This window comes from Mya arenaria, chromosome 4, assembly GCF_026914265.1.
Source record: "Mya arenaria isolate MELC-2E11 chromosome 4, ASM2691426v1".
Lineage (NCBI taxonomy): Eukaryota > Metazoa > Mollusca > Bivalvia > Myida > Myidae > Mya > Mya arenaria.
This window is the reverse complement of record NC_069125.1, coordinates 75,754,555-75,826,643: the sequence shown is the minus strand read 5'-3', so window position 1 is coordinate 75,826,643 and position 72,089 is coordinate 75,754,555. Positions and strand designations below refer to the sequence as shown.

The 72,089-nt window shown below is 37.8% G+C and overlaps 4 protein-coding genes across 6 annotated transcripts; 2 read left to right on the top strand and 2 right to left on the bottom strand.

The window, feature by feature from the left end:
• The first annotated feature begins 20,846 nt into the window (after positions 1-20,846).
• On the top strand, positions 20,847-22,119 carry LOC128230062 (uncharacterized). The gene has a single exon (XM_052942059.1). The coding sequence runs from the start codon at positions 20,895-20,897 to the stop codon at positions 21,864-21,866; it is 972 nt and encodes a 323-aa protein (XP_052798019.1). The 5' UTR covers positions 20,847-20,894; the 3' UTR covers positions 21,867-22,119.
• A 1,346-nt stretch (positions 22,120-23,465) lies between these two features.
• On the bottom strand, positions 23,466-39,275 carry LOC128231930 (nonsense-mediated mRNA decay factor SMG9-like). Its single transcript, XM_052945187.1, has 12 exons — positions 39,120-39,275; positions 36,779-36,859; positions 35,167-35,368; positions 34,818-34,906; positions 34,433-34,545; positions 31,880-31,991; positions 31,595-31,690; positions 29,354-29,534; positions 28,997-29,104; positions 26,297-26,413; positions 24,841-24,973; positions 23,466-24,463 (listed from the first exon to the last, which is right to left on the bottom strand). Exons 1-12 carry the CDS (start codon positions 39,198-39,200, stop codon positions 24,385-24,387), a joined length of 1,392 nt encoding a protein of 463 aa, XP_052801147.1. The 5' UTR covers positions 39,201-39,275; the 3' UTR covers positions 23,466-24,384.
• Positions 39,276-43,120: 3,845 nt separating this feature from the next.
• LOC128230518 (uncharacterized) lies at positions 43,121-43,820 on the bottom strand. 2 transcript variants are annotated; one of them, XM_052942846.1, is made up of 2 exons: positions 43,774-43,820; positions 43,121-43,621 (listed from the first exon to the last, which is right to left on the bottom strand). In XM_052942846.1, the coding sequence occupies exon 2, from the start codon at positions 43,613-43,615 to the stop codon at positions 43,193-43,195; it is 423 nt and encodes a 140-aa protein (XP_052798806.1). In that variant the 5' UTR covers positions 43,616-43,621; positions 43,774-43,820; the 3' UTR covers positions 43,121-43,192. The 2 variants fall into 2 exon arrangements, with proteins under 2 accessions (XP_052798806.1, XP_052798807.1); XM_052942847.1 differs by having other exon boundaries at positions 43,121-43,636; positions 43,774-43,819.
• A 4,582-nt stretch (positions 43,821-48,402) lies between these two features.
• On the top strand, positions 48,403-59,034 carry LOC128230449 (putative mediator of RNA polymerase II transcription subunit 12). Of its 2 annotated transcripts, XM_052942718.1 has the most exons (11): positions 48,403-48,531; positions 48,861-49,196; positions 51,769-51,878; positions 52,986-53,120; positions 53,407-53,619; positions 53,798-53,904; positions 54,393-54,500; positions 54,731-54,871; positions 55,139-55,274; positions 55,532-55,668; positions 56,986-59,034. In XM_052942718.1, exons 2-11 carry the CDS (start codon positions 48,976-48,978, stop codon positions 58,855-58,857), a joined length of 3,180 nt encoding a protein of 1,059 aa, XP_052798678.1. In that variant the 5' UTR covers positions 48,403-48,531; positions 48,861-48,975; the 3' UTR covers positions 58,858-59,034. The 2 variants fall into 2 exon arrangements, with proteins under 2 accessions (XP_052798678.1, XP_052798677.1); XM_052942717.1 differs by lacking the exon at positions 48,403-48,531 and having other exon boundaries at positions 48,539-49,196.
• The last annotated feature ends 13,055 nt before the right edge of the window (positions 59,035-72,089 follow it).

The following is a 72,089-nucleotide window of genomic DNA, read 5'->3' as shown; positions in this document are numbered from 1 at the left end:
AGAAAATGCAACAAAGTAAACCACTTTGCTAAAGTGTGCAGGTCTTCAAACCATAAGACTGTAAACTTTACGGAGACAACACCAAAACCAGAACATCTAAGTGACGGTAGTTCTGATGAATATGTCTTTAACTTAAGTAGCAAAGATAAAGTGCCATCAGTACATGTTAAGGTTTTCGAATCAAAAATTGAATTCCTTGTCGATACAGGCTCGAGTGTTAATATTGTGAATGAAGATGTGTTTCAAAAATTAAGACCCAAACAAGCACTGAGACAACCTGTACCCTTAATATTTGCATATGGGTCGTCAACGCCATTAATTGTCGTAGGTTTTTTGTTGCAGAGATGACATTTAAGAACAAATCCATAAAATCAGAGATTTATGTTGTTAAAACGAATGACTGTAGGCATTCCAGCTGTCTGCTGGGGGCAAAAACTGCCCAATCGCTGGACATCATCCGCTTGTTCTGTTCCAGAGCAGTACCCTCCCCTTTTCGATGGCAAGATGGGCAAGATCGAGGGAACGAAGGTGAAGCTCCACATTGACAAGGAGATGCCTCCAGTTTCGCAGCGTCATAGACGTATTCCCTTTCATGCACGTAAGGATGTTGAGGCAGAGCTCAAGCGTCTTGAGGACCTCGACGTAATTGAACCGGTTTCAGGACTGACCCCTTGGGTCAGCCCAGTTGTTATTTTCCCCAAAAAGTCTAAGGGTGTCCGCGTCTGCATCAACATGAGGGAGGCCAACAAGACCATCTCACGAGAGAAACACCCTATGCCAACGGTCGAAGACCTGATGGCTGATCTTAACTCTTCTGTTGTTTTCAGCAAACTTGACCTTTCAAACGCCTATCACCAGCTGGAGCTCGACGAAGACAGTCAATACATCACCACATTCTCAACGCATGTCGGTTTGAGGCGTTATAAGCGGTTGTTATTTGGGGTGAATGCAGCATCAGAGATCTTTCAGAAAAAAATTGCTGACTTGTTGTCTGACATTCCAGGTGCGAAGAACTTGTCTGATGATATTATCATTCATGGAAAGTCACAGGCAGAGCATGATCGAGCTTTGAAGTTAACGTTAGACAGGCTTAGAAGCAGTGGTGCAAAGCTGAACAAAGAAAAATGTATTTTCTCTGTCAACAAGATCACTTTCTTTGGGCATGTTTTCAGCAATGTGGGAATTTCAGCAGATCCAGCAAAAAACAAAGACATTGTTGGTCAGGCAGCCCCACAGAGTCCAGGTGAGGTGAGGTCAGGTCGTTCCTCGGTATGGCCCAGTATGTTGCTCGGTTCATACCGCACTATGCAACTTAAAACTGATCCTTTGAGGCGACTTACAAGGCAAGATGTGCAGTGGTCATGGTCCGATCACGAACAAACATCTTTTGAGAGTCTCAAATCTGCACTCTCAAGTGCACAGGTGATGGTATATTTTGATCCAAACAAATGTACTGAAGTTCTTGTTGACGCATCCCCTGTAGGTGTATCTGCCATACTTACTCAAGAAGGCAGAGTTGTCTGCTATGCAAGCCCTGCCTTAACTGATGTTGAACAACGGTACTCACAAACTGATCGTGAAATGCTAGCTGTGGTATATGGTGTCAAGCACTTCCATTTGTACCTATTTGCATCTGAGTTCAAGGTGATCACCGATCACAAACCTCTTCTTGGTATTGTTCACTCTTAGAAACCAGCTTCTGCTCGTATGGAACGATGGCGTCTACGCCTGATGCCGTACCAGTTTGTCTTGGAGTATCGTCCTGGCAAGACAAATCCCGCTGACTGACTAAGACAAAGTCACCTTGAGACAGATTAGATTGGGTGGTGTGTCTTCTCTTGTCTGCATACACCTTCATCTTGGCCTTACTAACTGCATCATTGTGTGACAGGCGTGTAGGGACAGAAGTTGGTTCTAGTTTAGGAATCTCTGGGAGTCCTACATTCACGTCTGAGAAGATCAACCATCCACACAATGTCTATCCCTCCTGGAGGTGTTAAGACTGTTCATATTCCTAGAAGCGACACTTCAGACTCAGATGAGTCTGTGGAAGACACAGACTACCCTTCTCACCAACACTCGGAGTTAATAACAGGTAATGGCACACCAATTCAATATTCTAAGCCTATTAGCTCCCCAATCCTATCGCAAATAAAGAAGTTGGTCCAAAAAGCTATCTGGGCACATAAATATATCGACATAGCTTCGCTTCTGACGGTTGAATACCCATTCTCTTCATTGTATTTCATATTGCATTCAGCAAGTAGTTGAAGACCCATTCTATTCGTTGTATATTTTATTGTATTCAGCAAGTAGTTGAAGTCTGTAATTGTATGTGACATTAAAGTCAATACTTTTTTTTAATTCTCTGCATGCACAGTGGAAAAAGTATACATACATGCCATATTTTCTGGAGACCATTCAGGGGGATTTGTTCAAAAGGCTGAAAATTCAGGGGGATTTTGGTTGTATTCAGGGGGATTTTTTTAGCAGGTCTAAGTTGGCAAAATTTTAAAGTATTTTTAGACGCAAGTACGAAAAAATGTATTCACATATAGTTTGCTTTGAAAACCTCTTAACTTTTTTCATTATACAGAATTATTTTATGTCATGATTTATCACATTCTTATGATACACTGTCATGTCATACTGTAATGCACTTGCAGAACAAAATATGTTATTGGAAAAATATGTTTTCGAGACAATTAAATTAAATTTACCTTCCTCCAAAGTCTTTTAAAAAATGTGCTTAATTCTATCAGCTTGATGACTTTCAGACAATAAGAGAATAGAATAAATAATTAATTTCTTCCTTCCAAAATAGTAATATTTCTTTGCTTTTGATAATTACTACAAATTAATTGATCACTTGTTGTAAGTTTACTTTAGGCATTTCACCCTCGTGGAGTTGTTTCTTTGCATTCAGTTTCACTCACATACTGTGGTTTCACTTACTTTGTCATTATTGCCTGATGCAAAATTTCTAAAAAAAAATAAATATTTTTTTTCTTATAAATTCCGGGGGATTTTTATCTCCCGCCGGGAGACCGGGGGATGAATCGAAATTCTGGGGGATTTTTTCCACCGCCGGGGGATATGGTATGTATGAGTATGTAAGGTACATTTCCCAACTACTGCAAACTGCATTATAGCTTTAAGGTTTCCAACCTACAAAAATGTCAAAATGAAGAGAAAGAACATTTTAAAAATGTTTCTAAAACAAATTACAAACATACTGTTTTGGTCATTAAAATTTGCACAAAAAATCAGTGTACTTCCAATTTCATTTCAAATAAAGAACACATATTCAAACTGAAACAATTTTGATATTCTGTCAAAAGTGCAGATAAAGTCGTTCATTTTACATATTCATGAAGAGAAAGCATTACTCAAACTTTATCTTTTAAGGTCTATGGGCTTGTAAGAAAGCTACCTTATTTGTGAATATCATACCTTGTTTTCTTCCTTACCATTGTTACCTTCATTGATGCTAGTTTTATACATGTACAACTGTAATTCATTACCATTGTTACCTTCATTGATGCTAGTTTATACATGTACAACTTTAATTCATTGCCATTGTTACCTTCATTGATGCTAGTTTATACATGTACAACTTTTAATTCATTACCATTGTTACCTTCATTGATGCTAGTTTTATACATGTACAACTGTAATTCATTACCATTGTTACCTTCATTGATGCTAGTTTTATACATGTACAACTTTAATTCATTACCATTGTTACCTTCATTGATGCTAGTTTTATACATGTACAACTGTAATTCATTACCATTGTTACCTTCATTGATGCTAGTTTTATACATGTACAACTTTAATTCATTACCATTGTTACCTTCTTTGATGCTAGTTTTATACATGTACAACTTTAATTCATAACCATGTACCTGTTTTATGATATTGGTAGTATTGTATGTTGCTTTTGTGTATTTGTCATATTTGTAGTCATTCTACTCATCATCTTAAACAATTTTCCCTTTCATTATAAACTTCCATTGATAGTTAATACATCAGTTTTTTTCTGAGTTACATGTATCTTTAGATATCACCTGAACTAATTAAAAGTCAATAAATAAAGATGTGGTACCTTATCAAACTTATTGCTTATTATGATACCTGTTTCATACCATGAATAGTTGAGCTTGCTGTCTTATGGACAGCTATTGCTAACCAGATTTTCAGAAACTAAAATCTCCATGCTAATGCTTGAAAAATAAATGTAATTCATTTATTTTGCTACAATTTTTGTGATAATTTTTACTCACTCATAATGAATGTAAAAGAATATATATTGAATCTCATTTTTGCTGAATGCTTAAACTGAAACTGGTTTTCAGTACTTTTCCACATTGCTTACCTTTATGCATAATGTTTAAAATCAAAGGTTGAACAATGTTCTCATGCCGAATCATCTTCCCAATCATGTCAGTGCACCACCAAGCATTGTTTTGGCAATAGTTTTCCTTACAAATTCCTGTTTTACTATGAAATGTATAATGCCACTTGAAATTGTCTATTATTCTACTGCCTCTTCCTGATGCTAAGTACAACACACTAAAACAAAACCCTGTTTTCGTAAACTTTGGCTATTTCACACCTCTTTACAAATATTAATTCATAAAGAAAGATAAATACACAAACTAAATAATCGTGCAGAACCTAAATGTTCTAGCCTTTTATGAGACTGGCACATTATTCTTGGCCAGTCTCTGGTTTTGTTCATGTTATATTAAAGAAATAAAAAACGTTTTAGGTTGGTGTAACTCAGCACAATGAACAGAGCACAGCGTGAGAGAGAAAGAAAGAGGAAACAAGCCGCCCGTGCCATTGCTTGTAGCCAAGCCTCCACAGCTAAAAGTGCTGCCAACAACCACTCTGCCACCAATGGTCAGCCCTCAGCATCTGTAAACATTGCCAACACGCGCACTTCCACATTGGTAATTCAAATTTGATAAGCTTAATTAATTTATGGCTTCCTGTGGCATTCCTCATTGTCTCAAAATAGAAGCATTTGGAAATATGACCAAACAAGTGTGGCAAGACTTTAATTGCACTTAAGCAATTATTTCAGTGCTTTTGTACAAATTGTATGAACTGCACACATTTGCCAAACTATCTTTAACAATGGGGTTAAGTCCTGTTCTTTTGGATATTGACATTGCCTTTAAGTGCTGAACTCCACTTTGACTGCTCCCTCCAATGGGAGACATATTGGTTTTGCCATCTTTTTCATTCACCTTACTTTTTCTTGACTTCATCTAAATACCCCCTGATGGAGTTTTTTATGTTCAACATCATAGCATTGATTGGTACCTAGCCTAGTATATTACTGGCTCATTCTTCTCTGATTATTGTCTTGCAGACATGCCTCTTTTAAATAGATTAATTTTAAACTATTGCCTGTGCTATTCTTCCTCAACCCATGAGCTCAATTAATGAAACTTTTTAGAAATATTTAGTACTGAATGTGGAGCTGCAACTATTGTTCTCTCTTTCTGGTTCAACAATGTTTCATTGTGGTACAACCATTTCCTTTCTTGTACATATAGAGTGCATATAAGTTCCTTGTCCGCCCTTTGTCTCCCAAATTTCTTTTCGCCTAGAATAAAAATGTGTTTGTTTTCAGTTTAACGCAAAAAATTCAAAACCAATATGATCTCTTGTAATATGAGTACAAAACTATTTGCCTCGTTTATGCATCTGCATTTGGATTACCTCAGTTTAAAAGCATTATACATAACAGTACAATTGACAGTGGCATGGGAAACTAAACAAGTCATCTTACTACCAACCCTTTCAGCAGTAACATTTTTTACTTTTTTCAGGTTCGTGAGATAGATTCATCTTCTCCCGTCGTGTTGGCATCTTTGGTTGGAAACAGAAACACTGAAATTCCTGACGACATCATTGTTGCAGCTCTCAATCTCTTGAAATCAAAGTGTGATAACCACCTGGAACCATACACTGGATATTTTGCTCAGAATTTCTAGACGCATATTGCCGATGTAGTCAAAATCAGATACCTGTACAATGCAAGCGCCTGAGTGACTGTCGGCTGGGTTTGAGTTCAGTTAAACGAACTATTTTGTGAAATATTACTACGCGTGACGTAGTAATCTTCGTCTTGTTCTGCTGTGAAACTTCATGCGTTCGAGCCCAGGCATGCCCGAAGATAAAGAGGAATTTCAAGAGAATCTACACAATTCCACTATTAATTACAGTGCTGAAGGGTCACATAATGACCGTATGGTAACTGCGCTAGAAGCTAGGCTTACTCGCCTTAAAGGAAAATCACAAGACAATTCTGCCTCACGTGGTGAAAGTAGTTCTTATGGTGGCCATATTGGTTTTCTGCAGCCACCATTTCCGGATGAGTCTTGTCGTCCAGAAACATTCGTTTCGCCAAACCAGGCCAGTTTTACTAAGCCATACCGGGCCACTGATAATCCCTTCCGTCCTGACTACCCAGTAGACACCGCTGAAGGGCCTGAATATAGTAAGATTCAGGAGGAGTATAAATGCATCAGGGACTCCGTCAGTAAGATTGTTCTTCCAACTAACTTGAAGGTACATGATTCCCGTACAGGTGTTAAAAGGGAAGATCAAAAATCTTTGAATATTATTTCGAATTGTGCTCGTTATACAGAAACAGTTCTTAAACCTTTGAGTCAGTCTAAAGCTGATGAACCGTTGGATATTAATCCTATCATTACCACTTTGACTGCTAATGTTAAATATCTGCAAACTGAGTATGCATGTTTGTTAACACGTGGTAATTTCGGTGATAGCACAGCCCAGTTATTTCGGTCGTTGCAGACTCATACTTCCGGTTTAGATCAGTCTAGTTTGAACAATCTGAGAATAGCTGCAGAACTATCTAGTATTTCTAACCGGTACGACAGTAAAGAATCGCATGGAAGAAGACGCGGTTTTAGAGGTAGAGGGCGTGCTTATGGGCGCCGAGATGATGACATTTTTTCGGGATTACAAGGATCACGTTTCAGAACACCAGGCCACAAGCCCTTTTCGGAGCATAATGACCGTGAAGATAAGTAATCATGAAACAAACTTTATTTGAAAATTTGCATAAATGGACTGATATTGGTGCTCCATCGAACATTATAGACTGGATTTCTAACGGTGTCAAGTTTCCTTTCTGTGAAAAAATTGAGCCTTTTGAATGTTCTGATAAATGTTTTACTTCTAAAGAAGAAGAATTTCTATCTTCTGAAATTAAAAACTTATTACTTTTGGGACATATTGACATTTGTGATGAAAAGCCATTGTACATCTCGCCAATTACTTGTGTTCCCAAGAAAAATGGTAAACTTTGTTTGGTAACTGACTTGCATATTATTAATGAAAAATGTACAGCGCCAAGTTTTATAAATGAAGATATTAACACTGTCATTTCTTTAGTCAAACCAAAAGATTATATTATAACTGCTGATCTTAAGAATGGTTTTTTTCACATACCGGTGCACAAAGATCACCAATGTTACCTTGCCTTTAGTTTTCAGTGTATGTTCTACAGATGGAATGTGTTTCCATTCGGACATTCGTGTAGTCCATAATTTTTCAATAAAGTGTCGAGACCAGTGATAGCGTTTTTAAGCTCCAAAGGGCTACGAATTGTGGTGTATGTAGATGATTTTATATTATTCGCAAGTCTAGCTGATATTGACACACATAAATGTTTATTTTTGCAAACATTACATGAATTAGGTTGGATTTTGAATTTTGAAAAATCCTTTTTAGAACCTGATTTGGTGAAGAAGTATTTAGGTTATATTATAGACAATTCAGGTGTTAAGACAGTGATAAAAATTTCCAAAGATAGGATTAGAAAGTTAAAAAAAAGCATTAAGACAGTTCTGATAAAAGGTCAGGCTTTGGCCCGTGGATTAGCACGAATTGCCGGACAGTGTGTATCTATGTGTAAATGTATATTGCCAGCAAAATTATTACTTCGCAACTTATACAGACTTATTTCGTTACGCAAACATTGGAACGAAGTTTTGACTATTTATAAATACTCCATTAATGATTTACAATGGTGGTTTGATTCAGTTTCGCATTGGACTATGCATGTGGTTGTTGATAGGAACATTGAAGCACAATTAGTGACCGACGCGTCTAAAACAGGATGGGGAGCTTGGATACAAGATCTGCAAGCACAAGGATTCTGGAACGGCAGGGTCAGTCAGTCAAGTTCCAATTTCCGGTTTAGATGGCAATATTATCTTTCAAGAAAAAGATTCACGGGAAACACATACAAGTTTTGTCCGACAACATTACAACTGTGGCTTTTCTCAACGGCATGGGAGGTTCAGTCACATCGTTAGACAAAATAGCCAGAACGATCCATTTAGAAGCAATAGAGTGCAACATTCATCTTTCCACACGTTATATTTCGGGTCGCAAAAATTGGAAAGCAGACTACCTCTCCAGAATCAAATCAACATACGAGTGGAAGCTTCATCCGGCGTTATTCAGAATGTTAGATCGTGTTTGGGCACCTCACAGTATAGATCGTTTTGCGTCGATAACATCAACGCAGTTACCCCGTTACAATTCAATGTATTACGATCCATTGACAGCAGGAATAAATGCCTTCGCACAATTGAATAACATGGCACAATCTAGTTTACACTGTATTGCATGATGTTTTGTAGCTATAAGAACCATTAATAGGGAAACAAATCTTATTTTCAGTGATAGAGCCTGTGGAAGATGCTGCCAGTGTTGCAGATTTGGTTGTGCAACAAGCACCAAGCAAGAGTCTTATAATCTACTTTTATGAGGCCTTTTATTTTAAAGTTCAGTTTATCTTGATAAATGATAGTCAGGATTGTTCTTGAGGGCTACTTACTTATAATCAATGTTAAAGAATAAGGAGGGCTATACTACTCGCCCCAGCGTCGTCGTCGGCATCGGCGTCTGTTTAAAGTTTTAGGGTAAATTTTGGGATTAAGGGATTTTCACTTATAAGTCTAATATCCTTCCTTCAATTGACTTAATATTATTAATAGAAAAAGGGTTGGTATTGAATAACTTAAGTAAGGGTCTACATATTGTGACCAAACTTGGTATATAGGAAGAGTTTAAAGAGACCTTTCCTTAGATTGTGTTTTGGGTCCTGAAAGTAATGGTCAAGGTCAAGGTCATTGTTGCTAAAAATAGAAATATGGTTAGTACCAAATAACTCAAGTAAGGGTTGACATAGTGTGACCAAATTTGGTTTATAGGACAAGTTTATTCAGAGCGTTCATGGATTGCCTTTTATCCCCACAGGGTCAAGGTCACTGTTTCTAAAAATAGATAACTGTATTCAGTAATTGTTGACATACTGTGACTGAACTTGAAATGTAGGAAGAGTTTATGGATGACTTCCATAGGATTGTGTTTGGGGCCCTTAGGATCAAGGTCACTGTTACAAAAAAAAATAGATTGTTATTGTATTCGTTTCTAAGTCGAAGTGGCGTAGTCGAGCTCGCTGTCTTAAGACAACTCTTGTTAGTTACCTTCTTCTCTCATCTTCAATTTCTACATGTAGAATGATATCAATTGAAGTAATGTTTAGTTTTTGTACACAGTACCATGTTTTTCTTTATAGTATGTAACCATTGCCTCCAGTTGAGATGTAGTATAACATCCTAAAGGGAGGTTAGAATGTTTTCTAAAGTAAGAAAGTGGTCAAAATTGTCTTCACAAGTGGTACTGCTCGGTACTATATGTTCTGTCCAATTACTTTCCATAATCTAATATGCAAGTAAGTTTTACACATTTTCTTATACATCACTGTAACTTTGCATGAACATTTCAGTGACAGAGAGTAAGCACATCAGCCCGCATCAAGAAACAGTGTCAGTTCAGGCCATTGAACATCCAAGTGTGTCCCATGAACACCCAGATGAACCCAGAGTGATGCAGACAAATACAAAGAAACGTAAACCATTTGTATAACTCATTGTTTTGAAATGTTTCTATGAGTACATTTTCAATGGTATATTCATATTTAACACAAAATCAGGAACATAAGATATATATCAGTCAAATCATAAATATTTAACACTTACAAGAAAGAATGAATGGCATAATGGGTGCAGATGAAATTTGGTTAAAGAAGAAAACATATTAATTTCAGTTGTTAACTGCCTTTTGTTAACTGCCTTTTGCATTTGAAAGATATATTTGTTTTCAAAATTGGTAGTCTTAATGCCTTATTTTATTTTCAAATCATCAACAGCATGTTTTTAGAGTAAATTTGCTTTCATTATAATTCAGGCTATGGAATATTTGCATTTTTGTGGTGTACATTATAAATGTATCAACTTAAAAACAAAAATATACTTAAAAACAAAAATATGCAATTTCTTCATAGGTCGTAGGAAGTGCATGGATAGGATTGAGCTGACCGAGGAGCTTCATGACCTTGAAGTTTGCTCAGTAAAAAAGGAGATTGAACTTTTAGATTTAAAAATAGCTCAACAATGTGAACTTTTCCAATTGAAAAAATCTGTTCTGGAGAATGCCATGCGAAATGCTAACTTGGATTTCAACATTACTTTTCCAGGATTAGGAAATGAAAGTTACAATTTTTCATAAGATCTCTTTTTGAATGCAGTATAAATTGTTAAAGCTGCACTCTCACACATTTACCATTTTTACAACTTTTTTATGTTTTGTCTTGGAAAGGACAAATTTTTGAAAAGAAAACATGAAGACTCTGAAGTAAAATAACACAGGAATGAACGGGAGCATGAAGCCCAGAGGCAAAAAGAAAAGTGATTATATAACACAACTAAACTGTAGAACTGCTAAAATTTCAAACAACGGTACTGAATATATTTGTATGTCATGCCAAAACACTTTTAAGGCATAAACCCTACCTAGTCTAACTGTTGTTAACGGTCTTGAAGTAGATGAAATTCCACAACAGATTGAAGAATTGAATTCTCTTAAAACTGTTTTCATATCCAGGAGAATTCCTTTCATGAAAATATTAGCTCTACCACGCGGTACCAATTGAACCTGAACAATTAGTCTCAATTCTACCTAGAGTTCCATATTCAGAGACTTTCATTACTGTAAGGGTAAAGTGAAAATTAATGTGCAGAGGTCATGTATTTAATCAGACAATATGGCCAGACAAAATAAGGAATGCTCTTCATATTTTGAAATATGTCCTTCAAAATCCACTGTATGAAGATGTCATGCTGAATAAAACTTGGATACAGGATAACTGTGAACAAGACCTTTGGGACTCCCTAGTGACAGAACCAGTTACTGAGGACATGGTCCAGCCTGGTGACAAAGACAATGACAGAGAAAATATAGCTGCTGATGAAAAAAACATGCAAGAAGACCTTGAGAATCAGGTTGAAGATGAACGGACAAGATTAAGTGGCTTACCATTTGACTCATGTATTCAACCGAAAGATATTATTGCATAACAAAAACAAATTCTGAACATTGCTACAGGGGAAGGAAAGAAACCAAAAAGCTTCATTTCTGATAAACACGCAGAAGAGTTAAGCTTCCCTCAGCTTTTCCTCTGATAGACCAAGGAAATTATCATTGAAAAAATATTTCCAGACAAGAATACTCAACTGTGATAGACGTTTTGCCAAAACTACATTTTTTATGCTCAGTACAGAACAGAGGCAAAAGAAGTTAGTGACAGCATAAGTATCAGTCTGCGTAAAGGGAAGCAACAAAATGTTACTGCTGGAGAACTGAAAGATAATCTGGCTGACATTGTAAGAAATTATCTTGGCATACATTTCCTCCAAAAGATTCCCCTGCATATTTCAATAAGCTCTTCTACAATCTACTTGGAATGATCAGGCAGTTAGGACCTTGTACCTGGTTTATTACATTATCAGCAGCAGACCTTTAATGGCCAGACACAAGTGATAGCTAAACAACAAGGCATAGAGCTAACTGATGAAGATGTTTTAGAATGGAACAATTCTGTGTATTACATGTTTCCTCCTCATGTTACCACGAGTCTTACAGAAGATAGTAGAAGACAAAGCAGACTGCGTCCTGGTTTGTCCTATATGGCTGACTCAACCGTGGTGGCCAAGTCTCACCCAACTCATCAGCGGCCAATGTCATCTGCTTCTTTTAACGAACAATTCTGACTCTACTTCACAATCCTCAAAAAATTCATTCACTTCCAAAAATGAGATTAGGAGTTTTTCGGTTATCCGGAAATCCCTTAAAAACAAAGGCATTTCAAAACAAGCTCGTGATATCATCATCAACTCATGGCGAGACTACACGAAAAAACAATATGATGGATATATAAGAAGATGGATTCATTACTGTGGACAGGATACAAATCCCACTAGACCCAATATAAAGCATGTGTTGGATTTTTTGTCATCACTATTCAATAATGGCTTGAGCTATAGTGCACTTAACACAGCAAGAAGTGCAATCAGTGTATTTGTTCGTTCGTTTTTGCAGTAATATAGATATTCATGACAATGACCTTTTGACAAGATTTATGAAAGGGTGTTTTAATACCAGACCTGCTTTTCCAAAATATCAAAGTACTTGGGATGTCAATGTAGTGTTAAAATATTTACATAATCTTAAAACTGAAACTCTTCCACAATTATCACAAAAACTGTGTACAGTATGTTGTTCTTGCTTGTGACTGGGCAGAGGTGTCAAACCCTTTACTCCATTAAAATACAAGACATTGATATCAGCTCAGATAAACAAACTATTACAGTCTCCCCAAGCCAACTACTAAAACAGTCTAGGCCTGGGAAACATTTAAAGCCAATTGTTTTGCATAGATACACAGGAAAAAGAAACATTTGCATTGTAGAAACCATACTTGAATATCTTGAAAATACTGAAGCTTTGAGAACAGGTGATTATTTAATAATAACCACAATAAGCCCATACAAAACAGCTTCTCCAGCAACAATTAGCAAATGGGTGAAAAAAGTTCTAGTAACTTCTGGGATTGACCCCAAATTTAAGCCACATAGCACAAGATCTGCATCCACATCCAAAGCACATAAAGAAGGTGTAGCACTCCCACAAATTCTGGAAAGGGCAGGCTGGTCAAATGCCAGAACATTTCAAAAGTTTTACCTTAAAGACATGGACCATTCTAATACAGCTGATTTCCAACATGCAGTTTTAGATGATGAGTAATCGACTGCGTTATGTAAATAAATGCACATAGAAACAGTTAATGTATTTTATTGTTTCTTCAATAACGGAGTTGATTTGCAGAAAATAATCTAAAATCTCGTGTGGGGCTCATTAAGGGGTCATGCAGTGGATGAAATTGATAGATTAACCGAGACTTACCTTCGTAGAGGGGAAGTTGAAGGTTGATCGGAATTTCATCACTGCAAACCCCTTAAGAGCTCAACCCGCCCAACCCACTCTGCCCTTTTCTTGACTTTGATTTTCTACAAATTAACATTTAGCAAATATTTCGCAAGCGAAATCTTTGCTTCTCTAAAGCCTGATATTCCTAGCTGTGGTAGCTGCGTTGCCTCTCGTGTTGAGCTCTTAGGGGTTTGCAGTGATGAAATTCCGATCAACCTTCAACTTCCCCTAAAAGTCTCGGTTAATCTATCAATCAGGGGGGTACACGTATTCCGAATCTGCAAGGGTTTAAGTGAGGTTTTGGAGCTTGATATGCAAGATGGCGGCAAACCATGACGAAATAGGATTTTGGAACCTGTTTTCATCTGGTAAGTGGTATAAAGTATATATTTCAAAAATATCATGACGCGCATTCGGCTCTACAATTACTATGCCTCACTCCGCTTTTTATTTCATGCGTTTAGGTTACGGAATAAAAAAGTTATTGGAAGGAAAACCTTCGGCCAGTCTGTTGTTTACAAATGTGGGAAGCGAGATTTTGATACTTTTTAGGACGTTTAAGTTTTAAAAACACATGGTTTCTGCTTTAACATTATTTAAATGTGGTATTTTAATTTCCTAACAATTCCTAACAATTCCTTTGCTGTACAAGAGCCTTCATGGTAATTTTATTTTGGTTTAACCACCTAAATGTGTGCTGAAAATAGTTCAACCACCCTTTGGCATCTGCATTGAAAGACACTTATAAATGAAAACAAACTGTTTGACAAATTAAACATGTGACAAACGTTGTTAGCTTTCAATTCCAGATCTTGGAATTCTTTTTGCATATATCATAATGCTGTTGTTTCCACTTTTTTTATGTTGAAATGCATTACATTGTAAAGTATGATAATACTCAGAAACATAAATGGTTGATGAACTGGGAAGCCATGGTCAGCCGCTCAACAGCATGAAGTGCACTGGAAGTATTACTTTTCCTTGCCCATATATTAAGTGTTTTTCTTTAGAATTCATAGAATTGTCATATATTACAATTTAAAAAATCTGTTTTTGCTTAGATTCTAGAGTAAAAACGCAACTTGTATATAATTATAAAAGTTTCTGTTGTCTTGCAACAAGTAAATTGAAATGGAGTACATTTTAAAGTGATACTTTACTTTGCATGACAATTTCATATTTTAGGTCTTACTTGGACACATGAAGCAGTGCTGTTACTCATTGCTGTATTCGGTGAAAACAAGGATAAATTTGCGTCTTCCTGCTTTCAACAAAAGGATATCTGGCATAGCATATCACAAAAAATGAAAGACAGGGGGCACACTATTGATGGCGTCCAGTGCAACGAGAAATTTTGTTCCCTGAAGTATAGGTAACAATTTCTACATTTTTTTGTATATAATTTTTTTTTTTTTTTGCATTTATTCATGTATTATTATGCTTGAGAAAAACCTTCAACTTCACATCAAATACTAATTGTCCGATGGGTACTTTTTATTTTTTTTATAGACAAATGCTAGATACAATAATGAAACATGCAGTTCTGTTCATTTATAACACAACTTCAACTATTCAATTAGATTAGTGTGTATGCTGTAAACATTGCACATTTTGTGTACAATAAACATATCATTCTTTTTAACTGTGTGTTTTCCTGTACTGTGATTGACTTCATGATAATGAATTGATTGATACTGACATAAATATAATATGGCAGTAATGCATATGCTCATGTATAATAATAACACCAAAGAATTGATATGTATATTCCTTTTAATTCTTTATTTCTATTCTTAATTTTGATTCATTTCAGACATAAGGTGATTACTGACAGTAATGCAAAGAGTGGGTGGGGGAGACGAAGTTGGCCGTTCTTTGAGGCCATGGAAGAGGTGATGGCTGGAGACCCTGCTGTTAGGCCCGTCAAAGTTGTGGCATCAGCATTGACTGCTCAAGGTGTATAATGTTTTCAAACTGTACTTTATAAATGCCTTTGATACACATGTTAATTTTTTAGCATTCATTTAGTTTCTTAATTACTTGAAAACAAAGGTAAACATATGACTAATCTCGTGATATGGAACTTTTATAATGGTATATCTTTTACCTTACCTGAATGCAAAGTACTAAGTACGTTGTTCTTATGAAATGTCTTTAATTATTTCAGTTATATGTTAATTTGATAATAGTTTATAACAGTCAGCATACATCTTCTTTGAATGTATTGATACATTTACCCTGAACACGTTTTATATGATCAAATAATGTAATAGGATTTTAAGTAACATCCTCCTTGAATTATTATTGCTTTAATGAATTTTTTTTCATTTAATAGATTGAAAGAAGTGTATTAAAACTTTATATAAACATGTTTCATTCAGAACAGTGCCCCCAAATAGGCAGCTCTTTACAGCTACACCAATAAGGCCGCAAAATGAAGAAGACAATGAACCAGTGACCAAACACCTCAGACGTGAAAACGCCAACATGTTCAACAGGAGCCACCAGAATGGTTTCAGGCCTTTAGGGCTGAACAGAATGAAAGAATGGACCTGTTGGAAGCAGCCAACAACTCTCTGATAAAAATTGCACAGGAACAAAATGACATTTTAAAAACCCTTGTTAATCATTATATGAAGAATAAGTAAAGTAAACTGTTTGAAGAATATGGAGAGCTATACTGTACTTCTCACCTGGTTATTTTGTGACAACTACCAATTCTATCATATCTCTTAAACTACCCAATGTATTGCATTGAAACTGTGTATACAATGCTTTCCAACCATCATACAAACTGAAATAAGCAAGTAACTAACTCTATCATGCATTTAAGGCATATTATGGCCCTCTGTCTTTTGAATTAGATGATATTGTTATTTTTTTAGGACAAGTTGGAATTTTCTCTTATAAGTCTAATACCCTTCATTCAATTCTCTTCACAAATATGTTCAGGCAAAAATGTCAGTGAGAAGTCATCCAAGAGAATAGCAGAAATTCAGCTTGTGCTGTTTAAGAAAAAGATGACCACTGATGGCCAGAACAGGAAGAAGCGCATCATTGAGAGGCTGTTCAAGCGGCACACCAGGACAGAGCTCATATTAAATTTTTATGTCTCTGTTCTTCCAATGCTGAAAAGCTATGTAGTTTTGTTTGAAACCAAGGAGCCCCTCGTCCACAAACTTCAAGAGAAGCAAGAAGAGCTCACATCAAAATTCTTGGCCTGGTTTATCCAGCCAGAGGTGGTGCGTAACAAGTCGGGGAAAGCTCTCTCCAAACTGGATCTAAGTGATGGCAGTGAGATGTTCCTCAAGATGAGTGACACATTTGTTGGGGAAAAGAACCGAAAGATTGTTCGCTCTTTATCTCGTAAGGATGAAAATGTGAAAGACTTTCAAAATAGGGCTACAACAGCCTTCATACAATGTGGTAGATATATGTTAAAGAAGTTGCCACTACGCTGCTGAGAGCTGCTGCTGGTATTGATTCTGCAGCCAGAGGTGACTCTTACAATGCACGTCTGCTTGGGTGACTACCAGACCATGTGAAAAATGTTAGAACGGATGACATGAAAGAAGAACCATATCATGTTGAAGTTAAGGACTATCAGGTAGACAGTTTCCTGCCCACTTATGATGGACAAGAGTTGATAGATGGTTGGCTGAGGTCAACAAGTCTGGGAAATACCCTTTGTTGTGCAAAATGGCCTTTGCACTCCTTGGATGCTTTCATGGTCCCCAGGTGGAAAGCAGCTTTAATGTTATGGGGGACATACTGAATGCAAGAAAATTGCCACATACAATGCAATCCAAACAACCAAGTATGCGCTGTCAAGTGATGGGGCTGTTCGACACTTCTCCAGAGATGATGTTGTAAGGGACCATGTAGATAAAGTGCTTTGCAGAAATCTTCGAAAGTCAGCTTCACACTATAAGTAAGAACAGGAAGTTGATAGAGAAGCAAAGCAGGAAACAATAAAGAGGCTGTCTCTTCAGACAAACTTGCAAAGCAAGTCTCAGGATAAGACTGAACAGTCTGCAGCTGCTGAGAAACAAATAAGACCGCATGGGGACAGACTGGTAAACAAACACAGAAAGGAAATGTTAGAGGAATTGGCCGCTAAAAGAAAGAAATGATTCATCATCACGTTATATGACAAATGTTCATTGTGTTGTTATTATCAAAGAGTATGAGCCCAAGTGCCAGAAATCCATTGTTTTATGTCTGTTTATGTTTTACCTTTAACTTTTGTGTCTATGAGTAATTGTAGCTGCATACATGAAATACATTGTTCACCAAACAGTATTAACCCTGTGAATGTGATCTATACTTTAATGTTTGTATATATGTTATACCATTTAACTTTTGTGTCTATGTTTAATGCAGATGGCATCTAGATGCATACATATATTACCTTGTTTACTCTTGAAACAGTATAATTCCAGTGATCTTCACTTGTTTGTTTGAATATATGTCTTACCATTTAAATTTTGTGTCCATAAGTAAAAGTAACTCCATACATAATTATATTCTCTTGTTTACTCAACAGTATTAACCCAATTATTTATACTGTTTGTATATATCATGGCATATATATATATATATATTTCATGACCATGAGCAATGTACTTGCTTGCATTGATTACCCTTTTAGTGCTTTGAATATACTAGTATGTAATCAGGTTCAGTTCTAAGCTATGTTCTTTAATAAACAGAATTAAACTATTCTAGTCAATACAACTAGTCCAGTGCTTTCTAAACTATTGTAGTGTTCTGAGGTTGAAATGAAAATCTAGCCATTGTCACATTAAACTGTTTTCCCAATTTCTTTTGTTACCTTTGAAAAAATAAACTGAGAATGAATATTTTTTGTTGTTTTCTTACATTATGTACTCATGTATGCCCTATTGTCTTCTTAGAATGGAAGCAATAACATAATGAAAATTTCAATTAACTTAACAATCACTACTTGGATTGCCTTTTCTGTGAGATGTTATTACACTACACATTAGAGAAGTCTGTGAAATTTAATTCAAACTTGAAAGTTGGTACAATTGTTGGTTGTTGAAATTCCATATATCAGCACAATATAGCCTGTGTGGGTGTCCATTTTGAGACAATTTAAGCCATCACTGATGCTCAAAAGCCAGGAGCTTTTTTGAAAAATGTTTTACTTTTTGACTGGGATGTTTTGTGGAAACGCACAGGAGAAGACACCTGATCGTGTCACTTATTGATTTTATTGGCCAGGCATTATGGCAGATACTACTATATATTATCGGTCTTGTAATGTATCAGCGTACCATTCCTAAAGGGAGAGTTGCGAAGGTGCCACTAGGAGAGATGCCACGGATTGATACAACTTTCAAACGGGTTGCCGTGGACATAGTTGGACCCATCCACCCAGATACAGACAAAAAGAACAGGTACATTCTGCCACAAGTTACCCGGAAGCTGTTGCCTTGCTGAGTATTGAGACGGAGCGTGTGATTGAGGCATTGGTTGATATTTAGTCGACTTGGGATACTGGAAGGATGCTAACAGACTTGGAAAGCCAGTTTACTTGATGAGAGAGTTGGGTAGGCTTTTATCGATTCGACACCTTACTATACCCCTTAGTTATGTTGAAGATAAGGACGCTAAGGGTATATTGTCTGTAGTGTAGGTTGCTATTGTGGAGGATCAGATAGAAGATGATCAGGAGGCAGGAGAGGTCAATATTGATGTGAGGAGGGAGTGTCCTATAGGGATAGGCAAAGATACCCAAATATCCATGACCAGAAGATAGTTGATAAAGAGATAAAAATGTTAGACCTTGATGTCATAGAGCCATCAAATGCACCATATTCAAGTCCTGTAGTGCTTATCTCGAAGAAGGATGGTTCCACCCGGTTTTGTATAGACTTTAGAAGACTCAACAGAATAACAGTGTTCGATTTTGAGCAAATGCTGAACAAAGAGCATATGTTTTCGAAGTTGTCCAAATACAAAATAGATTTGTCCAAGGGATATTGGCAAGTGCCCATGACAGAGGCTGTTAAGGACATGACTGTGCAAGCTAGCAGAAGCAGAGGCTAGTAGGGCTGCCAATACTACCGTTACCTGACATTGACAAGCTGTCTGTGTTGCACACGGATTTGGGTTTGGGGGCAGTGCTGCTGCAGGAGATTGATGGTGAGAATATGCCGGTCACGTATGCAAGTAGGAAGTTGTTAGAAAGAGCGTGGAACTATGCAGTTATTGAGAAACAGTGTTTGGCGGTAGTATGGAGTGTGTCTAAGTTCCATCTATATTTGTTTGGCACTGAGTTTATTTTAGAGACCGACCATCAGCCATTGACCTGTCTGAACCGGGCAAAGGTGGCCAATTCCAGGCTAATGCGTTGGGCATTGACATTTCAACCTTACAGGATGTGAATCAGAGCAATACCAGGTAGGGACAAAGTAGGTGCTGATTATTTGTTTAGGATATAGATTGCTAGATCAGGACATGACAAACAGTTGATGGAGAAACCATTTTTATGTAAAATTGTTAATGCTGGGCCGCATTTGATCACTGTAAAAATATGTCTAAGAGTTGACTGTTTAAACGCCATAAGGACATATAAAGATGTACAATAAAATCGAAACATGCTATACCGTGAACAAACACAAGCGGGACATGGCATTATTAAACAACACCTATGACACAAACTCTGATACGTTGAGTGTTAAAAAAGCTCGGTTAGATATCTCAATGGCAGACAGTTATAAGGGTAAAAGTAGTCCGCATGTGTCGGAAGAAATAGATACCTCTCTGGACAGCTGCCAATAAAAGGCAGGGCTTGAATCAGACTGGGTTGAGATTTCGGATTATTTGGAGGAGGATCAGGAGATTGGGGATGCAACTCCAGAAGATTTAGCAAAATTGACCAATTCAGTTCTGCAGGGGAAACCACAAACCAACAAAGTACTGCTTATGAAGCAGAAGCATAAACTTCAGGGAAATGTGGACAATTTGCAAGTGCCTTACATATATATGACTTTATGGAGCTCTTTAAAGATAGACACAAATGCAAAAAAAACAACAAACATTATGCCATGCCATAGTACCAACTATTAAGCCAATGCAAAACATCAAAGACAAGAGCTGTCATAAGACAGCGCGCTTGACTATGCCACTTTGACTTAAAAGTGAATACAATAATAATATTTATTTCATTACAAAAAATAAATCCAAGTTATTTTTGCCTTTGAGGAAATGGGAAAGTACTCATGGTAAACAAAAGTTTAGTTTAAAGGGATTAGTTCCCCTTTCACAGTAATCTCTTTTTGTTATATTTTTAGCTTAATTTCCCAGGAAATGCCCTTTGGGGCTGTGTCCCTCCTTGGCAATTATATAAATAGTGAGGACAGGGACACAGTCCAAATAAATCGCATGCTTCCTCTATGCACAAGATACTGAAGAAGAAAGACACATTTTTTTGGAGAAATTATAATCTGGTTTAATCAAGTGAAAGTTGTTGAAATACAATGCCAAAAAGACAGGGGACATTGGCCAGAGGCCCAGGTACAAGAAAAAGAAAGCAACACACTCCAGTTCAGGATTTGGAGGAACCAGATCTTGTGGCAGATGCTGGTAAGGGAAATAGCAATATCATAGATTTTGAGGAAATTATCAATATGTCAAACATCTTGCCAATTGCAAACAATGTTAGCCTGCCAGGGTGTGGCTCCCCCCAAGAGGCAACTGTCTCTGCTCCTCCAGATAATCTCCCAAACCCAAATTGTGAGGTTAGTATTCCTCAACTTAGATTAGCTGATGAAGAGCTCGCTGCTCACATTCCTGTGTCAATAAAACAGCAAATTTACAGGGGAGAATATGTGAACTTAGCCCTGCTCCTGAAAGGAGCTATAGAGCTCACAGAAATTTGCAGTGGCAGTGTACTTAAATTGAACCCAGACGGAACAATTGAATCTAAGCCAAAACAGTGCAAAGACCGAATTACATCAATAGAGAAATGGACAGATGCATTTATATTTTTTTCATCAATTTACTGCTCTAAATTTCCAGCCCAAAACCTCCAGTTGTTACATTATATGTACAGCATCCGAGAATGTGCAGCTCACCAGGGTGAGGACACTTGGCTCACCTATGATGAACAATTTAGGCTCAGACAGGCACAAAGCCCTACGTCATGGGCGGACATTAACAATGATCTCTGGTGGCGTTGCATCCTTGTGCGCAACAATGCACAAGTAATCCCACAGGGTCAGGGCAAACTTAGGTACACTTGCAATGCCTACAACAGCAACTCCTGCAGGTGGCCCAACTGCAAGTTTTCACATGCATGCTCCTCCTGTGGCGCACGCCATCCACAGATAGCCTGCCCCTTAAAACAAAACATAGGACAACAAGCGTCTCCCCCAACCCATAATTTTCGTAGGCAACCTTTTACAAGGATGCCAAGAGGCAGGGGCCATGAGTTTAACACCAAATACTAGTTTCTGTAAAAAATCCTCAGTCAACACAAGTTTGGCAACATCACCTGTAAATATTGATACTCCGATCAAATTCTCTGAAAGTTACGATCCCCAAGCAACAAAATTTTTAATTGAAGGATTCAAAGAAGGATTTCTCTTACAATATTTTGGCCCTAGAGTTGGTCGCGATGCAAAAAATCTACAGTCTGCAGTGGCCAACCCGGAAATTTTGCAATCAAAAATAGAAAAAGAGGTCAAAGAAGGCCGGGTCGCAGGCCCATTTTCAACACCCCCATTTGAAAACCTGATCGTCTCCCCACAAGGCTTAGTCCCAAAACGTCAACAAGGAGAGTTCAGAATGATACACCATCTCTCTTACCCAGAAGGGGGGTCAGTTAATGACTATATCGTCATATAAATAATGATGTAATATGTGCCTGTCAAAAGCAATAAAACAATCAAATTAAAAAGTGAACAAGAATCACGATGTGACAAAACCAGGTTTTTAATAATTGGCAGAAGAGATTCAGTTCCAACTGCTTTCTTTTATTTTTAGTAACAGTGACCTTGATTCCATGGGCCCCAAACACAATCCCATGGAAGTCCTCCATAAACTCTTCCTACATATCAAGTTTGGTCACAGTATGTCAACCATAACTGAAACAGTAATCTATTTTTAGTAACAGTGACTTTGACCCTAGGGGGCCGAAAGGCAATCCATGAAAGCTCTGCATAAACTTGTCCTATATACCAAGTTTGGTCACACTATGTCAACCCTTACTAGAGTTATTCAGTACTAACCATATTTCTATCTTTAGCAACAGTGACCTTGACCTAGACCATAACTCTAGGGACCCAAAACACAATCTCAGGAAAGGTCTCTATAAACTCTTCCTATATACCAAGTTTGGTCACAATATGTAGACCCTTACTTAAGTTATTTAATACCAACCCTTTTTCTATTAATAGTAACCTTGACCTTTATCCTAGGGGCCTCAATCGCATTCCCATAAAAAGTCTCCATAAACTCTTCGTATATACCAAGTTTGGTCTATTTATGTCAAACCTAGCTTAAATTATTCGATACATAAGGTGACTTTGACGCTGCCCTCCCACCAGCCCGCCCGAACAATGACGCAAGTCATTCAAATAACTTGTTTTCCCTTTACGAAAATGTGGTTAAGAATATAAAAATGTGCCTTTCGAAAGATATTAAAAGAAAAATTAAAAAAAAATCATTCAAGGGCCATAATTTGTATTAAAGGTTAAAATGGAGTTATGTTCCTTGTTGTAAGATGGTCGTCAATAATTCTGCGAAGTATTAAGGGCATTGAATGAAGGGTATAGAAGTTTTTTTTATTAAAATCCCAACATGCCCTAAAACTTGAACTCTCTCTCTCATTTATGATAATTATGAATCATTTCGCTTATTACACTCAAGGTATTTTAAAAACCTGTCACAATATTGTGTGCCTTAAAAACAAGAGCCATCACAAGATGTGATAAAGGTCCTGAATGAATCTTTGACTGAGGGAACAACTCTAGGGTATTGAAAAAGTCAACTGGGATGATTATGCCAGTACGGACCATAAATAAAACTGTTGCTCCCACACATATCACTTACATTTTCTATGCACTGTTTTTATTTTGTATGTACAAAGCATCTTTTTAACTCGGGGTAGATTATCATAACAATACAATATGTTTAAAAACATGTGTCAGAGTTCTTAGAACTGTGTACAACTTCTCATTGCCATTTATTGCAAGCAAAAACACTGCCAATCAAGTTCTGATAAATAGTAAATTCTTTTGCTGAAACACATTATGCCATGGGATACAATTTAGGAATAATGAGTAACAGAGCTATTGTTCTTAAAATGAGAACCAATTGCTTTTTATCTCTTTCCACTTTCATCAAGTTTTTCCATCATATTATGATGCTCAATTAGTTTTTATCAAGGGAGGTACAGATGTACAGTTCACAATGTCATATATGATGCTTCAAGTCTTATTTAATTCCTTCCAAACCTTCTTCAGTTGTGATAAAATGCTAATTCACTTCTTGAATTTGAATGTTAATGTTTACAAACAGGCTGTAAATCTGACACTTTTTATTTAGAGTTATGTTACCAATATTAAAGAACATGTTGTTACTGTGATCATTTGTATGAGGTTGGAAGTTAATATATATAATAAAAAAAAGAAAAAAAAAACATTAATTTTTTTATGAAGGACTGACATAATGACTGGGTATTTTCTGCAGGACACTCGCAAAAATAATGGTGTTTGAAATGCAAGCACAGTCTATTGTGTTTTTTAACAAAGGTCATGAGAATTTTTCAATACTAGCATAACAATGGTTTGTTTGTTTCATAAATTCACAAAATGTAGGCCATGACATGTATGCCTTGATGTGAATATTGATAACTTCTCTTTACTGAGCTTTCCATTTGGTAGACACTGAATCATTGGGTGTCATGGTGACAGCTTACTGATCTCATTCCCTTCAAGTAAGAAGCTAGGGGGTTGGTCTGGTGTGTCAGAACAACAATCTGTTGTACTCGGCTATCAGCTGGGATTTCTTGATGGAGTCCCAAATTCTGGCAGCATAGTGGAACCTGACAAATATTAACAGTTCCTTTAATGATCATTTAGTCTTGCTTCAGTTATGAATCCTTCACCTTTTCTCACATTTTAAATGACAAACACTATTTCTATGATAACAATAAAACTAACAGTGCTGCAGAGTGAATGGCAACTCTTGTCTATTGTTTGTTGACAAATAATGGGCATTACACAACTATTTTTTAGAACTGCTCGTACATGCTTGTTATGTATCTGGCAACGTATGTACCAATTTTCTTAAGAAAATCTTGAATGGCAATTCATTTGAAGCCTATGTTAATGTTTTTACAAGAGAACGAAAACAGCGACAACTTTCTCCTTTCAAACACTAAACATTTTTGCATCTTAGGCTTAACACAGAGTTGCATACCAGTTTTTCTCTGACAGTGTTGTATGTGTATGTAGGTCGCGTGGCATGGAGAGGATCTGGCCACGCAGCGAGTTAATCAGGGTCTGAAAACTTGGGTAGCCTCTGTACTCAGGCAGCTGGCTCATCAATGTATCTAGAACAAAGAACAAAATACTTGATGAATATACAGGGCTTTCCTATATAAGCTGCAATACATTTGAAAACTAGATGCCAACAGTTAGAATGTTGAGCCATTCAAGTGAGATTTTGACACATATTACTCTTCTGAACATTTGCAACACAGAATCACATTAAATTGATAGCAGATACTAGTTATGATGTTTATATGACATACCAATGAAGAAAATACAAGTGCACCTTTTTTTTTGTAACTTAGATGTGCATCTCTATCAAATTCAAAGGAGTCAATCTAAATATAGAGGTGCACCTCTATTTTCAACCAAAATAAAATTAAAATATCAACCCTCATTTTTGTGACCTTGACTTTTCAGGAACACCTTGGTCTTGCATGTGACACACAACCTCATAATTCTGACCATGTGTGCTTAGTAACTTGACAATCTAATAATGCATAAATGATATGTGGTCTGGACAAATTACTGGCCTATGAACACAACTCCATTTGACCTGTAAGGGTGACCTTGACCTTCATGATACAGGCCTGAGGCCCAACACACTGCCTTATCATGGAGAAAAAATGTGCCCAGCTACTTGAGATTCCTATGATACATGGTTCAAATGCAGACCAAACAACATACAGTCATAATAAAACACATTTTAAAATGCACGCCCTTGACTTTTGGACTAGTGCCTGACATGCCTTTTCATTATGAAGAACATTCATTTCAGCTTTTTTTGAAAATGCTATAATGCATGGCAGAGTACAGAACCAACATAGGTAGAATCAACAATACTCATTTTAACCTTTGACCTCTAAGCTTGACCTTGACCGTTGGGGTACAAATCTGGGTCTTGCACGAGACACACCACCATATCATAGTAAAAATTCCTGGCAAGTTTCTTGAAAATCGTATAATGCATGATAAAAAAAAAAACGGCCCAACAAAATTCCGTCCTGACCAGAGTCCTATCAACAGTATTCATTTTGAATTTTTGACATTTAGCCTCTTAAGCATAATCGTAACCTTTGTGGTACAGTCCTGGGACTTAAACGTGACACACTGCCTTATCTTAATGAACATTCATGTTAAGTTTCCAGGAAATCTTATAATGATTCGTTTATAGGCGGCCAGGACAAGGTACACTCCTACAGTTATCAGTTATCAATCTAGCGTGACCTTGATCTTTGAGGTACAGACCTGCTTCTTGTGAGCAACACGCCACCTTATCATAGTGAACCTTCATGGCAGGTCTTTGAAAATCCTATAATGCATGATCAAGAAACTGCCTGGTTCCAGAATAAGCTACATTTGATATTCCAAAGTCCAGCCCTCACCTTGGCTGTTGTCCTTCTGTTTGTCCATTTGAGGAAGCAGGAACAGGTTCTGGTTGGTCTTCAAGTGCGATGGGTTCAGCCCAAATGACTGCCTCCCAGTCAGAATCCCCACATCACCTAAACAATATATACACAACATCATTCAAGCAGCACCAGATTGATGTTACCTTCTAGGGATATACCGCACCTTTTTTAAGAACAGCGACAGATAAATGAATATTTAAGCAAATGCTCCTATTTTTTACCCAAAAATCCAATAAATGCCAGACAACTCTTTATTGTGAAGCCATTTTTTAGAAAGCAACAAAAATGAGTTATTTTATGTCTGTGACAATTTCTGAAAAACTTTAACAGGTATGTAAAATGATATATTTATAGAGTCAACGCAAGGGTTAATAATGTTGTCAACATTCAATTCTTTTTTTTTGCTTTTGCCCGCTCTGCTTTCAAATGCTTTCAAAAAATTGGTTTGCTTGTTTGTTTTTATCTTAATTTTTCAGACAGTCAAAAAAATATTTTCCTCTTCTGACCATCTGACAAAACAATTTTCAGATGTACAGTTTTTTTGTTTTATACCAGTGAAAATCAATACATGTGGTTTAACCTAAGTAGATCAACAATAGTACATGTACATGTTATTTACATGAGGAATTATAAGTTTTTGTGATATAACTTTACCTTTTGAAACACTTAGATAACGTTCACAATTTAATTAATGTAGATTAGTGTTTTTTATTTCATACACTGTCGTATTTATATTTATGAAAAAAATAATGAAAATTGAGATTATTTCTTTAAAACCATGTTGTTATCCAGATTTATGAAGTATGCAACAGTGTGTTTTAATTGAAGTATGCAACAGTTTGTTTTAATTGAAGTATGCAACATGTGTTTGAATTGAAGTATGCAACAGTTCGTTTAATTGAAGTATGCAACAGATGTGTTTTAACTGAAGTAAGCAACAGTGGGTTTTAATTGAAGTATGCAACAGATGTGTTTGAATTGAAGTATTAAGCAACAGTGGGTTTTAATTGAAATATGCAACAGTTTGTTTAAATTGAAGTATGCAACAGATGTGTTTGAATTGAAGTAAGCAAAAGTGGGTTTTAATTGAAGTATGCAACAGATGTGTTTGAATTGAAGTATTAAGCAACAGTGGGTTTTAATTGAAATATGCAACAGTTTGTTTAAATTGAAGTATGCAACAGATGTGTTTGAATTGAAGTAAGCAAAAGTGGGTTTTAATTGAAGTATGCAACAGATGTGTTTGAATTGAAGTAAGCAACAGTGGGTTTTAATTGAAGTATGCAACAGATGTGTTTTAAGTGAAGTATGCAACAGTGGGTTTTAATTGAAGGTATGCAACAGTTTGTTTTAATTGAAGTATGCAACAAATTTGTTTTGATTGAAGTATGCAACAGTGTGTTTTAATTGAAGTATGCAACAGTGTGATTTAATTGAAGTATGCAACAGTGTGTTTTAATTGAAGTATGCAACAGATGTGATTTAATTGAAGTATGCAACAGTGTGATTTAATTGAAGTATGCAACAGTGTGATTTAATTGAAGTAGGCAACAGTGTGTTTTAATTGAAGTATGCAACAGATGTGTTTAAATTGAAGTATGCAACAGATGTGTTTGAATTGAAGTAAGCAAAAGTGGGTTTTAATTGAAGTATGCAACAGATGTGTTTGAATTGAAGTAAGCAACAGTGGGTTTTAATTGAAGTATGCAACAGATGTGTTTTAAGTGAAGTATGCAACAGTGGGTTTTAATTGAAGGTATGCAACAGTTTGTTTTAATTGAAGTATGCAACAAATTTGTTTTGATTGAAGTATGCAACAGTGTGTTTTAATTGAAGTATGCAACAGTGTGATTTAATTGAAGTATGCAACAGTGTGTTTTAATTGAAGTATGCAACAGATGTGTTTTGATTGAAGTATGCAACAGTGTGATTTAATTGAAGTATGCAACAGTGTGATTTAATTGAAGTAGGCAACAGTGTGTTTTAATTGAAGTATGCAACAGATGTGTTTGAATTGAAGTAAGCAACAGTGTGTTTTAATTGAAGTATGCAACAGATGTGTTTTGATTGAAGTATGCAACAGATGTGTTTTGATTGAAGTATGCAACAGCGTGTTTTAATTGAAGTAAGCAACAGTGTGATTTAATTGAAGTATGCAATAGATGTGTTTTGATTGAATTATGCAACAGTGTGTTTTAATTGAAGTATGTTACAGTGTGATTTAATTTGATGTATGCAACAGTGTGTTTTGATTGAAATATGCAACAGTGTGATTTAATTGAAGTATGCAACAGATGTGTTTTGATTGAAGTATGCAACAGTGTGTTTTAATTGAAGTATGCAACAGATGTGTTTTAATTGAAGTATGCAACAGATGTGTTTTGATTGAAGTATGCAACAGTGTGTTTTAATTGAAGTACGCAACTGTGTGATTTAATTGAAGTATGCAACAGTGTGTAATTCATTTTGATTTGAGAATGTTGGAGATGAAAAATGAGATAATTGTGACCCTTAGACATGAATAATGGTGACACATATAAATACTCTTACCTATAATTGCTTAACAATGAACATTGAAAAATATGCAAATTGATATGGATGGTGTCAAAGGAACTTAGCAAATAGTGACATTAATTGGAAAAGCTAGTAAATCTACCTTGTAATGTTACAACCTACCTTTTATCTTGAGTTTGGAGTCAGCGAATATATTGGCAAGTGTTTTTTGCATGGCTGTGAAGTTTTCCACACTGAAGTCCTCCCGCCGAGCCTTGTTCTGGACAAACACTGGAATACACTTCACATTTCACTACTTAAAAGTCTCAACTTCAGATTTAGCTATTCTTTAGGAATTCAACAAATGACAAAATGCTGATCTTTATTATCTTATCAAAATTTTAAACCACTCTAAGGAATGCTCCACCTAGAATGTATTTTGATAAAAGAAAATATAAAAAACATAAGATTTATATGTTGTACTAAAGCTATAAACAATATTAGGAACAAAGTTGGTCAATAGATGCAAAATAGCCTTACCGACATGTGGATAGAAGTCTGGCTGGTCGTCGGAGGTAGAGCTGGTGTCATGGGTTGGGGTGGAGGGTTTGAGCATCTCGGCGGTGAGGAGGAAGCGGAGTAGGGCCATGTCTGTGAACCAGTCCTGCACCACCAACACAACATTACATACCGTCAACAGGAATGACACATGCTGCATGCTCTGCAAACAATCATCAACAAAATACTCAATCTATAATGTATACTGTCATAAACCAGATCTTTTTGGACAGGGCACTCTTCCAATATTGCAATTGTAAGGATTTTGAATTATCAGTAGATAGTATTTCCAGAAAGTATTTTCTTATTATTTTATATGCCCAAGAGGTTATCTAGAATAAGAGCTTTGTCCGCAAAAGGCCAACACATCAAACATGCTATTGTTGATTTAAACCTCCTGATGAACAGATCTGAAAAAAGTTGTTATACTAAGTTTCACCTTTTATCAGGTCAAAATTTCCTCTGGCAGAATGCCATGTTTTGTTTATGGCATTGAAAGTGTTTCATTTTTGATAGCATATTTGGCAGGGGAACAATTTGAAGGATTGTTAGATGGCCATCATCTCATTTTGAACATTTTTGCCAAGTAATAGTTAAATTCCTAAATGCAGGGTGAATTTTACATCTGGAACAAACCAAACATATACTTACATATATGGACAAATGGACATTAATACATTGTGACAATTATGTAGAGCTCACTGCAGATGGGCTCAACTAAAACTACAGTACACTCCACACGGAACTACCACTTTCCTCGGTGACTCGGAGGTGTTTTTAATTTATCGCGGATTTCCGCCGAGTACGCAACCTTTTTCCTCGCTAAATTTCGCCGAGTTGCACCGAGTCAATCGTTTTCTATGGAGGGTTTTATTGCTGGTAGTGCCGGTGATCGTATCGATTTATTGACCTAATCGCGGAACTCCGCGTTTTGTGCATAGCTACTACAGTACATTGCTTCTGTTAAAACAGAATTAAACAATTAGATAATTAATTTTTAAAAGTACAGTAAGTTTCTTTTTAAAAACAATTATTGTAAATTTTCATCAGCATCGTCAAACAACTGTTGTTTTTCACATTATGTAATTAAAAGATATACCATAGCGTGCGTTTGTGTTTGTTATTTTCATCTTTCTCTTACTATATTAAGGTGTTGAGAACTTAATTAGATTGGAGTAACGAAGGTGTTGAGAACTTTGTAGGTGTGAATATTTTTCGGTCAGTATTTCTTAATTTGCATTTTTACCACTTATTAACACTTATTAAAATATCCGTAGTTATCAATGGTTCTAAACTTATTTATTACGCATATAGGTGTAAATCCTTCATCAAGTTAATTAAAATCCCATTAAACACCATTGAATACATGCATTGAAATGAATAACACATTCTATCGGCTTCAGATCAAACAGTCACACTGTGTGACGTCACATAACTCACAGTTTTACCCACGAGGATCTCATTGAGAGCATGTATATTGTTATGCAGGATTAATGTGTCTGAGTGGTGTTTTCGAATGTAACTTAAGTATTGCATTTCCAACTTTAATTCATCACATTAATTAGTTACCTCATTGAATGTGTTGACTTTTATTGATGATTCAATAAGTATAACTGTACATAATTGCTTCTTACAGTCTATAAGGTGGTACAAGTTTTAAAGTTTATTGGCCGATCGTTTTACAAAAATGTCATGTCTTTGTTTTCTTAATCCCTTGATTGCCCTTGTTGTTTAATCCTCCAATAAATATTTCACACTTCCTCTTGCTACATGCAATACATCGTTTAGGATGAGAATTTACTAATTAACACTAATTGTCAACAGTGGTGTATACGGTTAGGTAGATAGATAGATAGATAATCTTCGTCTGTGAAACTTGGTAAGTGTGAAAGTTATGATTGATGTCCTTTGGATGTCCGAAAATTAGGTACGCGAAATAAATTATTTTTATAAATAAATACGGGTGTAGCAAAAAATATCAAATAAATTAAACAAAATTAGATACAGTGGGAGATTCTTATCGGTTTTCCTCCGAGTTTCGCGGTGTTTTTACCTCCGAGTAACGCGGCGATTGTAATTATACGGTCCACTGATCAGCCTCGGTGGGTGAACGAGTAAAAACACAGAGGAAAGAGGATTATGATCAATTGGATGTTTTGTCCGCGATGACCAAAATCCGCCGAGGAAATGGAAAGTGGTAGTTCCGCGTGGAGTGTACTGTACCTGTATTTCAGCATAATTCTCTGCAAAGTTGTACTCTGGTGGGATTTTCTTCTCATTGTGAATTAATTGGTCCAACACTGAAGCACTTAGTAATGGCTGAAAGGAAAAGGTAAAGCTTAAATTCTACTTTAATTCATAAACTTAAAAACAAAAATTGAATAATTTTAATTAAATGGATGTACACATATTTGAAATTTCATAAAATGTGTATTTATACTTTTAAAGACTATAAGGTAAGCTTGCAAATAAAAGCATACACGTTAGTTTCATAACTGGTTCTTCTACCTGTGAATCAAGAAGAATGACCCTCTGTGAAGTGACATGGATGTCAATGCCATTGGTCATGTGACCACACTCCTCCCTTACCTCCCTTGTCTGAGCAGGAAATATGTAGTTTCTGAAATAAAATGTGTCCATTGGTGTAGGTTAGTAATAAAACGAAACAGTGATATAAATAATTTTTTATAAATAATTGACAAAGAAAACTGTATCTGGCTTTTCTCTAGAAAAGAGTTTCTTGCACCTTGCATCTATGTGGATCAGTGTCTGTGTTTCCAGCCTGCAGGGAGAGAACTATGAATTTGCCAGATCCCTGCAACCCCCCATCACTACCTAATACAGTAAGAGTGGCTTAACTAGATGGATCAGTGTGTGAGTTGCCAGCCAGCAGAGAGAGAACTGTAGACTTGCCGGATCCCTGCAACCCAACCACACTACCAAGTAAGGTCAGAGTGGCTAACCTGGATGGATCAGTGTCTGTGTTGCCAGCCAGCAAGGAGAGAACTGTGGATTTGCTGGATCCCTACAACCCTCCATCACTACCAAGTAAAGTCAGAGTGGCTTACCTGGATGGATCAGTGTCTGTGTTTCCAGCAAGCAGGGAGAGAACTGTGGATTTGCTGGATCCCTACAACCCTCCATCACAACCAAGTAAGGTCAGAGTGGCTTACCTGGATGGATCAGTGTCTGTGTTGCCAGCCAGCAAGGAGAGAACTGTGGATTTGCTGGATCCCTACAACCCTCCATCACAACCAAGTAAAGTCACGAGTGGCTTACCTGGATGGATCAGTGTCTGTGTTGCCAGCCAGCAGGGAGAGAACTGTGGATTTGCTGGATCCCTACAACCCTCCATCACAACCAAGTAAGGTCAGAGTGGCTTACCTGGATGGATCAGTGTCTGAGTTGCCAGCCAGCAGGGAGAGAACCGTAGACTTGCCAGATCCCTGCAGCCCAACCACACTACCAAGTAAGGTCAGAGTGGCTTACCTGGATGGATCAGTGTCTGTGTTGCCAGCCAGCAGGGAGAGAACTGTAGACTTGCCGGATCCCTGCAGCCTAACCACACTACCAAGTAAGGTCAGAGTGGCTTAACTGGATGGATCAGTGTCTGTGTTGCCAGCCAGCAGGGAGAGAACTGTAGACTTGCCAGATCCCTGCAGCCTAACCACACAACCAAGTAAAGTCAGAGTGGCTTACCTGGATGGATCAGTGCCTGAGTTGCCAGCCAGCAGGGAGTGAACTGTAGACTTGCCGGATCCCTGCAACCCAACCACACAACCAAGTAAGGTAAGAGTGGCTTAACTGGATGGATCAGTGTGTGTGTTGCCAGCCAGCAGGGAGACAACCGTAGACTTGCCAGATCCCTGCAGCCCTCTGTCACTATCTAGTACGGTAAGAGTGGCTTAACTGGATGGATCAGCGTGAGTTGCCAACCAGCAGGGAAAGAACTTTAGACTTGCCGGATCCCTGCAGCCCAACCACACTACCAAGTAAGGTCAGAGTGGCTTAACTGGATGGATCAGCGTGAGTTGCCAACCAGCAGGGAAAGAACTTTAGACTTGCCGGATCCCTGCAGCCCAACCACACTACCAAGTAAGGTCAGAGTGGCTTAACTGGATGGATCAGTGTCTGTGTTTCTAGCCAGCAGGGAGAGAACTGTAGACTTGCAGGATCCCTGCAGCCCTACCACACTACCAAGTAAGGTCAGAGTGGCTTACCTGGATGGATCAGCGTCTGAGTTGCCAGCCAGCAGGGAGAGAACTGTAGACTTGCCAGATCCCTGCAGCCCTCTGTCACTATCTCGTACGGTAAGAGTGGCTTAACTGGATGGATCAGCATCTTGAATTGCCAGCCAGCAGGGAGAGAACTGTAGACTTGCCGGATCCCTGCATTCCAACCACACTACCAAGTAAGGTCAGACTGGCTTACCTGAATGGATCAGTGTCTGTGTTGCCAGCCAGCAAGGAGAAAATAGTGGACTTGCCAGATCCCTGCAACCCAACCAAACTACCAAGTAAGGTCAGAGTAGCTAACCTGGATGGATCAGTGTGTGAGTTGCCAGCCAGCAGGGAGAGAACCGTAGACTTGCCGGATCCCTGCAGCCCAACCACACTACCAAGTAAGGTCAGAGTGGCTTACCTGGATGGATCAGTGTCTGTGTTGCCAGCCAGCAGGGGGAGAACCGTAGACTTGCCGATTCCCTACAGCCCAACCACACTACCAAGTAAGGTCAGAGTGGCTTAACTGGATGGATCAGTGTCTGTGTTGCCAGCCAGCAGGGAGACAACCGTAGACTTGCTGATTCCCTGCAGCCCAACCACACTACCAAGAAAGGTCAGAGTGGCTTACCTGAATGGATCAGTGCCTGAGTTGCCAGCCAGCAGGGAGAGAACCGTAGACTTGCCGGATCCCTGCAGCCCAACCACACTACCAAGTAAGGTCAGAGTGGCTTACCTGAATGGATCAGTGTCGGTGTTGCCAGCCAGCAGGGAGAAAACTGTTGACTTGCCGATTCCCTGCAGCCCAACCACACTACCAAGTAAGGTCAGAGTGGCTTACCTGGATGGATCAGTGTCTGTGTTGCCAGCCAGCAAGGAGAGAATAGTGGACTTGCCAGATCCCTGCAACCCAACTACACCAACCACAAGGAAGTCTGTCTGCTCCAGCAATGTCTAACAACAGTATAAACACAATTGGTATCAATATAAAAACTTCAACTTGATTATCAGCACTAACTAGTGAAACAAGTCAAAAACAGGAGCACCACAGAGTGAACACCAACACTTGTGTTTTCAGTTATAGCCAAGGTTTAAATTTTTGTATGCGGATGATTGCCTTCAACAAAAATGCTTGCATGACAATACCTCAACTTATAAAACCATATCAGTTTTCAATAAATGAAGTTGCTTGCTAAACATTAAACATGTAATAATTTCTAACGTACCTCGCTTGCCTGTTCGCACCATTGGTTATGCTCATCTATCAGCTTCAGGCACCTAGACATCTCCTGTGGTCCAGATAGTTTATTACTTCCTGAAAAATACAAATATAACTGTATTTACAGCAAGGTGAGCATAAAGCTAGCAGCTGTTCATGATTTCCATCAGAGTTTCTGGATTTAGTCAGTAACAGCTATTTTAATTGTGTATTCAGACTCAAATTTTAATACAAAGTCTTATAAACAAATGTAAAGTTCATTTCAAGTAGCCTAAACACCCTGTTATCATTGTCACATAAATTCATATTTTTGAAGGATGACACTAGGACATTATCTAGACAAAAAAGCCACTTACCTTCTATGGTTCTATGGAGGAAAGTGGGCTGGGGCGGGGTTTCCCCCTGCAGGGTGCTCACTGGAATACTTGGAAGGGAGACACCAGAGGTAATAGGTCGCTGCCCCTCCTCACGAGACTTTAGAACAGTCACTGGCTTCTCAGGGTGGCGAGACGTTGATGCAGGTGAAGTGGAGCTGGAGCCCCGACTCTCCCGTGACATCTGGAAAACCAGCAATTACAATTACATCAGCACCTTAAACAACTTAAATAAATGGTAATGTATCCATCAGCAACTCATCTTGCCTTCACCCAAACACACCTTGCCTCCTTCCCCCACCTTGACCTCCCCCAAATGCACTTTGCCCCCTTCCCCCAACTTGACCTTCCCCAAATGCACCGTACCACCTTCACCCACCTTGCCCTCCCCCAAATACACCTCCCCCCTCCCACAAACACACACTGTGTTTCCTGGGTGGAACAACAATATTTGTGGTTAATCCAAATACCCTGGATAAATTCAAGACCCTGCCCCTGATTGAGAAAAAATCCTAAATCCAGCCACATATTAATTTGCTTCATCAACTTCTTTCTTAAATGTAATCTGATTTAATAAAAAATTGGCAAGAACAATGTTTCGGTTTTTCTCTCATGTCTTTCACTAAAAAAACACAATTTCTCATTTGAAAATTGAAATAATTAACCAAAAAAGAACCAGGTAAATTTAGGATTTTTTTTCTTTTCCAGAGTAACTAAAACGTGTCAGTTTTAAAGGGACTGTACTCCGTATAATGAAACAGTGAAAAAAAAAATGTCAAAAACTGACATACACTTGGTATCGATGTGTACAATGCATTGGAACTTACTAACTGAAGTACCACACAGTTTACAATTAATTTAATTTTCACAGTTTTTTCATATTTTTCCATTAAAAAATATTACTAGGTATGTCTACCTAGTAGAATTCATTCCTTATGCGTGATTGGCTAGTCGATGTTATCATGTGATTTGACCATGTTAGGTATATAGCTTAAATATTCCACCTGTTTAGAGTAAGCCTTCATAGCACAGTGGATATAACACTGGACTGCAATTTTGGCGACACCGGTTCGAACTCGGTCTCCGACTTCATTTTTTTTTACATTTTGGTATGTTTTTTTACAATTATGATATCAAAGAGTAAAACATTTTATTATATAATTGTTCTGAGATTCATTACAGAAAAAATGTTATTTTCAAAATTGAAAACAAACTTACAATAAAATACCATAAAAAACTGGCATAGTTCTAAAAGGATATTAAACAACTTTGTATTTTACTCTTGGCCAGCCCCCAAAACCTGTGCATGCACCCTTGTGGCATAAAGCTATAATTTTGATGAAATGTAGGTTGAGAAACAATCATAAAAAGATGTTTGAAAATACTAATATGTCTTTTGACAAGATATTTCTGAAGGTATCATTTAAATGATGAAATATTGCTGTAGAATTGCTCTAGAAGAGGTGGACATAACTAAGATACTGGCAGGTTCTAAGTAATAGAGGAGTATGGTTAGAATAAAGGGCATTTTTTCTGAAATGGTATTGTTGTAATTCCCTAATGATAAATTTTATATAGAATTTTAAGAACTCACCTGACTGGACATTTCACGATCTTCATGTTTTGCAAGAATGATTGGCCGGGTTGGTGTTGTATCCATATCATAGTCTCTGTCCTAAAATAGCCACATTATGACATTAAAACACCTAAATGAATATCCATTCCTACTAACTGTATAAGCATCAAGTTGATATCACTTAATGGAAATATAGCTAACACTTGGACTTCTAAGATATATGAAACAACCTATTGCTGCATGAGTATCATTGAATATGAATTGTTTGTACAGATTTTCTAATTCTTTACACAATCCAATGTAAACACAAAACCCAGATTGGCCCACCATACTGCCCGGATTAGCTAACCATACACCAAGATTGGCCAACAATACCACCCAGATAAGCAAATCATACAGCCCTGATTAACAAACCATACAACCCTGATTGGCCAACCACAGGACACAGATTGGTGAACCATACAACCCATATTTACGGACCATACAACAGGCTGGCCAACCATGTGACTAAGATTGGCTAACCATAAGACCCACATTGGTGAAATACAGCCCAGATGGAAAGACAATATTATGGTCCAGACAAAATGACCATTCCTTGGTTCTAAGACCATAAGAGAACATAAGGGACCAGGTCCACATATCAGCTATGGTCCAAATCTCAGATCTGACTGTAGTTTACATAATTCAGTTTTTATAATTGTGCTCATTTGCAACTTTTGACTTCTTTTTTTTTTTAAATATTAAACTGATCCGAAACATTCAACATTTCAATAATGGGTGGAGGGGGTAAGACAATTTTGGGGGGTGGTGGTGCAGTAAATGAATGAGTTTTGCAAGAAAATAAAACGATTTTGAACATTTTGAACATTTTCTTACTCTGGTATTTGACACAGTGTGTGTTTTTAGAGGAAAAAGGTACTGCACTTGAATCTTAGGAGGTGTTTCCAAACCCAAAATCAAAGAGTCTTTACCGAGACATTGTTTACATTTATAAAATCATTTGATTTGTACAAAACGTATTTGTAGTCAACCAGTGGCAGAATACGTCGAAAAACCACATGACTCGATATCTGCCAACACTTCATGAAGGTACATTAAATTTATAGATTGGGCACCTGTTTGACCATCTCCTGCATTGTAAAGGTCGCAAACAAATAGTTTATTTTTAGAAATGGGAAAATCTGGTTCAAATTGCAAAACATGCAGATCAATTTTAGTGTTAAAATAAGAACAATGAAATTCAAATAACACTGATGCATTTATTGTGCGTGAATATTCTTTTCTACCTGAATTATGCACACATGTACATGAATGGAAACACATGAGTATTCACAACAATGCTCGAAAATTTCACGAAATGTATCTTTTTCTGAACAAATGATACATCACAACAATCTATTTGGTTTTCTGAAGGCACTTAATTAGCACGGTACTTGATATCTTTCTTAAAAACAAATCAAAACTTATGACTGTCAAGAGTTGAGGGACTCAAAATCAGTATTTTTTCGATATATATAGTAACAGATTTCAACGATTTTATTTATGGAATGCTAGGTAACAATTATTCAAATATCGGCATGCATTAAGGAAGTACATTACACTGGTACTTAGTTCGTGCTGGAAAAGATTGTGAATTCATGGGTCCATCGGGTGACGCTATGTTCAACAAGTCGAAAGGAGAAGTGGAAGTCATTTCAGTGCTATTTTTCGCGAGTATGGTGTATATGTTTATTAGCAAAATGCTGGATTCTATGATCAGATATTTATAATTGTTGTGCCATCACGAAGATAAATATTGTCTGGATTTATTTTGTATATACCAGTATATTAATTGTTTTTAACACCAATTCAGTGTTCAAACAATATGATATCTATGACTTGGATTGGCTAGCTATATCAGTTACGTTTTTATTTATAATTAATGATTATTTTGTGGATGGAATTATTAACAATTAAGGTAAACCTTGGAGGAAAAGTGGGCCCCGTGTGGGGCTTGAGCCCATGACGGAACACTACCACAGTGCTCTAACCAACTGAGCTAACCAGGTGCCTGGTTCTAGCCCACACACACTACACCTCTCCCCCAATTAACCTTTTAGGCCCTCAGAGGCACTCCAGTCGTTTACTGCTGCCACCAGAAAGTAAACTTGGAAGCAACAGTGCGCCTGGTGTGGGGCTCGAACCCACGACCGCTGGAACACTAGCACGGCGCACCAACCAACTGAGCTAACTGGGTGACTGGTTCTAACCCGCAAGCACTACACGATGACTTCCAGCATGGCCACAACACATTTATTTCAAAAAAATCAAACCACTGTGGTTCGGTTGAACTCGAAGATCAAAATAAGTATCTGAATACCTTTCTCATCGGTCCTGTCAGTCCTCCACGGGGCCTTCGACGCCTTCCACCGCCGCGCCCACGATCTGCAATGTCTGACATGATCACGTGTCTCTTTTGAATACTTTCTGTCTCACTGCTAGCCACAGTGCAATTTCTGATAATTTGAGTACGAAATTTGTGAGTGCGAATGGTGAACAGTCATAACGGTAATATGAAAACGGGAATTGTCGACGAGTGTTAAAAGATTCCGAACTGTATGTACTATTAGACCGCCCCGATAGCTACCCCGATAGCTACAATACTTAGCTATCAGGGATACTTTTTATTATTTTGACATTTTTTATGTACTGTATCCCTGTAACGCTACAACCATCTACCATTTAAAACCGGACGAAAATGTATAGTAATATTATGCATCGATGTTGAATAATAATGACAATATTGTTCAGTTTATACCCGACAGTGTTCTAAACTGTATTGAATTTGTCATTAGAGTCGTTATTTTCACATCAATATATTCTGGGTCACGAAAACCCTTTTATACACGTACACAACCAGTCAGATTTGTCCCATATTTACAGATATCGGGATACTTGATAAACAATCGACACATGGAAGTGTTTTATGATATCTGAACATGTTTTTGGTATAATGACATAGTTAAATATGTGTTTAATAATAGGCAATACTGTTTTCGTAGAATTTTTAATTTATAATGGAGATAATTTCAAAATTGTGGCCGTGAGGATTCTTTGCGCAAGGACCGTAACATAAACCAATGGATAAGCGCTTTACTCACCAACAGGAGTATGGAGGTTGTTGTTGAAGGCGATGAATCATAGGCAGCCATAGTCGAGTCTAGCTTACAACAAGGCACAGTGCTCCTCTACTTTTTCTTTACCACATCAACGACCAACCTACCTTCGGTCTTGCAGAGTTGGCAGCTTCAGGTCTTGGAACATTTGGATAGCCGCAGCCGGTGGACTTGGTTGAATGGTCGCCAGTGATGAATCTGGCTTCCTGGCTCTGTGCCTTTTCTAAGTTGTCTATGTCAGGGCATACGTTCTGCCCTTATGTGTGTGTAACATCATCCACAGATTAAACTGACCCAGTTTCATTTTGGTGCGGAGGTACGTATCGATGCGTTGCAATGCTGAGAAAGATCTTTTACTTGTAGGATTGGTCGCAGGAATCGCTAACAGGATTCTCACTAATATGTTACCCGTTCAGAGCAAAGTTCCCTTGCTGGAACCGTCTTGAATAGCTTCAGATGCCACATAGAGCCACTAATGCATGGCCACTAGTTTTGAAATCTTTTTCGCCGAGATCAAATGTGTAGAAGTCACACACGGCGTCTAGCTCATCAAAATGGTTCATCTTGTTTTAACTGTGCAGCTTTGGTGAGGAGGTCTTCGACGTAACGAAGAATATCAATTATTACATCCATTATTCATCCAGTAGTTGACTGTGTACTATTAATATGTGTTAGTTTTGAATAGAGACATCGATCAATGTGTTTCATTTCGATTTTCTTTTTTGAATAAATGCAAAATTAAACACATACATTATAAACTTGAATATTTTAATAAATATTGCGGGTTTTTTCTTCAGACATAATTTATGTACTAATTAAAAATATGGACAGAAGTGTCATTCTCGCATCTCCTTTATCAACTTTCAAATGAAATCATAATAGTTTTCCTATATAAAGTTCTTTACATTTGAAAGAAAAAAAAGAAAAATGTTACCAATAAATGTTGCGTTTTTATCTTGGGGAATTAAAAAGGAAGCTTGTGGGATCGCGATGGCCCTAATAGGATTTAGAACCGACCATGCCGCGAGTGGAATATAATTGCAGGTCGACCATGCCGCGAGTGGAATATAATTGCAGACCGACCATGCCGTGAGTGGAATATAATTGCAGACCGACCATGCCGCGAGTGCAATATTATCTCAGTCCGACCATGCCGCGAGTGGAATATAATTGCAGACCAACCATGCCGCGAGTGCAATATAATTGCAGACCGACCATGCCGCGAGTGCAATATAATTGCAGTCCGACCATGCCGCGAGTGGAATATAATTGCAGACCAACCATGCCGCGAGTGCAATATAATTGCAGACCGACCATGCCGCGAGTGCAATATAATTGCAGACCGACCATGCCGCGAGTGCGATATAATTGCAGTCCGACCATGCCGCGAGTGCAATATAATTGCAGTCCGACCATGCCGCGAGTACAATCATTTTATAATTGCAATCTGTAATCGAGCATTTTTTTTCACTAATAGTGATACATAGTGTATAATATAAACAAAAACATGAGCTTTGTTGTTCAACTGAAAAAAAATCCTCGATTGTCATTTGCCCACACGGAAATGCAAACACCAAGTATATGTTTTTCTTTTACTACTGACACTAGTTTAATCAGTAAGCATTGGTGTAAAATATAGACTGACTGAAAAATACTTAATGGAAATATATTCGGTGCATTCCTCAGACTCGATCTACGTATATTTAAGGAAGATAAAATGTATTCAAAAATCCTCGAATATATCATTGACATACACAAAAATGTAAAAACCAAATACTAATAAAATCGTTTGTAGCTGGGCGATTTCCGAAAATAAGATATGAGCATGTGCACCAGCAGTGTGTAATTGTGCTTGTAGCACAACTTATCAGAAATGAAGTGATACCGCCAGAGTCAGCTAGAATTCCTGTGTTTTTTATTACAATATGTCAGATCCGTGTGGAGAGTTCTCTAACAGTTATGAAGCAGATAAAGCCACACTGACAATATTCCTCCCTAAGCGGACCGAAGATAACGTCGACTATATGCCGTTTACTAGTATTACACTTCGTTGAACAGTCTTGCCATTTATCATTAATCTCAACGTATTGTTGTCAAGTGTAGCTTCGTACGAAGGCGACCTCTACTAGGTTAAAAAAATATGCCCCCGGTTATGAGCTTCGTACGAGATGCTTCTTAGTCGAAATGTTGAAAAATCGGAGTCCGTACTGACATCGGTGACTCTTGTGGGCATCGTACTCGTAGACGATATGGGGACTCCGCAAAATGTGCCGAGTTCATGCCGAGCTAGTAGAAATTTTGAAACTGGGAAAGGCTTGCAATGACCGTGGAAGAAGCTGTTTCCGTATTCGCGCAAAAGGGTTAACGTGAAAGAGGTGGTCATTCAGCAATGACTGAAGGCGGGATTCTTGCGCTCTGTATTTCTGTATATTACCCTCTGTCTTAGTTTCATTGAACTCTTATAAGTAGTTTTTAATTTTATCAGAACAAGGATTGGACGGAAATATACAATATCATTTAAATTAGTAATTACCGTATTGATAATGCGACTTTCGTTTGAGAAATGACGCCAATTAAACGTCAACTTAACCAATCAGAGCACCTCGGCCATTTCTCATCAAAAACAATCTCGGTTTACAATGTCATAGTCCTTTACATTTAACAACGCTGCAAGACAATCACGTCGTTATTTCAATTAAGCAATAATCGAAAGGACTTTACTCATAGGAATCTTAATTATTTATGCAACAATACATCTCACTGGGACCCAATTTACAATTAGTATTCCCGATTTGCACGTTAAAACACGACACTTGAATGCAACGGCATACATCCGTGGCTAGTCGTGTGGCGGAGATGGCCGGCGTCTTAACAAGATACGCGTCTTCCCCTCGTGATGAGGCGGAAGGCGCGATTTGAACTAGCAAGAAGGTTAAGGTGGAGAAGTGGCAGGGATGTTTGGCAGTGGTTGGGATCTCGTCTGGAATTTAAGGCAATACCAACTGTTTAATTTTAAGAACTTTATGCATATACCTCATGCATTCCGATATTACAATAAACAAGTCCATAACCAACTTATTCAAGTATTACTTATACTTTATAGAACCAAGATTATATCCATAGTAATATATTCGTCCAGTTGATTTTCTTATTGTCGCTTTTATCATTTGAAGTTCTGAAAGTTGTCAATGTAACTTGATTGCAGTTTTTTTCCAGAATACATTTAGAACACTATCTAACCAGATTATGACGAAAAATGAAAGCGGCACAAACATAATCACTTCCTCTTGCCGACACTTCCCCCTAGCATATGCTGCATTGGCCATTGTCCCTTCAAGTACGCGTAAGGGTTTGTCTTACGCCGTGGCGCCGCGGGCTCCGGAACCTGGCGAGGAACGCTGGAGACGCGCGAACGCGAGCCGCGTAGACACAGACCGATGGGTAACCCGAGACGCCGCATAAACGCGCACGTGTGGATCCTCTTTGAAACGGACATGAGGCCGCCATCCGAACGTTTCATTACTGGCACGAATGGCTCGGTGTTTTCGAGCAGATACTCATCATTGGAGAGAAAATCGTCTGAGTAGGTAGCAGGGTCATAGTCCATGGGAAGCATTTGCTCCTCTGGTTCAAACCACGCGGGAAAGGCGTGAACCGCCACCGCCACAACTGCCAGAAAAACGAAACCGGTGATGTTCATTGTTGGCTGAAATGAAGAATACTTAAAACAGAGAAAAATAAGAAAAGAAATGTTCAATAAATGTCAATATAGAAACAATGCTTTTGAATTTTAAGGTAAGACAAAAAGAAACATAATCTCAGAAAGAAAAATCCATCAAACTTAAGCAACAATATTACCTTTTACTTTGATACTCCCCAGCAAGTATTTGAGACGCTGGTGTTTCATCCTCATCATCTCTCGAACATAATTATATATATCAACCTAAATCACGCCAACGCGGATAACTAACCAGATTTTATATTTTAATGTGATATTGCACTGGCAATACCCCGGTGGTGTGATTAACAAAATTGAATGTTTCCTTAAGAAGTCATGATCTGATATACAATTCCATAGGCGGCGCAAAAAGCATTAAGTGCTCATCGTCGTTGCCAATAAATATCATTTTAATCAACTGTGATCACTTAAAATGGCAAATGATCAACTTAAACTGGGGTTACGTGCCATTTAATGAATCACTTTGAAAGCTGATTCCATTATACACTTTTACCATGTTAATTTACAATAATCAAACTGCTTGTACTCGGATAATGGTTAACTGTTAGCGGTTGCCAATGAGAAAGATGGTACGATGTAAATATCGTTAAAAGTACATAAAACCCCGGAATGAAAAACAATATAAGAATATTAATACATTGTTTTGTAGCTAATAATGGCATAACACTCAATAAAAACGAACGTTGAAACTAATAAAAAAAAATATATATATATATATATACACGCGAGTAAGTACCAAATGTTGTGTAGTACTGTTTATGAAACTGGAATTTTAAATGTACATTTCTCCGATGAAATAGCCGCTTGAGACTGTGTGCAGACATCCGGGGGCGTCCTCCAGCACGTGGAAGGTGACGGGGCCGGGAAGCTCCAACTGCAGGCTGTACGAGAGAACGTCAAAGTCCGGCCGTAACAAGAGCAGTCCAGTAAACGGCTGGTCGACCGCCTGCATCCAGAAATACTTATACACACTCGCCGTTTCTATGTGGCGACTGTTGGACTGCGCAGACATTGGAAACAGTGCGGTCTTGTTGTTTCTAGCCATCCCGCTTGTACTCAGATATAACTTCATTACTGCGGCGCCAGATTTCATGGTGTTTCGAATATCTTGAAATTCTTTCTCGTCCTCAGGATAGAGTTGGCACCACTTGGTTTCCGACACAGATATATAGAAGGTAGACCTGTGGGAGTTTTTCGGCGGCTCGGTGCTACTGATAGGACTGGCTAGATCGGTAGAGGATGTGTCCGCATCACCAGTCACAAGGATGATCTTAGTCACCAACGTAAACAAGACGCAATTAATTCCGGTTAACATTTTGAATGAATTTAAAATGTTGCGATTTTTTACCAATTTTTATATGAACAGTTGTTCAGTTCGGGTATACAAGGCTAAACTCGCATTAGCAAATTCATTTTATTGTGACGGAAAGACAAATGTTTTGCTTTAGGTTTCATTTTCGCATCGAACGCACAAAGACGAAGGTTATTTGATCTTTATAAATGAGTTTGGGCTAAGATACACGTACATATTGTGTTTCAGACTAAACGTAATTAATGTATCCTTAAATATTAAAATTTAATGTACGTTAAAAATACGCAAGTATGTCCTCAGTAGGTCAATCTGTTGTGAAATATTTTGTAAAACAGTATGGGCATAGATGTATTTGCTGTGAACCATATTTTATTTATTGTATTGCTCATATTTACAAATGAATACAATAAGCTTGGATTTATTTAAGAAATGAATTACGTGATTGGTGTTATTATCGGGGTATGAATGCAGTTGGGCTGGTAAAAGTGTGTGAGTGTGGTTGGTGGTAATTTTGAGTCATTTTTAACTATACTGATTTTCATGATTTTCATATGGTTGTATTATTCTTTTAATTGTATTGTACACCTTAGCATATACTAAATGTACAGCTTATTTGTATCGTGATTTAATCAACGAGTTACGTCTATGTGTATGTGATACGACACAAATGAATGCATATAGGAATAGAAAATATAGTACTTGACTCCACAAGTGACTTTTTGTTAGAAATTGCTGCTTCAATTAAAAAATATATGTAATGTGTGTATGTTTGTGTGTGTTCAAATTCATGACTCTCCGATACCCATGTTGGGTATCATATTCTTCATTTAAACATGTATCTGCCGCCATGTCATTTATGTTCACTGTATATACCTCATTTGCCATAGTTTATGGTATGAGAGAATAAACGTTGTTTGACTTGACTTGACTTGAGTACGCGTACATTAAGCAGCCCAGCTACGTTCATATACCCGATATTGAGATCGATTACGCAATTCTTTACTGATTTTTTTCACTAATAGTTAATGATTTCTTTCCAGAATTGTTACAAAAAAAACGTGATTTCATTAAAAGATCCTTACCGTTATGCTTTCTCGCCCATTTTGTAATGGAATGACCCGGCCGTAACCGGAAACACTTTATCATTAGACATATCACGCGGAGAAAAATATTCACTTCATAGTTGATACTTTAAATTAAGTTTGAACGTAAATTTGAGACGCTAATAACAACACTACGTTTAATAAATACTAAAATAACACTTAAATTTAGGCCTTCTGACACAATAAATACAATGACAAGATAAACAAGTTTCAATTTATATTAAAATAATACACGATGATTAGCGATTCAAAATATCCGAAGAAGTTGCGTTCATCCGATAATATTCGCTATTGCCGAATGGCCGTTATCTGTATATATTTTATATATTAACTATATTTCAATGAAGCCATTTTAGTAATACATTTGATTCAACAATAAAGCGTCTTCATTTTTTATACCCATATGGTAACACAATTGACTATATTTTATAATAAAAAACAGATCATTTTGAATGTAGAGATACTTACAAAAGAAGTCTGATTCAATAGACGATAAAAATGTAAATGAGAATTAGTGAGAATGATTGCTGTTTTTTCGCGGTGTTTTCAGTCACATGGCAATCATGTTGTTAGTTATATAACGCCTGGTTTTCAAACTCTACTCATTAGTATTTCTACTTTGATTAATAACCAATGATTACAGCAAAGATCATCCATTTGCCAACTTCAGTTTACCATATGCAATGTTCTCTTCAAATCAGCCGGGCACGGACATGGCAGAAACGTTTTTGTCCTTATTCAGCTGAAATTTAACATTGCTCTTTGTTGGCGGCTGCTTTCCATTCTTTGTCTGGCGGTCTTAGGCAAAGTCACATTGCTTTATTCAATGAAAATATGCCCTTTATCGCTTATAAAAAAAATTATGTTTTTTTTGCGAAGCACGATGACTATGATAATTATTTTCTTGCTGGCTGGAATTCTATGTATTCTATGTGTCGGTCTCTTTAGTTATATTGTGTTAAAGGTTTCTGCCTCTCAACCTAGTTGCCTTGGATTCGATCTCCGTCATTGTGACGGGCAGTCATGAATATCGGTCACCAGGATCTCGCCCACTCCACATCATTGTGATGGGCAGTCATGAATCGGCAGTCATGAATATCGGTCACCAGGATCTCGCCCACTCCACATCATTGTGACGGGCAGTAATGGATATCGGCTAACGGGACCTCGCCCACTCCTCGTCATTGTGATGGGCAGTCATGAATATCGGCCACCAGGATCTCGCCCACTCCACATCATTGTGACGGGCAGACATGAATATCGGCTAACGGGACCTCGCCCACTCCTCATCATTGTAACGGGCAGTCATGAATATCGGCCACCAGGATCTCGCCCATTCCACATCATTTTGACGGGCAGTCATGAATATCGGCTAACAGGATCTCGCCCACTCCACATCATTGTGACTGGCGGTCATGAATATCGGCCACCAGGACCCCGCCCACTCCATATCATTGTGACGGGCGGTCATGAATATCGGCCACCAGGACCCCGCCCACACCATATCACTGTGACGGGCGGTCATGGATATCGGCCACCAGGACCCCGCCCACTCCATATCATTGTGACGGGCGGTCATGAATATCGGCCACTAGGACCCCGCCCACACCATATCACTGTGACCGGCGGTCATGGATATCGGCCACCAGAATCTCGCCCACTCCACATCATTGTGACGGGCAGTCATGAATATCGGCCACCAGGACCCCGCCCACTCCATATCATTGTGACGGGCGGTCATGAATATCGGCCACCAGAATCTCGCCCACTCCACATCATTGTGACGGGCAGTCATGAATATCGGCCACCAGGACCTCGCCCACTCCACATCATTGTGACGGGCAGTCATGAATATCGGCCACCAGGACCTCGCCCACTCCACATCATTGTGACGTGCAGTCATGAATATCGGCCACCAGGACCTCGCCCACTCCACATCATTGTGACGGGCAGTCATGAATATCGGTCTTCAGGATCTCTCCCGCTCAGTTGTCAACATGAAGACCGCAACTGGATGTACGTCATATTAGTAAACAGACGAACACCGATGTCAAAATACTGTGATCTAACATAATTGCGTAGTTTTTATTGTGACAACCTTATTAATTACTAATAAAATACATACATTTGTCCTGTATTGATGTGTTCACTTACAATAGTACTGTCACCTAAAAGGAATCATGCGTTTGCGGTTTTTCCAGCTATTATTAATCAATGTTATATTCACCAAACTAATAATTAGATCATATTGTGTAAATACTTAACGACTAAGAAGGGCGGGTCGCGCACAGCTAGCGAGCCGTTCTTAGTCATAAAGAGTGTACACAATATATTTTTGATGTTGTTACGATCGTGTTTTCGGCAGGCGGGGAACCAATTCACGACGTCTTGTATGTTATGTTGTAAAGCAATTAAGCTTTGTACTTATTGCAGGCCGACAGACGTTTTGATTGGCTGGAAATGTAAGTTTTAATCTAAATGTATGGAAACCTGACATTTTACTATCACACGAACTATGCAAAAAAAAAACAAGACACGTTTTACTGTTGCTGCATTCTTTCTTTGAGGATTTCTTGACATGAAGTGTTCAATAGTTATATTTGAGTTATATAAATTATATTTAAATTAGATTCATCGACGGAAATTGTTAAATGCTAATTTAGCCACGCAAGCGTAAAGACATGAGATTAATTGAGGAAAATGCACGGACCACTGTAGTATTGAAGTAGATCGGCGAATGTCAAGTTAATTTACGAACTTGTCGATAGTGCTTAGTACTCTCATCTTCCAGGAAACATTAGGACCAAAGTACAGTGAAAACATAACGCCTGGACGGTTTTACTGCCTGGAAACATCAACTTTTCGTAAAAGGAAAACTACATTTCGTTTAATTTTATGCTAACGATATGGCAGCAAAGTCATTTATCACCAAGGAAATCGTGATCTTCACTATGGTTCTCGTTGCCGTGCTTGGCACGTGCGGGGCGCGCGAGTTCCGCGTTGCGTGGATGGCCCCCGGTAATGGGACGGGGCGACATGTGACCAGCTACAGCAGCGTCAACGCCCTCAAATTGGGACTCAACTCCGTCGCCGCGAACACGAACATCATGAGTGGGCACACCATTAGGTATGTATTGGACTGGATTGAAAGATATGCATTTCAAATTACATTTTTACTCAATTTTAACTGTTTGTATACCGATTGGGATAATGAAAACTAAAGACAGGTTTAAAATTATTAACATTTTAAGGCTAGTATTAAGGAACACCAGACTGTGGCTATGGTTTCAATATGTCGGTTACAACATGTGCAGGATATCATGTGTTGCAGTAACTTGTCCCTACAGCTAAACGGACAATAACCATGTATTTTTTTGCTCAAGGCTGGACATACTACATGTTTGTGCCAACTAAGCAGCCTTTGTATATATATAATCTGGTCGATTTTTTGTCGATTTCGGTTTAATTCGATGAATGTCATGTCTCGGTATATAATCAGTATATTTAAGGAAGAATCGTCTTTCCTTATCTTCTTTCCAAACTAGATGCAGCAGACATAAGAATGTTTGATGGCTTAAAGTCCATAGCTAATGAGCCTTTAAACAGTATTTCAACAACACCATATCTTGTATCTCGATCAATTACTAGAAACGAAACATCATATCCTCAAATGCCTCATGAAGAGATACTAATTTTGACATTGATGTGTATAAAACTATCGGTAATGTCAATGGCTATGACTTTCTTCCTTGATACTGTGATGTAGCGTTTCTGACAATGACTGTTAATTGTGTTACACTGAACTCTCGCGTGCATGTATAGATCTATTGTCTGGGTTAGACTACCTTTCCAGGATACGTGAAATATTAACTTATTATTTTGTCAAATCATATATGTATAGTTAGCATTCCTTAAATCAATTAACATCATGCTGTTTACATTTGACTAAGACAAGTTAGTAAGAAAATACGCCTGTAATGCTGTTTTGTTTTGTGTTGCTCTTTTTGCCCTACTATGGGAATATTGGAAGAAACTGTAAAACAATCGCAAAACAATTGAAAAACATTATGTGGCTGTCATCTCATAGCCATACTTCGTTTTAACTGACAACCGACGCTTTGATTTTTTATATATATGTATATAGGTATAAATGTCATTTACAACATATACTATGCAAGAAATCTGGTCACACGATTAGCTGAAAGACACCGCTAATAAATCATGATTAATTAATCTAGGGGCAGAAAGAATATCGTAGATATATCGGTAGATACTGTATGGTTATGGACCGCTTTTTTCGTTTGTACCAATTAATCGCCCACTCTGTAATTTCCGTGTTTAACAATTAAAATTCCATATACTTCACGTAAAAATAACAAATCCATTATATATTTTTTCAGCAAGTTATCATCAGTATTGGAAATTGCAAGTTATTATCAGTATAGAAATTGCAAGTTATCATCAGTATTGAAATTGCAAGTTATCATCAGTATTGGAATTGCGTCACATTTCTTCCAGCAGGGGATTAAAGATTTTTATCGGTCAACAAAATGGCAAATAATTCACCCCAAAACAATCGTTAATTCAGTGTTATACGTTAAGATTTATAGAAAATAAAAGAAATATTTTGTTGTAAATTGGGGAGATATTTAGATTGTTTTAAAAATAAATCTAAAGAAAGCTTCTCAAATGGGCGAATCATTGGTACACTGTCAGTTAAGTGGATTTTAACGAGTATGTTTGACATGTGAATTCGTTCTTAAAATAAGCATAAATTATCATTCTTATCACAATGGTTTTTAGATCAGGAGTTTAACTTGTTCACTGTAAAATTTCATTCAAAACTATTCAGTATTTCACCGGTTATTCAAGAAATACCTCAATTTCCAGGCGAAAAGGGGTCGCTAACCAATATACCAAATGAGGCCGCTTACTCATACGAATTTAAATACAATATACCAAAAGGACACACCATCTTGCATGGTAATATGTTTCTTAATACATTACTAATATTTTAAAAGTTTCACGTTCATCTTCGCAAGACTCATCCAGAACTTGCATATTCTAACTGTAATCGTACCTTTGGCTTTGTGAGCGTCATCATCATTTAAGCTTTGGGTGTTCCATGATTCGCCCTGTTCTGTTGACTCAAATCGTTGGTTTGTATACATCATATTCTCGCGCCCCTATGTAGAGTTAACCTTCGATGTCGGTTGTCCTTCATTATAATATACCGGTCGAAGGTTTTTGATCATGTTTTGCAAGTGTTGTACTACATGCAGCTATGTTTTCAGTGCGAAGTACTACTATGCTGCTTTGTTAAGCATGTGGAATACAACACGCTACTCCTATGAGTTCAGTGAAGTTATACATGCTACTATATGTTTTCAGTGTACCACATCGTCATATGTTTTCATATTGAAGTACCTAGGTTTTCACTTTGAAATTCTACATCTTGCTATGTTTTAGTGCGACGTACTACTTGCTGCTATATTTTCGGTGTGAAGTACTACTCTCTGATATTTAACGTATGAATTAAGTCTGGTAGTATGTGTTTAGTGTGAAGTGCTACATACTGCCACTTTTTTCACTTTGTGGTACTAAATGCTATGCTTCCAGTGTGAAATATTACATGATGCTATACATCATTTACTATGCTATTATTCAGTGTGGAGTATTACATTCTGCTATATTTTCAGTGTGAAGTACTACAGCACGGACTGCAGTGCCCAGCAGACCATGTCCACAGCCCTACAAGCCCAGCAGACCTACAACCCGGACGTCATAATTGGACCCCCCTGCACCGAGGGTGAGATAACCACGCCCTCTTTTGATTCAAGAGAACTGGTCACATTAATTTCATTACCGAAATACCAAAAAAAGTATATTGACAGTCCAGTACCACATTATTAGTCCTCTACCAGACTCATATATTGTTGTTTTCATTATTAAAGTTTTCTCGTAGTGTTGTTGCTTGCATTGGCATGTGACACCCTTTTATTCGTCTTGCTTCCGGTTTAAAGAATTTTGAGAATGTTACTCACAATATTGACCAAGCATGAATCCACCACGCACAAGAACGTGTGTGCGTGCTTTCGTGCGTTTGTGCGTGCGTGTGTGTGCGTGCGTGCGTGCGTGCATGTGTGTACCTTTCTTATCGTTATTACTAAGACTGATGATTGAAAATAAAAATCGATTTCCTGACATTTATGTTATTGGTGTCGTAATTTATAATCAAAGTGTGCGTTAGTAATTCTGTGAATGGTCTAGATATGAAGTAATTCAACCGAAAATGCGCATAAAGGTCTCCATTCACGTTTCCTGTATACCAAGTTTGGGCGCAATATATCAACCCTATCTCAAGTAATTCAGTATAAACCGTTTTTTCTATGTTTAGCAAGAGTGAACTTGGTCCTTAGGACCTTAACAATATCCCACGAAAGGTATTTATGATTATTTCCTATATACCAATTAAGTTCGGTCGCAATATGTCAACCCTAACTAAAGTTACTCAGTACCAAACGATTTTTAGTGACAGTTACATTGACCTTGACCCTAGTTGCCCCAAACATAATCCCATGATAGGTCCCCGTAAACTCTTCCTACAAGATTGGTCACTATATGTCAAACCTAACCAAAAGTAAGTATGCCGCTCATAAGCCCACTAGCCCGACCAACGACGTACGTCATTCTAATGACCAAGTCCAGTCAAACCAAATCAATATGTGTTTGTTGTTGATTAACACATAGCGTACAATTGCAGACTATCTGAGGCACGAAATAAATGTATTAATCAATAATTTTGTAAATTATTATTATCCTTATTTATATTAATATGATAATTTCTTTTTTCGAAATCGAAAACAAACCGAACACATCGAGTATACACCATATAACTCCGGGTCTCCTTTGACAGGCCTTCGGACAGTGTCGCAGTTGGCAGCCTACTGGAACCTGCCTGTCTTATCCTGGCACGTGACCGATCCGCAATTTGATGACATCACCACATACCCCACCCTCGTCCGTATGAAGCCTTCACTCACCATTATGGGTGCGTACGTTTAAGCTCTTCAAAGAGATCGAGTGATTCATTGGGCAATTTTATAATGGTTCTTTCTCTCATTATCTGAAAGTAATTAATAGGAAGCCATTAGTGATTTTTAAATAACATGGCCTTTAGGTAGCGATATCAGCGCAATAACAACCGTCTTACTTTATGAGTTGGTCTGTCAAGGACATTTCCTTAATCTCGAATACAAATTAATCTATTCTGACTAAAACTGAGCGTACTGTTGTATTTTTGGATTCACTAATTTTTCAATATATCGTCTCTTTAGGTGAGAGTCTGAGTCATGTGTTCCGGAAGCTGGGATGGCAGTCGTTCGTGCTGCTTCACGGGTCTATGGAGCCGTGGACCGAGTACGTGGCGGCGGTGCGGGCCGCAATGGACAAGACCAGCATCCGCATGTTCGCGAAACATCGCATGAACGCGACCGTCTCTCACAACTCCCTAGTTTCTCTCTTCGGCCAAATCAAACTCGATACGAAGGGTAAGTTTAACCTTTAGCTTTTTTAACAGTTATTATTCTCACTTACAAACATTATTATCTTTTAAACAAAATATTTTTAACGAATCCATGCAAAAGAAGTAATTATTTATATAAGACATTTCAATCGTCCTCATCCTGATTAAACTCACCTCCATAATAATACTCTGCTTTCAACCAGTGATCGTGTTCGCATGCTCTCCTGCGGACGTGCGGCAGTACATGGTGGCGGCCCACGCGGCGGGACTAGCCAACGGCCACTACGCCTTTGTCCAGCTTGACCACCAGGTGACAACAGCTTGGCTTCTACAAATACTGTCATGAATGGTGTTGCTTTGTGATTATTATTCTTACTGTTAAAATATGTGCCATCAGTCCCAACCAATTAAACAGTTATTGTCTGTTATGAAGAACGTTTACATTTTATTTTATTATTACCGGCTTATGTTTCAATAGCAAGTGAATGACAAAATACCAGTATGGCAGTAATACGGCTTCGTTTATAGTATGGCGATGTTTAAATCTTGTAGGTTTACCCAGAGTCTCATATCATCAACAGTGTGCTGGGCAAGGGTCAGTGGTTATAGTATGGCGATTGTTTAAATCTTGTAGGTTTACCCGGAGTCTCATATCATCAACAGTGTGCTGGGCAAGGGTCAGTGGTTATAGTATGGCGATTGTTTAAATCTTGTAGGTTTACCCGGAGTCTCATATCATCAACAGTGTGCTGGGCAAGGGTCAGTGGTTATAGTATGGCGATTGTTTAAATCTTGTAGGTTTACCCGGAGTCTCATATCATCAACAGTGTGCTGGGCATGGGTCAGTGGCAGCACGGACACGCAGACGACCAGATAGCCCGGGAGGCGTATAACTACCTCATACACGTGAGCAACACTTTTTGTATAAATACATTTAAATACAACATTTTGAAAAGGAAAGTAATGTTATATTTTACACGTGAGCAAAGCTACATTACACAAGTGATCGAGGGACGAATTCAACTACATTTTATAACTATTTTATGACCTCATGCACTTTAGTCAAAAATTATTTTAGATACGGGTAGAAAGTCGACATTTTGTCAAATATTCATCTCAATTGTTGATCATTGCAGATCGTCTTGGACCCAATGAACGAAGACGACACGACGCCGGCCTCGCGCGTGCCCCGGAACCGGCACGAGGAGTTCGCACGGATGGCGACCACTGTCGCCACCGTCAAGAAACCCGAGTGGCAGCTCCCTGTCGGCGGCAAGGTTCACCTCGAAATATTGTTATTGGCATTACAAAGTTACAGTCGAACCATTGTCTTAGAACAAGAAAGTGAAGAATAAAAGAGTGAACAAATGCATATGTTTACAAGATGCATGTGTATGCAAACGTTATTTGTTCTGGAAGTTTGTTTGAAAATAAAAAAAAAATGTTGTTAAAAATGTTTGTAAAATAGGAAAGCCTCGTTTAACTTGTGTCTGCCATGTTTAACAAGTTTACGTCTAAGCTTTAGCCTGCTGGTGTACGTTCAGGTTGACGCGAGTTCGCTGTACCTGTATGACTCGGTGTTAGTGTGGGCGGTACTTGTGGACAAGCTGCAGGCAGCCGGAAGTCCCACCAGGGACGGCCTCCTCCTCGCTCAGAGGGCTCAGGCCTTCATGGCGGACGGTATGTATATGGCACCTCGGCTCGTACATATAGAAAACCTTTTTGTCGTTAGGAATGCACCTAATACATACATTAATGTGAAATGTTTATGCCTAGTGGCCCGCTATCAATTGGGTATCGTTGAAAGAATTTTGTGTGCAGAAAAAAATGTTATGTGTAATGTTATCTAACAATTATATAACGAACTAGTTTGTTTTGCCTTCAACGTTCGAGGTTTTCATAATACCACATATACAGTCTTGTTGTCTCATGTACAGGCGCCACAGGGTACGTGTCTATCAACTCGCAGCATGCTCGGGACGGGAAGACGTTTGTGCTAACAATGGCGCCTGGCGGCAACTTCGCGCCCGTTCAGCGACTTAAGTTCGCCGGAAACACCGAGTACGCCGTCTTGGTAAGATTCCAAAGAAAAAATTAATTCACATAAAGAAACTCAAAACGCACGAGAAAATCCAAATCTACATCATCTATTGCAGAACAATTATCCGTGTAATCCTTTGTACATTAACACATGTAAGACTATTCCATCACTTTTGACCAATGAAGTGCTGTTTATAAAAAAGTTTCTTTTTAATATAGAGCAAAATAAAAACAGTTACGGTTGGTTTATATTTTCAACGGAGAGGCACCAAATGCGTTGGTCCTAAAACCATTATTAACATTTTACCCAGAGTCTATTATTTGCTACAAAATATTTGATAGCTCAAAGACTGAGGGATAATTAATAAGGTGTCTATTGGAAAAACAAATTTCAATTATTTCCATTAAATGAAATCCAAGAATTGTCATTTTTCCGTACTCACCAAGTAATATTTAATACATTTTCATTTTACAACTCTGACAATCAAAACTTCCAATTCTTTATTACCAAATCAACTCTTGTAGTCGACGTTATCATTTTTGATATAATGGATGTTTTACCTTCAGATGTTAAACAGATTTTTTGGATAATTCCAAGTTTGCCATCTATTTAAAATGAAACAAAAACAAATGTCATATAAATGAACTTATAGATCCAATGCTCGCTTTATGAAGCCCTATTTCTAAGAAATAATCATTTTTTTCTCGAAAATGCTAGTATGACTAGTGATTTTAGACAAAATATATTCGATTGAACGAACGTTGTTTAAATAATAAACTCAAATTACCGATCTTCCTTTTTATTCAACGTGCGCGCGACAAGATATTGTAAGAATGTCATGCAAGATAAAAACCCATACTTACAACAAATATTACCAGAATTTAAGTAAATAATATAGTAATGAATATTTAGCTTATAATAGTTTTTCATTGATAATTACGATAAATCACAAAATAATACTGCTTTCTTACGCAATAATTAATAAACAAATTGTCATTTCCTTCTTTTTATATAACACAATTCCAGCGTTATAAGTTGTATTTAGTAACACATCTGCACTTCTTTTTCTGCAAAATAACATATACAGAAATATCAATGTTTAAAATCGATTTAGTATTGTTATTTTGTTATCACAATTAAATACAATCAATCGTAATGCAAAACTTATTATTAAAAAATGTTTACACATCTGTTCTATCGATAAGTAAACTTTTGCTGCTTGAAGTGTCTCTTTTGCTATGTCTATATACCGCTTTTTTAAAAGAGATTTCTTGTTAAAAGTTAACACTGTAAGATATTTCTTATTTCTATGCAACGAACTTTTTATATAGTACTTCAAACCAACTTCAGAATATTCGGCCAATAGACGATAGATTCCGCTTCGTTACGAAGAAGTCCATACCAAAGCCCCCGTCGACTTCACCTTTAATCACAACCATAATGACCACCACTGCAGCAACTACAACCACCTCCACCACTACTACTCCAGCCAGCACGCAACCTCCGCTCATGCAATTCCCTAACAAGGTTCCGCCACCGCCTAACGACGCTGTGTCGGTACTCCTGGCGAGGGTTCAAATGCTGGAACGAAAAATCAAGATGCACGAAGCTCATTCCCATGACATCATACCCAATCACACACATACTCCGGCACCGATTTTACCTCATACACATACAATCCCTTACCACACCAACACGCCTCCCACTGTACATGAACACCACGTCGCCAGACACAACGGACCATTTTTTGGTCCACAACAACTCGCTAGCAACATGAATCCCCTCATACCTCAGCAACCTCAAAATAACTCACCATTACCTTCATCACATTCAGTCGCTTTACAGCAGCAAAGTACTCTTATTAATCAACCAGTAAACCAGCCAATATCAGTCATAAACCAGCCTCCACAATTGGTGAATCAGCCAATACTTGCCATAAACCAGCCCCAACAGCCGGTTAATCAACATACACCAATCATTCATCAGCCCCAGCAACCGATTAATCAACATATACCAGTCATTCATCAGCCCCAGCAACCGGTTAATCAACATATACCAGTCATATATCAGCCCCAACAACCGGGTGATCAACATGTACCAGTCATAAGCCAGCACCAACAATCTGTAAACCAACATATACCATTCATTCACCAGCCCGAACAACCGGTTAACCAAAATATACTAGCCATACACCATCCCCAACAACCGGTTCACCAGCTTAGACAAAGCAAACAGCAATTTCCTAACACAGGATCACGGAAAATCCAATATGCCCTACAACCGAATCCTCCAATAATGAATGCAGATTTCAACAGTGGGCCGATTCCTCGCATGGTAGCGAATCCTCACGTATTTAACTCGCCTGCACAGCAGTACCCCCAAACCCAGCAATGGCCGAACAGCCAGCCTCAGCAAAACCAGCAGCAACAACCCCAGAATCAGCAACACCAGCAGCAACAACCTCAGAATCAGCTACTCCAGCAGCAACAGCTCCAGAATCGGCATAACCAGCAGGAACAGCTCCAGAATCGGCATAACCAGCAGGAACAGCTCCAGAATCGGCATAACCAGCAGGAACAGCTCCAGAATCTACAAGTAAGGCAAAACAAACCGACCGATCTACCAATCAACCAGGCAAGCACCAGCATACAATATCAGCAGCAACAACAGAAACAGACACAGCAACAGCAGCATAGGAACAAAACACGGACAATTACGATTCAAACGCAAACTCGGCAAATTTCTCCGCCACAGAATAATAAAAATAACCAGAGAGGGCAAAAACAGCAGCAAAATGCCAAAGTCAATAAACAACATTCGCAAAAACAAAGTCAGCAACAGGTGCCTGGAAGTCAGGTGAACGACGCTTATCTGGACAAAATCAGTGCTAGAGTTGTGGATAGGCTTACAGGGCGAATTCTAGGTACAGAGAACAGTACTCAAAGTGAGCAAAGAAGGGCAATCACAGACTTGCTAGCAAACGAAGAGAACCCTGCCAGTTTTTTCCTCGGTCTGACCCTAGCGGAGCAACACGCAAGAATGAACCAACAGGAAAGACAGTCGCAACAGGGATCTTCCGATACAGCCTCCACACAAAGTATGGGCATGAATAATGACCCTTTCGCTGCGTTCCTTGACCCCTGGGGATATATTTTCGGTAACAACCCTTCAACAACGGACCCTTGGGCTAGCGGGCCTGGTCCGTGGTGGGGCGAGGCTTAACGGTGATATAATTCGCGAAGCAAATAGTACAGTTGACTATGTCTACTGCTGTGATGCACGACTTGCATAATAATGACAGGGATATTTATTGAACATTTGAGGCTGGTGTTTCAGACACGGTTGTGATGCGTATTTTACACTATTTGACCAGGTGGAATGTTCACGTTGGTCTATGAACATGACTACATGATTTCCAATAAAATGATGAAACACTAGTGTTCAAAGAAAGTTTCTTCGATAAAAGTCATATTTACCCATACACAGGTTCACAAGTTCGATTAAAATGGACAGAGAGCAAAAAGAATCGTTCGATTCTAGAGCCGATGGCGAATTGGCTGGTTCTTAAATTCGCCCTAAAGAGGTTTGCTTAATTCAAACAAGAGAGCGGCCAAGTTTCCTAGGCAACCAAATGACCATAACTCCAGCTACAACAATCTGCCGAACTAGTTTGAGATTTAATGTCTACAAACAATGCTATGTGGTCATAGGTTTTTGCATGTACACATTATTAACCGGACAAGGCAAATTTAGTCCAGTGCGGACAGGGTATGGGCGATAACTCCATATAATGCGGGGATCCGGCTGGTGATCGACCTTGACATTAACACGTATTGTAACTTATTATGGAGAGCATATGCTAACTCTCGCTCAGAAAAAGAGCAGATGAGGTTGTTGACTTTTATTTCCACCAAAATAATGAGCTACGCATTGGGGCAAGTTGACAACTGTGCGTAAAGCATTGAAAAAAACAGAAAAGGCGTACCCCACTAGGGAGCGCTGTTGAATGGGCCAGTTTGAACAGGAAAATGGTAAATGCCAATGGCAGAAGGCCGAAAATTCGTGCGAATTGCATGAAAAAATGGTAAAATTCTCATATAAATGGGGGGGGGGGGGTCTTTTGAATTACCTAAAGCCGTAAATACAGACTTAAACCAAGTATACACGTCTGACAATCCCAAAGTACATGTCCAAAAAAATTAGCATTATAAATTATACATTTTATTACCAATGCATTTGTTTTACGGATTTCGTTCACATGCATATAATATAAACTGATGGTCGATGCTTGTTGAAAAAATAGGGCAAATATATTTTGTGCTTAAACTGAAATCCTCGGATGGTTGACATTGACAATGAAGTTTCTAAACTTCATTTGGTGCTATGCAGAATGAAGGTAGTTGGTATGGAAATCATGGTTGCAAAGGAAGTCCTTAATTGCTAAGGCAGTTAGGAGTGCTGCTCATGTAATCATTGGTTTGTCAGGAGAAAGTTGCCGCTAAAGAAGTAGTGTTTGCTAAACAAGTTATTGGTTGCTAAGGAACTTATTGGTTGCTAAAGAAGTTTGCGGTTGCTGAGGAAGTCAATCGTTGCCATAGAGGCCATAGATGTTAGTAGCCGCTGAGAAAGTAAGTGGTTGCGAAGGAAGTCATTGGTTGCTCAGGAAGACATCGGTTTCTTAGAGATAGATGCTACTTTGGAACACGTTGGTAACTTAGAAGGTCATTTGTTGTTAAGAAAGAAGATTAAACCCTATGATGATTTTGAAGCCATTTGTACAATCTCGGTCAATGGCCACTTAATGAGTGTAAGCACCAAATAGCAAAGGTCTGGGATTTCCGGCTTCAGAATAGAAGTAGAAAACTTGACCCTACTTTTGACCAAAGGGTCATTCCTTGACAATCTTGTTACGGGCTCACTACATGATAATGCATACAACATGCGAGCAGCTGTTGTAAGGAACAGTCAAAAATTAGTTTCCCCGTCTTAGTTTGTATTCACAGGATCAATAACACAGTGTGTGTATACCACGTGATAAATTGCGTCATAAATGCTACGTCGGAAGGCAATAAGGGGGACATTTTTAACATATCTAATTCGACATCTTCAAACCTATTTATCATATTTTTTCTTCTATATCATTTAAATGCATACAAAATAAGAATGGAGACAAAAAATCTCCCTGTCTAACTCCAAGAATACATGAGAAATTATCACTTAACTGATTTTTATACCTAACCTTTGATCTTACATTTTCATACATTGACTTCACTATGTCTTATATATTTTCTCAAACGCCAAGCTTGATTAGTTTAAACCACATTTTTTCTCTAACAAATTAATCAAATGCTTATGGGAAGTCAACGAAAGCAGCAAATAACTTCTTCTTATTGATAAAATATTATTTCATGTAACACAAATATATTATCTACAGTTTCAATCTACTTTCTACGGCCAGATTTAGCCTTAATATACAAATTATATAACATAACACCATAACGTAACATATAGTTTATTGTAATCTAAGGCCTCCGGCTAATAATACAGTTATTCATACATATACTTTTAACAGCATGGATTATAATACAGTGATGAACAAGACATATTTTAAAGCAATGAGATATCAATTATATTCTTGCAAATTCCTTTAAACAAATGTTTAAAAATGCAAAAAATCAACATGCATGTACATCAATATTGCATTCATAAGCATCCGATGTAAGAATAAGATGCATATATTATTATAAAGCACAAGTGAATGACAGTATAACGAGTAATCATTGCGTTTAAGAAATGTTTCTCTTGTTTTAAAAGCGTTGACACTTTTGACATAATGTTGTAGAAAATTGCTTGCGTGGGAATAGACAAAATCCAGTTAGGTTTTAAATATTTATTTCACCAATTTGCATACAACGGGACAAATTATGAACATGTGGCATTCGTCTTCAATGACCTTCATATATGTTCAATTTAGGCAAAATCTAAATTCTCGATAAATATTTAATTGTCGACCCCTTTCGATCATCAGTGGGTGACTTGAACACCACAAGTGTCTTTTCAATATATATGATAGATCACATGATAAACATCGTTCAGGATCAAGAGCAGTTTTGAAATGTTTATAATGGGCTGCCTAAGGTGAAGCCTCTATATATGACTACAGTTGTTGCACAGCACAATCTTTAAGTCTTTCAATAAATAGCCTTAAGAAATATTTCATATATTTCCAATCTCTTGTGAAATCCACGCATAACCGAAGCCGTTCTCAAATAAAAAATTCTTCATACTTGTTGACCAAGTTAAACTACCTGATTCACCCAGTGATTTAAGCATAAAATAACTATGTCGTGGATAAGGGTTTTCTGGCATGTGTATGAGTGTTAACCAGTACTTAATGCAACGTGTTGTAAATTGTATGGACACCGGGTTCTTCCACACTCACTTTATGCAAAAAATAGCAACATACTGGTTTAAACCACAAATCCGTTTAAAGAAGTCTATATGGACTTTCTCCGTACATTCAGAATAACGGTATCCCCATGCATATATCGGCACAATAACACAGAATAGGTTGTACAATTGAGTCAAACCATTTAAAAGCGCCTTTCGGGTGTCAATAACCAAAATGTTTTTGATATCTTAATATATTTGTTATGGCTTTTGTTTCGCAAGTGTTTTCCTAGTCAATGTCCAGGACAGCGTTGGAGTCCCAACGTTCCCAAGTATGTATACTGGGATACAAATTCCAATTGAGTATCACGATAGTACCATTTTTCATAATGTCTAAAAATACCACCGTTTCTGAAAACCATAACTTTCGACTTGTCAGTATTAAGTTCCATACCAGTATCTGCATAGAATGATTCAATAAGGGTGATTTGTCTTTGTTAGTTTAAAGAAGTGTCTGCAAAATTCAATACATTGTCTGCACACATTAGAGCGTATAAGTTACCGATTGTGTAAGTTACAAATATTCCATTCGTAAAATTAGCCGTAAGGTAGTGAACTAAGTCATTCATAAACAATGGAGCACCGGAAGTGGTCCGTAAAACCGCCTGTCGCTGGGGATTGGATATCATCGGTATATTTACGAGCCTGGACTTTGGAACCTGGTATTTTTACGCAATATTTTAAATTTTCGTGTATAGATTGTAATATCACTAGGAAATTACCACGGACGCCATTTCTGTACAGACATTGCTATAGTTTTTTATGTTGACAGCTATCAAACGCTATTTAAAGTCCACGTAAAATATCCTTCGTTGTCGTGAGATATGTGATTGAATCAATGATTGCAACGTGAATATATTGTCTATTGTAGAGTATTTTCTTCTAAACATTAGAAAGACGCTTTGTCATTATATTAACAAATACTTTTGCTGTTACTATTTGTAAGCGAAATTGCCCTATAATTATTGGCGTCCTTTAATTGGCCTTTTATTGTGAATAGGGGTGATAACATTTTCACTGCATCCCGCTGGAAAGTTACCCTTGTTAAATATATTATTAAATAAATTAGTCATATACGGGATAATCAATTGGGAAGTACTTTTGAACATTTCGGTACAAATGCCATCAGTTCCCGATGAATATTTCCCTCGTAAGTGTGTTTAGATACAACGTCCCACCATTCAGGTTTTTCAATAACTTTCGTACGATAACCTTTGCAACGTTGCCTTTTTTCAATTACTTTCGCTAATTTTGCAACGTTGTCTTTTTATTAGTACCCCGGCTTCTTCATATACATGTATAAAATCAAAGAAACTTTGATCTATGTTTCAGCATGGTATTGTACGTTCAAACACACGAAATAAATCACCGAAAGTATTCACAGAGTCACTACTCATCTACTACTTCCATTTGTTATTGTGCGCATTATTTAATTTCTTTGTGCGCATTATTTAATTTCTTGTTTCTATATGTAACACACTGAAGTTAAGCAAAAGTCATGGTTACAAAAAATGCTCGATATGAAGCATTTACTAAGACTATCTAAACTTTTGACCATAGTCAGTGCATCTGGTATTCGAGACCGTATAACATTTTTGTACTTATTAGTACACGTTACACATGCTACTTTGGTTTATATTATAAGGTAGCCGCATGTATGCTGTTTTAGGCTGTGGCTAAAGTATGCATGCAGACTCTATTATATTGCCTTCCTACTCGGGGAGATGAAACCCAGTCAATCTGACTGCAAAGCATGGTAATGTACGTAAAAGATAATAGATTAATGCTTAGTAAAGGATGTTGTCCCGAATGGTTCAAGGCCACAGTTATCTGCCCCCCGTCGACCAAGATCCGGATGCTTGTGTTTAAGTACGAATACTTTAATAAAGTTGAATGAAATAGAAGAAACGGGTGCTCTATCTGTATAGGCCTTAACAGAGTTGGACACTGTATTGCAAAAGATCATAGTTTCCAGTGCAAATGTTGGAAAAATCATTACCTGTTGATGAACTCTGTAAATTGGTTGTTTGTAGACCTATTCCTTCTTGAGTCCAGAGTCATGTATTTCTACTCAGTTTTGCGAGGTATTGAATTGGTCAACGTTATGTGTTCTTTGATTATTTTTTTGTGTCTTGGATTGCTGTACGGCAGCCAGTTGCTTGTTTTACAATTGGGGCTGTTGTAAAGTGAAAAACTATGTTAGTGTCTATATGAAATAATAGTAAAAATAACAGTGCTCTCAGGTCGGATGCCTTCTCTATTTTTAGGACTGAGAATGCGTCTTCAAATTGGTATAGTGTTTTAAGTGTGAGTGTTGCACATACTTTAAAGTTGTTTATGGCTTTTTTTCCAATCTGAAGAGTTGCCTGAATGCATTGAAATATATAGGGAATTAATTAGTAGTGTATAACCTGAATGCATAAACTGCTATATATTTCCGATTGGCAACATTAAAATAGACTCATATCGAAGGACAGTACAGAGTGCTCTAGAATAATACGAAGTCCGTTTAGTACTTACTGAACTATCAGGAAATATTATGAGTTCTGCATACGTGTAATTTCATAAATGTCTCTAAAAAGAGCTTGAACATGACCATGATTTCTTTGCAGTAAATAGTAAACGCTATGTAATACAGTGTAACCAATTGGGCCATGTACCGTTCACGTCCTGCCGATAAACAGAAATCCTGCCAACAAAATGGCAGAGTTCATATTTCTGAGACGACACTGGTACGTTGGCTTTACCGATGGCGTACTTTTCCCACTCACGCATTTGAAGGGTATTGTTTGTGTGGACGCCTTTTTGAACTTGGTAAGACTAAAAGAAACTGCAAAAAAATGAAAACAAAATAATAAAAAATAATTGAGTAAAAAAAGGATACGAACAAAGGGTGATGCTGAGCGGATTTGAACTTACACCAAACGATCCACACGTACAACACTGGTCCAGCACGCTTAACCACTGCGCTATCTGTCCACAGGTATCTTTGGTGACAAAAAAAGTAACATCAACAGGCATTATTGCGCAGCTGTTCTATAAAAAAGATCACATACAAAGGATTTGGACGGTTTCAAATGCAAGGGGAAGAAGCATTTTTGACGTCATCAAATTTTCGGAACTGGCTCGTTTTCTCAAAAAACCCGTAAGTTTCACCGACACAAATTGCAGCAAGTGTTGGCTGGTGCATCCTCCTAATTTTACCAAAAGCTTTTTCTCAACAAATGCATTTAAATTTTGTAAACATTAAAAACCTCGTGTTTTGAGCCCTATTTTTGAATGGATCGGTCGTGTTATTATTAATAGAGACCGGAATACGTATGCATTACGCATGCAAAACCGTCGTCCACGAATGGCGTTTTCTCTTTGTGGTATAAATATGGCTCATGAAACACTGTTGGAGGCTCAAGTATGCATGCAGACTCCATTGATCTTGTCTTCCTACTTAGGGAGACACAAACATTTGAAACAATACTCAGGTACTGTTTTCCTTGTCTTTGGCAGTAAGCAGACAAGGAAAGCACCAACTAACGAAGTAAATTATTACTTTCACAATACCTTTTTACAAAGCATTATAATACAACTGCTTTATAACGTGCTCATTTTATAAGTTCATTTCATGGCACCAGGTACGTTTACTTAAGTTTATTGTGTGACTCACACTTACATGCAATTCACCAAGGCGCCACATAACTAGTTATACGGACACCCTGGATACACACAGAAAAAGCGATATTGTCCCAGTTTCATTTGTACATAATTAGATCTGTATGAGTAAGAATGCACAAATAAGCGTAGCAAAAACATGTGCATTGCCCATACTTAAAGAATGTTAACAGTCGAATCAAACCTGTGTTTCAAATGCTAGCATTTGCTTTCCTATGTACATCACAAATTAGTGAACATGCATGGGGACGAAATGTCCATATTGTAAATATCTGCCATGCTAACACACTGAAGTTAAGCAGAAGTCATGGTTACAAAGGATGCTCGATATGAAGCATTTACTAAGACTATCTAAACTTTTGACCATAGTCAGTGCATCTGGTATTCGAGACCGTATAACATTTTTGTACTTATTAGTACACGTTACACATGCTACTTTGGTTTATACTATAAGGTAGCCGCATGTATGCTGTTTTAGGCTGTGGCTTAAGTATGCATGCAGACTCTATTATATTGCCTTCGTACTCGCGGAGATGAAACCCAGTCAATCTGACTGCAAAGCATGTTAATGTACGTAAAAGATAATAGATAAATGCTTAGTAAAGGATGTTGTCCCGAATGGTTCAAGGCCACAGTTATCTGCCCCCCGTTGACCAAGATCCGGATGCTTGTGTTCAAGTACGAATACTTTAATAAAGTTGAATGAAATAGAAGAAACGGGTGCTCTATCTGTATAGGCCTTAACAGAGTTGGACACTGTATCGCAAAAGATCATAGTTTCCAGTGCAAATGTTGGAAAAATCATTACCTGTTGAACTCTTTAAATTCATTGTTTGTAGACCTATTCCTTCTTGAGTCCAGAGTCATGTATTTCTACTCAGTTTTGCGAGGTATTGAATTGGTCAACGTTATGTGTTCTTTGATTAAATTTTTGTGTCTTGGATTGCTGTACGGCAGCCAGTTGCTTGTTTTACAATTGGGGCTGTTGTAAAGTGAAAAACTATGTTAGTGTCTATATGAAATAATAGTAAAAATAACAGTGCTCTCAGGTCGGATGCCTTCTCTAAATTTAGGACTGAAAATGCGTCTTCAAATTGGTATAGTGTTTAAGTGTGAGTGTTGCACATACTTTATAGTTGTTTATGGCTTTTTTTCCAATCTGAAGAGTTGCCTGAATGCATTGAAATATATAAGGAATTAATTAGTAGTGTATAACCTGAATGCATAAATAGCTATATATTTCCGATTGGCAACAGTTAAAATAGACTCATATCTTAGGACAGTACAAAGTGCTCTAGAATAATACGAAGCCCGTTTAGTACTTACTGAACTATCAGGAAATATTATGAGTTCTGCATACGTGTAATTTCAAAAATGTCTCTAAAAAGAGCTTCAACATGACCATGATTTTTTGCAGTAAATAGTAGACGCTATGTAATACAGTGTAACCAATTGGGCCATGTACCGTTCACGTCCTGCCGATAAACAGAAATCCTGCCAACAAAATGGCAGAGTTCATATTTCTGAGACGACACTGGTACGTTGGCTTTACCGATGGCGTACTTTTCCCACTCACGCATTTGACGGGTATTGTTTGTGTGGACGCCTTTTTGAACTTGGTAAGGCTAAAAGAAACTGCAAAAAAATGAAAACAAAAATAATAAAAAATAATTGAGTAAAAAAAGGATGCGAACAAAGGGTGATGCTGAGCGGATTTGAACTTACACCAAACGATCCACACGTACAACACTGGTCCAGCACGCTTAACCACTGCGCTATCTGTCCACAGGTATCTTTGGTGACAAAAAAAGTAACATCAACAGGCATTATTGCGCAGCTGTTCTATAAAAAGATCACATACAAAGGATTTGGACGGTTTCAAATGCAAGGGGAAGAAGCATTTTTGACGTCATCAAATTTTCGGAACTGGCTCGTTTTCTCAAAAAACCCGTAAGTTTCACCGACACAAATTGCAGCAAGTGTTGGCTGGTGCATCCTCCTAATTTTACCAAAAACTTTTTCTCAACAAATGCATTTAAATTTTGTAAACATTAAAAACCTCGTGTTTTGAGCCCTATTTTTGAATGGATCGGTCGTGTTACTATTAATAGAGACCGGAATACGTATGCATTACGCATGCAAAACCGTCGTCCACGAATGGTGTTTTCTCTTTGTGGTATAAATATGGCTCATGAAACACTGTTGGTGTTAGAGGCTCAAGAATGCATGCAGACTCCATTGATCTTGTCTTCCTACTTAGGGAGACACAAATATTTGAAACAATACTCAGGTACTGTTTTCCTTGTCTTTGGCAGTAAACAGACAAGGAAAGCACCAACTAACGAAGTAAATTATTACTTTCACAATACCTTTTTACAAAGCATTACAATACAACTGCTTTATAACGTGCTCATTTTATAAGTTCATTTCATGGCACCAGGTACGTTTACTTAAGTTTATTGTGTGACTCACAATTACATGCAATTCACCAAGGCGCCACATAACTAGTTATACGGACACCCTGGATACACACAGAAAAAGCGATATTGTCCCAGTTTCATTTGAACATAATTAGATCTGTATGAGTAGAATGCACAAATAAGCGTAGCAAAAACATATGCATTGCCCATACTTAAAGAATGTTAACAGTCGAATCAAACCTGTGTTTCAAATGCTAGCATTTGCTTTCATATGTACATCACAAATTAGTGAACATGCATGGGGACGAAATGTCCATATTGTAAATATCTGCCATGCTAACACACTGAAGTTAAGCAGAAGTCATGGTTACAAAGGATGCTCGATATGAAGCATTTACTAAGACTATCTAAACTTTTGACCATAGTCAGTGCATCTGGTATTCGAGACCGTATAACATTTTTGTACTTATTAGTACACGTTACACATGCTACTTTGGTTTATACTATAAGGTAGCCGCATGTATGCTGTTTTAGGCTGTGGCTTAAGTATGCATGCAGACTCTATTATATTGCCTTCCTACTCGCGGAGATGAAACCCAGTCAATCTGACTGCAAAGCATGTTAATGTACGTAAAAGATAATAGATAAATGCTTAGTAAAGGATGTTGTCCCGAATGGTTCAAGGCCACAGTTATCTGCCCCCCGTTGACCAAGATCCGGATGCTTGTGTTCAAGTACGAATACTTTAATAAAGTTGAATGAAATAGAAGAAACGGGTGCTCTATCTGTATAGGCCTTAACAGAGTTGGACACTGTATTGCAAAAGATCATAGTTTCCAGTGCAAATGTTGGAAAAATCATTACCTGTTGAACTCTGTAAATTGGTTGTTTGTAGACCTATTCCTTCTTGAGTCCAGAGTCATGTATTTCTACTCAGTTTTGCGAGGTATTGAATTGGTCAACGTTATGTGTTCTTTGATTAAATTTTTGTGTCTTGGATTGCTGTACGGCATCCAATTGCTTGTTTTACAATTGGGGCAGTTGTAAAGTGAAAAACTATGTTAGTGTCTATATGAAATAATAGTAAAAATAACAGTGCTCTCAGGTCGGATGCCTTCTCTAAATTTAGGACTGAGAATGCGTCTTCAAATTGGTATAGTGTTTAAGTGTGAGTGTTGCACATACTTTATAGTTGTTTATGGCTTTTTTTCCAATCTGAAGAGTTGCCTGAATGCATTGAAATATATAGGGAATTAATTAGTAGTGTATAACCTGAATGCATAAATAGCTATATATTTCTGACTGGCAACATTTAAAATAGACTCATATCTTAGGACAGTACAGAGTGCTCTAGAATAATACGAAGCCCGTTTAGTACTTACTGAACTATCAGGAAATATTATGAGTTCTGCATACGTGTAATTTCAAAAATGTCTCTAAAAAGAGCTTCAACATGACCATGATTTCTTTGCAGTAAATAGTAGACGCTATGTAATACAGTGTAACCAATTGGGCCATGTACCGTTCACGTCCTGCCGATGAACAGAAATCCTGCCAACAAAATGGCAGAGTTCATATTTCTGAGACGACGCTGGTACGTTGGCTTTACCGATGGCGTACTTTTCCCACTCACGCATTTGACGGGTATTGTTTGTGTGGACGCCTTTTTGAACTTGGTAAGGCTAAAAGAAACTGCAAAAAAATGAAAACAAAAATGATAAAAAATAATTGAGTAAAAAAAAGGATACGAACAAAGGGTGATGCTGAGCGGATTTGAACTTACACCAAACGATCCACACGTACAACACTGGTCCAGCACGCTTAACCACTGCGCTATCTGTCCACAGGTATCTTTGGTGACAAAAAAAGTAACATCAACAGGCATTATTGCGCAGCTGTTCTATAAAAAGATCACATACAAAGGATTTGGACGGTTTCAAATGCAAGGGGAAGAAGCATTTTTGACGTCATCAAATTTTCGGAACTAGCTCGTTTTCTCAAAAACCCTTAAGTTTCACTGACACAAATTGCAGCAAGTGTTGGCTGGTGCATCCTCCTAATTTTACCAAAAGCTTTTTCTCAACAAATGCATTTAAATTTTGTAAACATTAAAAACCTCGTGTTTTGAGCCCTATTTTTGAATGGATCGGTCGTGTTACTATTAATAGAGACCGGAATACGTATGCATTACGCATGCAAAACCGTCGTCCACGAATGGTGTTTTCTCTTTGTGGTATAAATATGGCTCATGAAACACTGTTGGTGTTAGAGGCTCAAGAATGCATGCAGACTCCATTGATCTTGTCTTCCTACTTAGGGAGACACAAATATTTGAAACAATACTCAGGTACTGTTTTCCTTGTCTTTGGCAGTAAACAGACAAGGAAAGCACCAACTAACGAAGTAAATTATTACTTTCACAATACCTTTTTACAAAGCATTACAATACAACTGCTTTATAACGTGCTCATTTTATAAGTTCATTTCATGGCACCAGGTACGTTTACTTAAGTTTATTGTGTGACTCACAATTACATGCAATTCACCAAGGCGCCACATAACTAGTTATACGGACACCCTGGATACACACAGAAAAAGCGATATTGTCCCAGTTTCATTTGAACATAATTAGATCTGTATGAGTAGAATGCACAAATAAGCGTAGCAAAAACATATGCATTGCCCATACTTAAAGAATGTTAACAGTCGAATCAAACCTGTGTTTCAAATGCTAGCATTTGCTTTCATATGTACATCACAAATTAGTGAACATGCATGGGGACGAAATGTCCATATTGTAAATATCTGCCATGCTAACACACTGAAGTTAAGCAGAAGTCATGGTTACAAAGGATGCTCGATATGAAGCATTTACTAAGACTATCTAAACTTTTGACCATAGTCAGTGCATCTGGTATTCGAGACCGTATAACATTTTTGTACTTATTAGTACACGTTACACATGCTACTTTGGTTTATACTATAAGGTAGCCGCATGTATGCTGTTTTAGGCTGTGGCTTAAGTATGCATGCAGACTCTATTATATTGCCTTCCTACTCGCGGAGATGAAACCCAGTCAATCTGACTGCAAAGCATGTTAATGTACGTAAAAGATAATAGATAAATGCTTAGTAAAGGATGTTGTCCCGAATGGTTCAAGGCCACAGTTATCTGCCCCCCGTTGACCAAGATCCGGATGCTTGTGTTCAAGTACGAATACTTTAATAAAGTTGAATGAAATAGAAGAAACGGGTGCTCTATCTGTATAGGCCTTAACAGAGTTGGACACTGTATTGCAAAAGATCATAGTTTCCAGTGCAAATGTTGGAAAAATCATTACCTGTTGAACTCTGTAAATTGGTTGTTTGTAGACCTATTCCTTCTTGAGTCCAGAGTCATGTATTTCTACTCAGTTTTGCGAGGTATTGAATTGGTCAACGTTATGTGTTCTTTGATTAAATTTTTGTGTCTTGGATTGCTGTACGGCATCCAATTGCTTGTTTTACAATTGGGGCAGTTGTAAAGTGAAAAACTATGTTAGTGTCTATATGAAATAATAGTAAAAATAACAGTGCTCTCAGGTCGGATGCCTTCTCTAAATTTAGGACTGAGAATGCGTCTTCAAATTGGTATAGTGTTTAAGTGTGAGTGTTGCACATACTTTATAGTTGTTTATGGCTTTTTTTCCAATCTGAAGAGTTGCCTGAATGCATTGAAATATATAGGGAATTAATTAGTAGTGTATAACCTGAATGCATAAATAGCTATATATTTCTGACTGGCAACATTTAAAATAGACTCATATCTTAGGACAGTACAGAGTGCTCTAGAATAATACGAAGCCCGTTTAGTACTTACTGAACTATCAGGAAATATTATGAGTTCTGCATACGTGTAATTTCAAAAATGTCTCTAAA

What these genes read in the sequence shown, in the direction of transcription:
- LOC128230062 (XM_052942059.1), top strand. Translation starts at nt 20,895, where the DNA reads ATGCCAAAAAGACAGGGGACATTGGCCAGAGGCCCAGGTACAAGAAAA.
- LOC128231930 (XM_052945187.1), bottom strand. Translation starts at nt 39,200, where the DNA reads ATGTCAGACATTGCAGATCGTGGGCGCGGCGGTGGAAGGCGTCGAAGG. An exon ending in GGTGCGAACAGGCAAGCGAG is followed by an intron (nt 34,546 to 34,817) that starts GTACGTTAGAAA and finishes TACTGTTGTTAG; the next exon opens with ACATTGCTGGAGCAGACAGA. An exon ending in AGAATTATGCTGAAATACAG is followed by an intron (nt 29,535 to 31,594) that starts GTACAGTACACT and finishes GATTGTTTGCAG; the next exon opens with AGCATGCAGCATGTGTCATT.
- LOC128230518 (XM_052942846.1), bottom strand. Translation starts at nt 43,615, where the DNA reads ATGAACATCACCGGTTTCGTTTTTCTGGCAGTTGTGGCGGTGGCGGTT.
- LOC128230449 (XM_052942718.1), top strand. Translation starts at nt 48,976, where the DNA reads ATGGCAGCAAAGTCATTTATCACCAAGGAAATCGTGATCTTCACTATG. An exon ending in TTGTCCAGCTTGACCACCAG is followed by an intron (nt 53,905 to 54,392) that starts GTGACAACAGCT and finishes TAAATCTTGTAG; the next exon opens with GTTTACCCGGAGTCTCATAT. An exon ending in ACACCGAGTACGCCGTCTTG is followed by an intron (nt 55,669 to 56,985) that starts GTAAGATTCCAA and finishes AACCAACTTCAG; the next exon opens with AATATTCGGCCAATAGACGA.